Source organism: Serinus canaria, chromosome 5 (genome assembly GCF_022539315.1).
Source record: "Serinus canaria isolate serCan28SL12 chromosome 5, serCan2020, whole genome shotgun sequence".
Lineage (NCBI taxonomy): Eukaryota > Metazoa > Chordata > Aves > Passeriformes > Fringillidae > Serinus > Serinus canaria.
This window is the reverse complement of record NC_066319.1, coordinates 50,962,899-51,034,987: the sequence shown is the minus strand read 5'-3', so window position 1 is coordinate 51,034,987 and position 72,089 is coordinate 50,962,899.

Sequence of the window (72,089 nt, the reverse complement as noted above, 5' to 3'; positions counted from 1 at the left end):
GCTTTAGAGAGGAATGAAGGAAATTCTAGAAGAGTCAAACCATCTGTTCTCCCAGAATATCAACTCAGTGCTGCAGGTCTCCATGGTTCCAACACTAAACCAGCCACTACTCAACCAATTTTAAGCTTCAGTGTTCTCCCTGGCCTGTGTGCTGTAAAGTGGCCCATGCACATGGAGCAGCTCTTGGATGTCTGTCAGCCACTACCTGCTCCGAAGGGATTGACCTATACAAGGAAACTCAGATGCTGTAGAATGTCAGACACTCATTAGTCTTCGTGATAACAACCTTGAGCAAACACAATGACTGTGTTTGCTATGCTGAGCAGTGTAATTACTTGTGTTTGTTTCAATGGAGATGTCAGAGCAGGCATCTTGTGGCTTCAAAGTACTTTGGTTGTAAATATGAAAGACAATATTAAAAATGTCTTAAAAGACAACTTGTATAGTAGGTAGAGACAATTTCTTCTTCTTCTTCCCCACTTACTTTATAGCTTCCTCTGCAATGTAAATAAAAATAGAACCGGTGGTCTGGCAACTTTGACAGTTGTAAGAAATAGTTATTGCAAGAGAGAAGCAAATAATGTAACGATTTACTTGTGGCTCCATTTTTTAAATTTACATTTTGCCCTTAGGTCAGGAGATATTTGAAAGCTGATGCTACATAAACCTGTGCTTTGGTCCTAGAGCTAGCAGATAAACACATGATAAATGTTGAAACCCTAAACAGAAAAGGCTGTGTTGAGAGTTTAGGTTAGAGTCTAGGAAGTCAGTAAAAGGGGGAAGGAAATACAGGCTTTTTAGTGATTGCTTTAAAGTTATTTTACATGTTAGCTCGCAATGAGGTTCTGTAGCCTTGCATTTGAGGAAAGAGTATATTGTAATTTCAAAACAAACCAGAGAAGTATCCAATAGTGCCTTAAACTGTTTGAATCCATTTAATACCAAGAAATGAAGAACCCAGACAAATCCATGGCAGTGTTTTAGACTGGCTGACCTAGTTGAAGGCTGCCTCATAGGTGCTTAAGGCCACACATGAAGTAGTAAATGCAAAACTCTGTGAATAGGCAGCCATGTAGACCCTTACAGCCAAAAGAAAAGTGCAATTTATTTGAAAGTTATAACCCAGCATGACCATACTGACCAGGAATTGCCAGGACAATGAGCAGCAGAAATTCTCGTTCTGTTTCATTGGGTGACAAGGTGACATCATGCAGTGTGTACTAGCTCTGGTGTTGACTTTGTGCCTGGGGGAAGCTGTTGGAGCAGAGCACAAGGAGGAATTTTTGTGCCACTGCATCCATTTGGCATTAGGAAGCTCAGTTCATGTATTCAAGTTGTGGCTTCTAAAGGGAGGAGGGAGCACGGTGAGCGCTCCCCAGACCTGGTGTCGCACAAAACTTTGAAGAATCATTGCTGCTTCTGCAATCTGTTATGTAACTCTGTAACAGCTCCTATGCCAATGCATATCCACAGACAGGATGGTTTTAACATGAATCAAGCCAACCAGCCAGCCAGATGTTTTGAGGCACATAATGTAATTATTGATATGAAAATCAAAACAAGGTACCATATAAAGGCAGCCACTGTTAGATCATTACCGATGAGACCATCAGTCTTGTTGCTGTAACAAACTCTGTATTCATTATTTTTGCTCAGGATATTTTTTTTCTTTGCCTGATTTGGCTGTTCTCTTAATGAATATTGCAAATCGTAACCCAAATTATATGCCTTGAGCTGTCTTGATTTTTGATTTGCAATGAAGGTTTCAGGAGCTTGATTTGTGCCATTGCAAAACATTTCCTGGTGGAGGAAAGGGGGAGACATGGCATGGAGGGCTGGAGAATTCTGTGTGACCAAGCAGTGAATCAGACCTCTGATTCTGATTACAGAATAATCTCCATGCTGTGTTTGGACTTTACCCTGGACTCTCCTTCACAGGAGCTAGTGCTGATTTTGACAGTGTTTTCATAAAAGCTTGAAGTGTTTCAACAAGGAGACTAAAGCTTTTACTGCTAGTGATGTATGTCAACTCTGTTAGTATCATAAATGGAAAATTTTGGGGGAAGAAGTGAAAACATCCTGGAATTTTTTTCCAAGCTGATATAAAAATGGACTTTTTAAAATTACTTTCTTCTCTCCAGGTAATGTGTTTTACGTTTTAAAAGATTGTGGATTAACTTCTGGTTGAAACCACAGAAAAATAGAAGAAAAATCAGAAGAAAACCATCAACCCCAACTGTCTGTTAAAAGCTACTGAGAAACATTGGTTTTTTTCAGTTGAAAAATTTCTATTTTTCAATTAAATCATACTCTTTATGCATATTTGACCTTTGTAAAAAAAAAGCCATAAAGTTTTATTGACTGCCACGAGTTGCAATAAAAGTGGAGTTCCAATAAAACCATATTGAAGAATTTTAAAGACAAATTAATTAGCTTGGAGTCCAAATTTGTCTGTACCATAACATGCAGCAAGCATGTATGTTCAGTGGCAACTGGGAATAATATGCAGACACCTGTTAACATCTGCTTTTCTGTGTATCATTTACTGTCCAAGCACGACACCCTCATTGTCACATTGACCTTAAACTAAAGTCAGTCATGAAATAAGAACAATGAGACACAGTAATTGCTTGGATCAAGCAAAGGACCAAAAGCTCTTGGAGCTGTTCACCTTCAGGGCATGCTTTATAGCCCAGCTTCTTGAACAGATATCTAGAGAGAATTGGGATGGCCTCTATGAGATGGGGAGATGTTGTGCAATAGGATCTTCTTGCTGGCTGGTTCTTTCATGTGGGTGGAGTTTTGTTGTTCTTATTTTTATTGTTATGGATTGTGAGATGGGGAATTGTTTTTCCATTAGCAGAGGCAAAACAACTGCTTTCAGTGTAGAGTGACCTTTTTGATTATGTACATGAACCACAGACAAAAAGAACACAATAAAATACTCCACGGGCAAACATAGTGAGCTTGACTCATCACTATGTTACTCCAGTTCTGTAGCAGATCAGTTCAACTGAACAAAGATGGAACTTTACCACCCATACTATCTGAAGCAAAGGAGTCTCGTTCTTCCCCTGACCAGAATGCTGATTTGTAGAGGATGAACACTGCTCATTCTTCGTGGAGGGAGAATTATTATCCATGGGGATCTAGAGTGTGAAGAAAAGCTTGGTCCAGAATACTGAGGTGGCCCAGAATACCGAGGTGGAGGATTTATATCATGTAGTATGCATATCACATACATAACATGATGTATCCTGACATGGCTGTTTTATGAAGAATGTTCTGAACAATTAGACTAAACAAAAAGATCAGTAGAAGTTGCATTTTCTAGTTCACAATGACCTCCATAATATCAGAGAAGGTGTCAGCACTTTGACTGTTTTACAGAAAATACTTGCAACTATGTCAGTTCTAGGAAATAGGCCTTCTAATGGGTAGTGGCTGACATAACACATATGTCACACTTATCCTTGTTAGGATGTTTTGAGGCTTTCCTTTGAGTAGCTCCCTACCACAGAAATAAATCATCTCCTCATAGAGAGCAGATGAACAACAACATGTGAAAAGAGGATTTATGGCTGTGGCTGCTTTTCTGAGTGCCGTAGGTGCCCGGCACTGCAGTTCCATAGTGCCTCCTAGAGGCACTGGCTCCAGGCAGGGAGGCAGGAGCTGCACTGTCGCTGATGGGTTGGGGCAGCTCGCAGTGCCAGTTGTGTGTTTACCAGCGTGTTGGCCGATTTCCTCCGCAGCTGTTGTGACTTGAGAATATTTGATTTGTTTACAGCGATGGAAATGTTCGGTTCTTGGCCTCTTAGCCACTGTTAAAATGAGATAGTGCTCTATGGTTTCTGGCTTCCCTTTATGCCCTCACTGTGGATAGCTACACCTTCCAGGTGAAAAAAAGGAATCCTTGCTTTCCAGGAGATGGCAAATCTAGGTGAGAAGTGTGCAATTCTGTGAAGGACTATCACAGAGCAGCATGTTTATTGGCAGACTTGACTACATTGCAAACACTTTTAATCTTCAGCCATGTTAATGGCTTTGCAAAACCCAGACAAATTTGTTTCAGATAACAATTTTGTTTCAGATTCCAGTACGCTGTACTCCTTAAAATAAAGAAAATTGTACACTGACTATGTGTACAATTCTCACGATCTCTAGATAGATGCCGGTTAGGAACATTTTCACCTGTGTCGACACTGGGTTACTTCCAGTAGCATAGGAAAGAATGTGGAATACAGATTTAATAGAGGATAGAAAAGGATGAGTTTGGACATTTAACCTGTCACTTTTGACACTTGTGATCCAGATGGTACATTTCTGGCATCTGCATTGTCCAGGCTTTTTTTCTCTGTAACTCATTCAAAGTGGCTAAGACTGATATTATGTGACACTGTTTTGTACAAACCATTAAACATTTCTGAGATGGGTTAAATCATTTCAGTGTGCTGCAAGGTTTTCAAATACTTTCAGAGAATGACCCATTTCTGAGCAGAAAAGCTTCCTGTTGGACACATCCCTTCTGTTCACAGCTGCTTACATCATATTTCCCATCTGTGATCCTGTTGTCCATTTGCAATCACATTGTTTTCCTGTTCAATGGGGAATCAGGATAGGACTACTAGGGAAAGCAGAAATATTTAATGTGTCTTCCAACAGTCTTTACTGTGACAAGTGTTTTGTTCCTTCTGAACAGAGGCTAGTCATTCTAGATAATGCTACAATTGATTTGGCCAAACTGATGAACTTAAAGAGTTCATCATGCTGCTCCTGCTCATGCTTCTATGCTCTTTTCTTCCTGTGTATCTTGGCTCCTTGCACCCACCTGTGATTTGAGCTCCTGTGGCAAATCTCGTCTTATTTACAGTTTTTATTATGGTTCTGGTATTAGAATAAGGTGTTTTTTTCTTGTCTGTCCAGAATAGGAAGAGGCATCCGTATCTTTATTAGGCAATTAAGAGGAAGTGCAAAGCAGAAACAAAAATCAGTGTAACTGGATAGCTGAAATGTAATGGGAATTCTGTCAGAGCTGATCCTTGGTGAGTGGTGGTCGTGGCAATAATAAGGATATAGTACTAGGTAAAGGATCAGAAAATATGAAATGAATGGGTTTATCTTGCTGTTGCCTTGCTTGTCATCTTCTTGGACCAGGATAAGAAGGGTGTTTGTGTGACACTACAAGTTTCTGTTTAGTGGTCTTGAGGCATTATAGCTTGGATTGGATAGACTTTTGAAAAAAACTTATTATTTTTTATTTTTATAGTATTTATAGAGGTTTGACCTGGAGTAGAAGGAGACAGATGGTGTCTGATGGCAAAGCTTTGACCCTGATGGTGACATTGTATTTGGCAAGAAACCAGTTCTGCCTAGGTTAATGTGGATGTACTAGACTGTTTTTTTTTTTCCAATGAAATCATCAATTGTCACTGACACTGAAGGGAAGACTTGGTAAACCTCTGCATTGTCTCAGAAAAAAAAGTTCTATTGATCATTTATGCTAACATCTAGTTCTTAGTGTAGGCAGGCAGTGTGGCAAAGGGGAAAGAAAAGGGAAAGCAAGACTGTATATTGGGTGAAAATAGAGCCAAATGCAGATTCTGTTTCATATATATGAGCAAAACTCAAAGGCTGTCAGGAATGTGTAGTGCATCAAAGCTGGCTGTGTGTGAAACCAGATGGGTTTGTAGCTGAAACAGTTCTATTTCTGAGGATGTCAAAAATCTGCCCTGACTGAGTGCAACCCACTCCCCAGGGGTGTTCCTCAAGCAGTTCTAGGTCTTGGGGCAATCTCAGGATTCCCCTGGAGCAGCTTGTTGCTAAACCATGAAATGCACTTATTTTTCTAAGTCAGAATGTTGTTGACATTTCCTTCTTGCAGGAAACTTGGAGGTGCCGTATTTTGACTTGGGTTTAGAATGAAGGCTTGTTTGGAAATGTGGGAAATTCTTCCCTACAAAATGTCCGAGTTTTTATCAGCTGTAGCAGAACAGTGGCACTCTCTGGGAATGGAGACCTAATATCAGATATGCAAGGTCAAGTCAGAACTATGCCCTAAATTGTATTGATCTCTAATTTAGAACTAAGTGTTGAGCAACAGATTAACTAATGGGAGTCGTTCATTCTGCAAAAGTGTGCTTCTAATTCTCAGATAGGAAAAATTTAATCATTTGTATTATTCCCCTTACTCTTGAAGAAGTCTTGAGGTTGTAATAAGAAATTCCTTTCCTGAGTCTCTTCTGAGTCTCACTTTTGCTGTGAGACTGAAGGTGACATACTCTATCAAGGTCTTCAGACATTGAATTTGCTATTGTTTCTCCAAACTTCACAATGCTGATTTTGGAGAATGGACCATTAAATCATCTGCAGTCAACTGACTGACCCATCATGTTTTAATTAAATCAGTTTCAACAATCCTTATGAACAAATTCCGTTGTAAATTTTCTGTTTAGTAAGTGTTGTCTATGTAATTTCAGATATTTCTCTCAGAGATAGTGCAATTAGTTTCTTCTTTATATGTCTAATTGCAGATTTATCTGTGATAAAAATTGTATTACTGGTGTCCATTATTAGTATCTGGCATGCCTCCTTGATGAGTGGTAGTTGTAGTAATAATAAGGATATAGTACTAGGTAAAGGATCAGAAAATGTGAAATGAAGGGGTTTATCTTGGATTCCACCATTAATGCTGTTGGCACTATAAAAAAAAAAGCAACTACCAAAAAAACCTGTAGATAGTTTATATGCAGTCATACACCTCTAGAAAAAATTATGGGGTCTGTTCTTCTCTCTATGAAACTAAGTGATGAGGCAAGTCTTGGACTTATTTTTGTTAACAGAATTTGAGCAGGTAAAAGCTCTGTGTTTTAGGGGTAAAATTTTGTGTTCATGAATGATTTTTCTGTGAACTGGTGCTTTCCCACAATGAAGCAGCTGGCTGAGAGTGCAGTTTTCCCTGAGTTAGATGAGATTGTTAGTATCCAGGAAAATTTTCCCTGGAAGTTTTTCAGCACTGCAGGGATGGAGAGGTCCCTTGGAAGCTCTTCCTGCTGATACGTACTTCAGGCTGTTGAGAGCTCTTTGCTGTGTGTTTCTGTAACTTCCATAATCTGTAAACCATACTTGTGTGGTCAAAGTATAGCTGAGATGCAAAGGAGTGTTTGTGAGCTTATGACTGGACTAGCTACAGTTTTGCAGAAGAAAACCAGCTTTATCTCTCTAATCCTTCTGCTGGCAGGCAGGAGATGAAAAACGAACATAAGACACTGTACCTATTTATTGCTTAATTTTTCTCCATAAATTCTAACCTTGTGGTTAGAAAACCCAACAAAATCCAGTAATTCTCAAATGTAAATAAGTAGAAAAATAATACTCCAGAGTGCAGGAGTTTGTAAGTATCCAAACCCTAAATATGTTAACACAGCTGCATGTCATGTGATCCACAGCAGTTGTAACACACAAATATGTGAAGTGTTTGAAAATGTCCAGAATACTGCAAATTTCTGATGATCCCCTAACTGAACAAGAGCAAAGCAGCAATTAGAAATCCAAATGGAATGAATAAAGAGTTGTGCTGAAATGATACAAACAGCTCTTTCCCTAATATTTAAAAGTTGCAACTAAAGCCCTCCCACAGTAAAGCTGTGTAAGCTAGAGGTCTTGCAATGCTTTCTGAATGTATTACTCTGCCTGTGAGCAATCCAGCTGTGTTTTAAGGCATTCCCATAATCTGTTTGGGTTTTTGGGGAGGTCAGTGTGCCATAGTTCAGTGTGAGGCAGTTTCTTCAGATGTTGCTGAACAAGGTAGCACAGAGGAAGAAATGTTCTGGCTGTGCCAGCGTGGTATTTCAGCTTGCTGTTGCTGGTTTCTGAACATCTTGTCTGTCTTTAAGCAGTGTGTGGTGAATGCAGCTCCACGACCGAAGATGTTTGTGTCTCCTGGGCAGGGGCTGGAGTTCTGTGCACTCCAACTATGCCCTCAGCCATAGCTGGGTTCCTGTGGCAGGTAAAGCAAAGCGTTGGTGAGAACACCAGCTGTGTGTGCAACATTTAGAAGCTAAAATTCATCATTAGTCAAGAAGCTAACCAATACACTTTGAATGCCTAAATTGGAGTGAGAAGCACACAGAAAGTCACAAAAACATGGCAGAAAGCAAAACCAATTGCTTAGAGAAGTATTATGGAATTCTGTCAGTCGTGTTATCTGAAAGCCAGGTCTTCTTTCAAAGACATGATGTTTTTTTCCACAGAGCTACTGTTTAGTAATAAACCTAATAACCTTCTGCAAATAGCTTTTTGCCCCTGAGCAATAAATGCAGGATTCAGCTATAATGATAACTGCTGGAGATTAGAAGTTAAGCCTCCATGAAAAAGAGAACAAAGGAAATTAAAGTGTATTCAGTAACATTTACAAAATAATTTTAATTCCATGCAATTTCAAAAGCTATGTTTCCATGCGTTAATAATGTCAAACAAAAAATAGCACCACTTTCATTTTTCTTTTCCCCTTTTAAATATATTTTCTTCTCATCTCCACTACTTGAGCAAAAGTGTTATTTCTTGATTCAATCCTGCTCAACATTTCTTAAAAGGCATTTCGTGAAGTAAACTTTTCTACTTCATAAAATTTCTATTTGTCATTCTAACACCTCTAATGCTGAAAGAAAGGCGTCACTTCCTAGTTATCTGGTACATTCAAAGAAAATGTTGCCAAAGTGTATGGCGGTTGGTGTTGGCTTTTAACAGGTTTTAACTGTCTCTTCCTGGAAAAAGCATACTTGGAATTAAATTTCAGCAAGCTCAGGTATATAGTTACAGCATCTTTTCTTAGGATCTGTCTTCTGGGACAGGGTCTGCTGTGATTCATGTCATTATTCAGCAAGTGTGAGTGCCTAATATGAGGTGAAAATGTTCGATATTGATTCTCTGTCATATTAGAAATCATTGCTTCTGATAAATGTATTTAAAAGATATTTTTCTGCTGCCAAGAATCCTGGGCTGAATCAAAAGGCATGTGGCCAGCAGGCTGAAGGAAGTGATTGTTCCCCTCTGCTCTTGTGAGACCCCACCTGGAGCACTGTGTACAGTTCTGGTGTCCCCAAGACAAGGAGGACATGGAACTGTTGGAGCAAGTCCAGAGGGGACCTTGAAGTTGTTAAGAGGACTGGAGCATTTCCCCTACAAAGATGGAGAAAGTTGGGGCTGTTCAGCCTGTAGAAGAGAAGGTGGTGTGGGCACCTCAGCAACCTTCCAGTGTCTGAGAGGGTCTGCAGGGAAGTTGTTGATCTAGTGCTCTTGAGCAACTTGATCTGCTGGGAGATGTTCCAGCACATGGCAGGGACATGTACAGTAAGAATGATTCTTCAGCCTTATGTTAATGGTACTCACTTTGGAAGCTGTGGCCTCAATACAGTAGGAAGCATTCTTAGTATAACAAAGAGTGAACTGTGCATAAAAACTCAGAGAGAACAATCCCTTTGCAACAATTTTGTAAATCTTGTATTGTATTTCCTTGTCTTTTATGTTTGCATTTGCCTAATGTTTGCCTTTTCCAAAAATGCTTCCTCTTGAGACACATGGAACATTTCATGTCAAACGAAGTACAGTGGGTTGGGTGGGGATGGTAGTGGTTTTGGTGTGGAAACCTGGAAAAATTGTGAATTTGGTTCAGTTTGAACAACATTCTTTTTCAAATGTTTGGGTTGGCAGCTGAACTGAAAAAACAGTTATTGACAGCCCTAAGCCCTCTTTTGCAGTTGGACCCTTGTGTTTTACTAGGAAAATTGTGGCATTAGTCCCTGGAGCTGTTCATGCATGGCACAGAGGCATGAAATGGAAATCCCACTAAAATTTAGGGTTGTCTGAATTTTTTGGAGCTGGGGGAACTCTGAAGTGAGATTAAATGACAGCATGCACAGTATGTGCATTACTGGACTCTCCAAGGACACACTGTTGTTTTCAGAGATTCCCTCTGTCACTTCCTTGTCAAAAGCATACCTTTGATCCTTATGGGAAATATTAGGAGGAAAGCTCTTGACTTGGGTGCATTGTTAGCTGGGAACAGAAACATTCCTTTTTTAAACTTTCCATGATGTAATGAGAACATTTTAAATGAGGACAAGCAAATTGCAAATTGCAAGCTTTTTCCTAGATGTTGCTTATAATCAAACACGCCCAACCATGCTCTTAAATACCTCGTAATTAAACATGCAAAAATAGAGACTTAATTTGAACATGTAAATTAATCACATGTTGTAACAATGGAAATTCATAACTGAAAATCCATTAGCAGACAACGCTGTTCCTCATTCTTTTGTTTACATGTTTATACTAATCACGCAAGAGGATTTTTGGTGCATGTCACCCTTTGAAAATCAATTCTGTATCAACTTAGGAGATGTGTTCCCATTTCTATTGTATAGCTTTGCTCTATAAATGCAAATAATTGCAAATTAAGCCCCAAATGTCTAAAGAACAGCAGGAGTGACCATTATTTGATGTATGATGCACATCATGTCATTTCTGTGTCACTACTCTGGGGTTAAATAAGTATCATGTTTTGGACATCTTAGGAAAATAATAAACAATGTAGCTCATCCAAAAAACATCTGCTCATATTTTCTTTGTTAAATAGTAGACAAATATATTTAAAATGTGTTTTCAATTGTCTGCTAAGAAAATAAGTTTGCTTAAAACCCACGCTTTTATCCTGAAAAAAATTGTGAATTTACCTTCTGTGGCAATTTAGAAAAAGCCAAAATTTATACACATGGTGTATTTTGCAAGTGAATAACTCAGTTGCTGTGGTGGACTACATTAAACATAGATGGATGAGAATGAGGTCAGTGGAGTGAACACAAGCTGCACTCCTCAGAGCTACTGTGCATGCACATGGCCTTAAAGATGCTTACCCAGTGGAAGTCTGTACTTGCCTGTGTATTTCAGTGCCTGTGCATCATAGGCCTTGAAGCTTTGCCTAAAAAGCACTTGTGAAAGAAATCTTCTTTTTACATTTGCATTTTGGTTGAACACTAGCAGCACTTCAGTTGATAGTGTGTACCTGACTGTGAAGATCTGAATTCACTGGAGAGTTTGGGCTGTTTATCACCTGATGGCCATTCTGGTCAGTAAAGCCTTTTTCATCGACTTGGATCAGGCCTTGAATCCCCTGCATCATCTAGTGCTTACTCAGTTGAAAATATTGCCTTGAGCTTTCTCACTCGTGAAGGAAAAGTTAATCTCCGCAGAACTTCTTCTCTGGTTTTATTGTATAAATCCTGCTTGGTCCTCAGTGTCCTGCTTCTTAAGGTACTACACAGCTGTTTGGTGCTCTTGACTTCATGCCACCCTCACGTTACACCTCCCAGTAGGTGAGCCACTTCCACCCTGTTGCTTTGTTAATCCCTTTTAAACAACCACTTTTTATTTTTTAGGAAATACCTCTCCAGTATATGCCTCTAAATTACTTACAGCCTAAAATGCAATTCTTATGCTATGCTTCCTATGCTTCTTAAACTTAAAACCCCACATATTGCCCTATTCTATATGCTAACACCATGTCTGCAGAGACTGCAGTGAGTTAGGGTGAGAATAAGGAGGAAATTTTTAAAGAAAACTTCTCACCTTCTTGCATAAGAAGTGATGAATTCTGATGGGAGGCACTTTGCAATACATAAGAGCTTGAACTGGTCACCTATCAAGCTGGGGTCTAAATAATGAAGGGGATCCACACTGCAACAGAGTGTACTAAGTGTGAAGATAGGAAAGCATTCATAAAAATGCAGCAAACTGCTTTGTGATAATTAGTGGAAATGAGGTCACAGCCTGTCTTTCTGTCCTCCACGAACCTTTTCTTTATTATTGTGGCATCACAGCTTATGAATCTGAGTTTTTAGTGGACTAGTACCATTTCTCAGTTGTTTTGGCTTTCTCTTTTCTCACAGTAAGATGCAACTTAAATTCCTCAACTCAAAACCCCTAAAAATTCAACCCGCAAGCCTCAGTGGTATTTGGAGTTTATGTATCCTTTAACCAAAGGCCTTTGCATAACCAGATACTGGTACGTTTTTTTAGTGAAATTTTTGAAGCTTTGGGCTTAACCACTGTTTCTTGCAGTGATATGTTTGAAAAAATGTCAACTATGTAGCTGTAATGGTGGGCTGTGGAGCTGAGGTATGTCCATTTTCTGGAAGTGGTAGGCTGGTGTCAAGGTCTGAATTGACCTCCAACAGGGTCCTGGCTCCAGCTTGAACAGTCCCGTGGTGACATCAGAACTTTGGCATCTATGTTAAGGCATTTTTTGTGTTACTGCCATTATTTCAGAGAAAAGCTGATGATCTGGCATGAATGAATCCACTACAGACATATCTGCTGGAGTAAGCAGAGAACTTTAAAGCTTTATGAGTTGTGAATTGCATCATTCATTTTTCATTGGTTATTATTTCTGAAACTTTTCTGTTGCCTACAGCAGTAGACTTGGATGTGTATGGGAGAAGTTCTTCAAATTGTAGGCAAAGAGACTTGATTTCTGAAAGAACAAAAAGGAAAAATACAGCAAAACCCTTGTTGGAACAAGAGATCCAAAAGTGCTTAAAGAGGCTTGAGAGTGACAGAAACACACAAGGGTTTACTAGGCTGGAGTTAAACAGAACTAAGTAGGATTTAGAAATGTGCTTAGAAAAAATAATCCTCAAAAGGAAGAGAACAGCATCTCTTTCTACCCAAAATTAAAAAGGAACACTATTAAAATGTTCTTAAACTTGTTCTTAAAGTATTTAGTTTCTTTTAATAACACTCATGATATGTTGGGTAGTCCAAAAGGGTTGTGTGTGTATTGGCAAACCACAGTAGCCTTTTGGATGCTCGATCTTTATCTAAGTGTGTTTCAGATTTATAGGTGATAAACCTCATTTGCTAAATATGGGAGGTTGGTCTATTCTATAGCACAGAAGTTGTGTGTGATGTAATGAGAATCTCATTGCCAGTACCCTTTTACTAAGATATTTCTGAAATTTTATGGTTGCTTTTCTTCTGGATTCCCTATACAGTCTACACTGCCATTCATTTTATTGTAGAACACTATTGGGAGCAAGCAGAAATAAAATCCAAGACCAGACCTTTCTTTCCCATATATTTTTTTTTGGACAATATTCTCGTTCAGGTACCGTGAATGGGAACATCATCCATCAAGAAGCATTGGGTTCAGCAGCCAGAGTCTGGAGAAAAATAATCTGGCACTGCTGTTTTGGACAGTGGATAATTTGTGGCTTTAGACAGACAGAGCACATGATCTTTCAATCTCAGTTTCCCTTTCTGTAATGTAGAGTGATGAGAATAAATTAATTCTTATCTGACACAATATTTCTATTTACTATAGGCAGATGAAATGGTATGGAAATAGCCTTAATGAGGATTGTTCAAAATCAGATCATACCCATCATTCATAATTTAATTGCTTCAATTTTTTAGTGAAGAAACTGAGTTCATAATTGAAGAGACCAAAACATTTAAAGGTTGGACTTGTATTTTGGAGAGTATTCAGAATTTCAAGAAAACTACCCCCCCACTGTTTCATTATGAGAAATATTCTAAAGGCTTTCCAAAAGTTTTGTCTTTATGCAGAACCACAGTCTGTTTATTTCTTCATGCCAAAGATGAGGTTTGGCACAGGATTGTCCCATACCCTTGCCAAAAGCTCTCCTAAGAGCACACTCAGTTAGTTTATATTACTACTTTTGAGAAAGGAAACATTAAAGAACCCATATTTTTAATACAGTATAAAGGTCCTCTGAAGGCTGCAAATGCCTCCCTCTGGCCCCACCTCACTGCAAAGGACTAGGGTATGTGAGGGAAAAAGGAGTCCTACAGTCAAAGAGCTGCCTCTGTGTGAGGCCTGGGAGCAAGGACAGCTTCACGCTAACCCTCATTTCCCTGCAGGCTACGTTTTCAAAAAGCACTTCTAAGTGTGGTTGCCCAAGTGGAGACAACCATGGCTTCATTTGCAGCAAGTCTGGGCACTCTAACACCTGTTGATTCAAGTGAAGATGGACCTAGGCTGCCTCCTGCCAGTGTGTCCCGACGTCTGCAAGCACAGGGTACCCCATGTCAGCTCTGTCCCTCTCCCTCTGTGCCCCTGATGTGCTGATGCGTTGCCTTTGCAGCTTCTGTGAAAGGTCACCAAGCCAGAGAAAGGGCATGGTTATTCTATTTATACATATAAATATAACTTGCATGTAACTTGCATTTTTTCTGCTCTTAAATTGGTATAACCTGTAACTGATGTCTGGAACCCTGGGCCTCTCCCCTCTCCCCAGAATGATGCACCAGGCGTAATTTTTAATTTGGACTTTGGCATTGTCTTATTTGGGAAAGAGAGATTTGAGAGAATTTGAGGAATTGCCTGCTAACTCTGCTGCAGAGAGACTGCTGATCACCAAACCATTTCATTTAAATGCAGAGGGTTTATTTTTTACGCTTCCATAAAGTCTTGAAATCTGAGATAATACAAAGTTTGAACAAAGAAGGCTATTGCCATAGAAATGATTGAATCTATAGACATACTATGCACAGAGTGAGAGAGCATATTAGGTGATTTTATGATGATCTGTGCATTGTAAAAGAAAAATGTGTGTATGTGTACCCCTGCATCTGTGTATCCATTCATCCACTTAGAAGTCAGACTGTACATTAGAAATGGAAGCCAGCTGTTAAAGCTGTCACCCAGCTGTGTATCTGCCTCCTCCTGGGGTGTCCATTCAGCCCCACAGGCTGCATGGGGCAGGCACATTCTGCTATCAGGGAACTCAGCTGGAGCATGGAAGACACTTTTTTCCATTTGAGTTCCCCACGCCATATGGCAGCCAAATTTAATTTTCAAATATGCTTTTTCCCCCCTAATGAAACTGCCACTTCCAGAATTTCATGTTCAATCATCTTGTTCAACCACAATGCCTCTTCTTCCTCCTAGGGAGGAGTCCAAAGAATTTTCATTAGTTGGCTGAATATCTAAGTTTTAGGGATGTCTGTGCAAAATCTGCGTATTAAATCTGAATGTCCAGTCTTGCACCATTTTTCTTTTCTGTAAGAACAGCTGTCTTTGAGACCTATCAGATTTGCACTGTTGTGGATCAGCCTTCAGTGTCCAGACCCTTAACACTTTTTATTGAAAGTTAACACTTGAGTTACAAAGCATTTCCAGTGTGATATAAAACTGAAGCCATGCTGAAAATTCTTAAAGTATTCAAAGAAGGAGTTATTTTGTAGTCTTCAATTATGCTCAATACTGGTGTTTCTGGGCAGACTAAAAGTGGAAAACTTTAACAGGTAGATCGTCCTGTTATGACTTCACACTGATACTCAGATGTCAGTCTTTGGAGAGCTTCATCCTCTTTTATGCTGTAAATAAATATTTTGTTTAGCTAACCTGCCGGAGGATTTCAAAGGAAATCAACATGTTCTGTAGACTCAAAAAGTGAGGACTGTTTATTTGTACATTCTGACTGCCTGCGTATTACAGGCCAAAAAATATTCCTCTGTCACATCTGCACTGAGCCTGATTCCTTCCATGTTTAATTAAAATGTTACCTGTAAATGTAAACTTGTGAACACAATTTCTTTTGTACTGATGTTGATTTTGAAAAACAGTTGCTCTGAGCTTGAAATGAATAAAATCCCGTATCCTATGACACTGGATTCTCTGGTTTTCTAACAAGGCAGTGTCTAGGAAATTCCCAACAGCTCAATACCACTAGATTCTCTGAAGCATAATAGGTTATGTTCCTACTAAATCTTTAATTTATTATGGTTAAAATTCTTATTAACACCATTCTGTTCACCCATCCAATGATTTTCCTGTCTGTTGTTATGAACTTAATTGTTTCTGAGGTGTCTGCTTTTATCAGATATAGTTGGAATTGGTGATCATGTCCAAAAGGTTGTTGAAGGGGTAATATGCATGAGACCACTCATGCAGACAAAGCTTGACTGCATCAGATTTGTTTCCCTAGGAAATCTGGCACCTGTTAGACATATCTGAAGTTCTGTGGATTTTTGGTATTCTATTCTTACTATTCATTACAGAAGGAGAAATGAAGTTTCATCAGATGTAAATCATCATTCCCAGAGGATATCAGCAATGACCGATGGAGCAATTTCTTTCTGACATTCTGGCTCTTGCTGGGGTTGTGTTGCATCATGGTGGGTCTGTGATATATGTGTTTGAAATACACTGGCCTGATAGACTGGAAATGAGAGTTAGTAAATGGTTTAATTTTTTGTCATGTTTTCAAAGTACTTCCTTATGTCAACAGCCAACAGGCAGGATGCAAGTGAAATGCTGAGACTGTTTGCCTTGATTTCTGTTTGTATTTGCTATATCCGAAGATGCTCCTAGATCTTGTTACAAAAATACTTTTCATTTAGAAATTCAGACCTCCTCTGATTTAAGCCCCAAACATTTCCATTTCTAAGTGCAAGAAGTTGATCCCTATGTAATTATGAAGTGTTGCCAGGTTCTAACCACACTACCTTACCTACCCTAGTCCTTTGGAAATGTTTTACTTGCAACAACTTTATATACCAAACATGTTTGTTTAATGAAAATGTTGTTATGATAACTATAAACAACATATTTTTTATATGACTAATGTTTTCATGAAGTTGGTTTCATTTTCACAGGTCACTGCTTCCTTTTCCAGCCTCACAAACAGTTTTCTCAATCATTTTGGGCACTGAGTTGGTTCCTCAGCACTTGGATCTGTGTCATATAATTTGATCTTCTTTTCTGTGTTCTCTTATTTGTCCCTGTCCATGTGCTGTTTTTTCTGACACTTTTTTTTTCCTTCATGTGTCATTTTATGACAGTGTTTCTCCATGATGTACTTGCTAAAAGAAGTGAGATATCTGGAAAAAAAGACTTTTTTTGGGAAAAAAAAAAGCAACTGACCAATAAGCTGCCTAGAAAGTAAGTAGTTTTACTTTTTCTAATTTGTTATGTGTGTGTGTGCTGTTATCTTAAAATCTACATTCATGACTTTATCTACAACATAAGGCATATTTTGTAAATGAGCTTAAACACTCTATCAAATTGTAATTATTCATGAATATTCTCTCTTTATTGCTAATGATATGCATCACACAAACAGAGTTTGATATACTGGTTATACAAATAAAGTTCATCTGAGGTAACACAGTTTATTCCTTTCTCAGGCATCCAGCCTGGATCTCAGCTGCAAAGTAAGTACCTCTCCACATCTCATTACCAAAATAGCAACCTTCTTAATCCTTTGCTGTGAAGAACAAAGGTTCGATTCAGTCTCTGGAGCAGAAATAGGATCTTATTAATGCACTGGCAACTACAGTGTTGTTATTTTTGTTAGAAAAGAGAGAAACAGGAATTTGCTGATATATGTTAGATTAAGGGCTGTTATTGTTTTGAGATTAATTGGATTGCTAGCTGGGCCTTTCTGTTGTCAGCTGAAAATCTACAAAATACCTTGCAAGTTAATATTCTGGATGAGATCAGGAGCTACTTCCTGGAAATTCACTTTTATTCTTTGTATTTGCTCTGAAAGAATCACTGAGGCTATCAGTTAAATGGTGTATTGTTTACTGTGCAGGGAGAAAAGTTCTTGTGTTGGTCTTGCCTGGGGTGCTGGCCCTGCTGGACTCAACCCATGCAGTGGATTAAAGCTGACACCCAAGCCACCAGCAAGGTACCTCATGGTCAGCCTTTGGGGAGGTCTGTGCATTGGCCCAGTGTCAAGGCTTGAATGTGTTACAGCTGACGTATGAATTCACATTTTGGAGTGTTAGAGCTCCAGTGATGTTTTATGGAGTCTTTTCTTTCTTTCAAAATATTTGCTGTCATGTAGCGTTGGGCTGCAGTGGGCTGTAGCAGTTGGGATCCCTGTGGAGCAGACTGTCTCGGCAGCTCATCAGGATAAAAGTTGAAATTAGGATTGCAGAGAAGAGCCAGAGAAATTCCGCTTGGTGAATTAAATGTTGTTGTGCTTGAGGACCTGGAAAAGGGTTAGTGATGTATCTGGGTGAACTCCCAAATTGGTATGAATGACAGGCATAGGAGGTATTGCTTAGAGCAAAATTAAGTGCAGTGTAACTGATCTGTTGAGACCAGCAAACAGTTTCTGGAAATGACTGGTGCTTGATAATTTTTAGTGATAGGCAAATGGCATACTCCAAATTACGTGTGGTCCATTGTGTAATTCTGTGTGGGTGTGGACCTTTGCAGGTTATTGGCCTATGCCACCTGGCACAAAATGTGTTTGTTTAAGTCTTAGCATGTAGAACTTTGGGTGTTTGTCTTCATGTGTGTGTGAAAGGTTCAGGGTTAAGTGAGGGAGAACTAACCAGAAACTGAGATCAGCAGAAGCATTCTGCATAACTGTTCCCAGGCCTGAGTAATAAAGACCGGTAAGATGGCATTTGCAGTGAACCTCAGCTCTCTGCTTCTATTCCTCATGGTTAGGACAAACCCTGTGTTTGGCCTCCAGGAGATATGACAAGATATGTCTATTGATGGAGTATGTTGTCTGAGACTTGTGGCTTGAGAATGTGAACTTTTATTTGTGAGTTGGAAAAGATTTCTGAGCATAGTCTAAGGCAATTATGTAGTATTAATTGCTAATTTATCCTGATTGTCCATGTCACCAGAAGGCTTTAAGTATCAAGTTCTGATAGAACAAGAATGTTTGAAGTACCAATAGGATATTTGGGCTCAAGCCTGTTCTCTGTTACACCACTGCAAAGCTGGGATTCTTGTATTGACTTCTGAGTGACAGAGCAAAGCAGGACTGGACCTGAGAGACGAAGCTGTGAGTTGCCTGTGTGTGCCTTGGGCAGTGAAGCAGCTGACTGAAGAAACAGCTCATGGACTGCCTGCATTTCCCCTTGATGATTTCCAGCTGTCCTCTTATCCCTGGCATGCAAAACATTAATTAGTTTCAGCTTATGAAAATAAGTGAGAGGCTGTGTGTGCTACCCACCTTATAGTGCTGCACATAAACAAGGCACTGCCAACAAGGAACCATGATCACAAATGCTAAGTGACTTTCTTATTAAGCCAGGGGCTGAGTAAAAAGAAAGTTCCTTTGTTGCTGAACATAGTCTAGATGGTTTCTCAACCTGTGCAATAGAGACATGCTTAAATGCAGGAGATCATTGTGCATTGCACCTGGACCATACATCAGAGTTTCACAGCCATCATGCTTTCATCTCCACAGGTCTTTTAGTGCTAACTGAGGCAAGAGAAAGAAAAGAGCTAAATAGGACAGTAAAAGAAGAAGGCAGTATTTTTTTTTCAGCCTGTAAACACATATTTGTAGGATATTAAAAGTTTGGGGGGGGGTTTGTCATTATAGTTCTTGCATGTTTTCAGATTAAGCTTCCTAGTTGGCTTTGTCTAAGAATATGAAGAATTTGTAGGTATAAAATGTATTCAAAGAATTCACACACCTTAATTTTCAAACCTGTTAGTTTATTGTCACAACACAAGACTGACGAAATACATTTTTATGCTGCTGCAATAAGATCTGCCACTATCTTGCTACCCAGGCTGAAAGGAAACTATTAGCAGAAAGTAACTGAAATCAGGAGATGCAGGAGAAAATGCCTTAATCAAAGCATGAAAATCCCAATGTCTTAACACCATTGCTAGTCTGAAAGAATGATTTTGCTGAACTGGAAGGACTGCTACAGACTCTGTTTAAAGCAAATTGAAAAGGACAAACTCAAATTTAAGTGAATACTAGAGACAGTGGACAAGGTTATGCAAAAGTTGGAATATGTATGGATGCTGCAGTCATGATGGAAGAATTTCTGCAAAAAGGAAAAGAAGGTGTTGACAGGCTGGTGTTGCCCAACTAGAAGTGTTGTATAAGCCCGGAGAAATTATCCCTATGATTTAAAAATATGAATAATAAATGAACTACAGATACTTGTATGGACAAGAATGAGTCTGGACAAATCTACTAAAAAAACAATGATTAACAAGATTACTTGGAAAATGAATCCTACTGGGGTCATCAAAAACCAAAATTAGATGAACTGTGGTTGAAAGGTTAAATAGGTTTTTTGGTTTTGGTCACAGAATATAACTGTGATGGATTTCTGTTATGATGGTGGAGGAGAAAACTGAGAAGAAAGCAGGAAATTTTTGGAAGGGTAGGGAGAAATGGCTTGTATGAATTCGCTGTCTTACATTCAACTCCTGATGCCATCTGAGATCAGAAGTGCTGCAGATCTCCAAGCAGGTAGTTTCCACTTGATTTACTGCATTAACCTAGATATGCAGTGGGTAGAGGTGGGAGACAAACTTACTGCTATGTGTTTTGCTATAAAAAAGGTGAATGAAAAGTAGCCTGAGACCTAGAAAGGGCTGGAACAGACATGATGGAACAGCACAGTAGGCTGGGACTGTAGCTGTGGGCAACATTCAGAAGCAATCCAGTTATTATCTCCCATTTATGCATTTTACTATAGAAAGATAAAGCAATAGGATTTGTGTGCATTGTAGAAAGTTTAATTCTATTGAAGCATCTGATGTTTATCTCATTTCTAAGATGGGTGCTATTGTAGGCAATCTCATGTGTTGCATAATGGCCCTGATCTTAACCAGAGGGTTTTCAGACTGCAGTGCTGAATTTAAATATGCCTATCTCAACCATTCAGTAATACTTTGTGAGCTGCTGGTATTCTTTAGGGAGCTGTCACTCTACAGAATATGGGAAATTAAATTAATGAAAGGAGTTTGGTAGAACACATGTTGATTTTATGTTTTCTTGAGGAGGTGAATTCTGAAGGAACACATGCTTTTGAGCAGGAGATCACTCTGTCCTCTTAGTGGAGCAAGACTTACTGTGAAGTTGGGAAAGTGTCAACCAAGAAGAGTTTTGATACTCAAAATAAGGAATAATCATACCAATCCAGAAAGCAAAGGAAACTACCATGCTCTTTCAGGCTTTCCAAATTAGTGAGCAAAGTCAGCCTTTACTGAACTGTGTGAATATTGGTCAAGATCTTCCTGCATTTCTACTCCTAACTGCTTGAGTCACTGAAGGTATGTCTACTCAGGGTTTGGCAGGCACATATGAGCTCACTCTGTCCGTGCTCCAAGCTGACTGGATGAAAGCTGCCTGGGAATGGGAATCTATGTAGCCATCATTAGTATGTGGCTGAGCCTGAACTGGTAATTCTGCTGGGAAGCAGAGTATATTAGTTTGAGATCAGAATTAGAGGATTGCAGTTACCAGACTTTAGGGTCAGAGGTAGCTTCTACCAGGACATCTTGGAGCATTTGCAGATGGAATTGCATCTTTTTGCAAATCTGCCATGGAATTGCATCCTTAATATGTTAAAAGGGTTAGCCAGATGTGATCTGGAAAAATGGTGCCCTAAAGACAAAACATTCTTTTAAAAGAAATCTTGAGTCAAAATTCAGTGCCAAATTCCAACTTTAGCAATTTCCTTTCAGATGCTTTCTCTCAGGTCTAAGGATTGATGTATGCTCCTGTTAGTGGGAAAGAGTTAAAACTGTATATTTGAATCTAAACCCAGCTGGTCCATGGAAAGGACTGTGCACAAATGAGCACCTTGCAGTAATAGCTGCCTGAATTAAATGTCCCTCCCTATACAGTCCATTACACAAAACACTTGTTCCCTTGTTTACAATGAATGGAAAGTGCTAATGGCAGCTGATTTATCTGATGTCTCAGGCTCCTGAGTCACTTAGGTGCTTTTGAAGATGTTATCTTTCAAATTAATTTCTGTAATTTATGCCTCTGACTTTCAGAAAAAAGCCCTGTTCCTAAATAAATTCACGAGTGTTTAAAAATTATTCTGTCCTTAGCCTCAGGAGTCTATTAGTTGCTGTGTTCTGGCAGCAAATGCAAACAATGCATTCTGTAGGATATAAAACTATTCCTAACTGTGCCAGTGGATCACTGCAATCATTAGGTTAATACCAACTATTATCATCCAGGATGCTCATCTGGTTTTACTGAGCTTTGTTAACGAAATGGAAATGATTAAAGTCATCCTGTCTGTCCCTCTAAAGTTCTGCCTGTGAATGAGTCACTGTTTTACAAATGGGTGTTGCCAGACACTGATATTGAATACGGCTCCAGCCATCAGAGCTCTGGGTCCAGCACCGCATTCTTGGAGTCCAGACTGGAACACTGAAATTCCCATTGAAATCTGTGGGAATTCTGCATGGCCAAAGCCCAGCTACCTTTATGGCTGGCTGAGGCAGCTTGGAGAGAGCTGTAGCTCTGTGCATGTAGTAGCCTGGGGACTCAGTATGAATTTCATGCATCTCTTCACTTAGTCACTCGAAACCCAAGACGGAATTGAGGATACCGCATCCCACTTAGGCTTTGTTTGCTTGAGGTCAGCTGAGTGCCCACTGCTGCCTCTGGGCGTGACACCTTCCACCCCACTGGCAGAGCTGCACTTGTGGTTTCTGTGCTCCCTGGGCACAAGAAGTATTTGCACAGAGCAAACCCCAGTGTGTCAGCTGCCCTGCCCTGCCTGCTGCAGTGGTCCTGGCTGGCTGCACCAAGGCTGGAACATGATTCAGCCTTTTCACAGACGTGGAGCTGTTTGCATGTCCTGAAAGTAAAGAGCTCCCAAAGATCTTGTGGACTTGCTCACAGTCAGCTGTGTCTTATGGGCAAGGTTGACCCAATGGTTAATTTTGCTTGTTTGCCTCACATATGAGACAGGGATTGAATAGTCCTGGCTTTGGGGAATTTCACATCTGGATTCAAACTCTTTATGGCTACTGTTCCCTAATCTGTGCCATGGGCTGTTCCCAAGTCATAGTTCTGTACTTTTCCAAGCTTTGTGTTTCATATCGTCCCCTCGGGGTCATTTGTAAAAGTGGGAGGGCCAGATTGGTAGTTGCAAGAAAGAGAAGTCTCATCACTGACGTCAATGCAGCTCTTCCACTTCAGCAAGGGATCAGGCCCATCTACAGTGTCACGGTCTGCTGGGGAGGAGGGGAGGCAGCCTCAGAAGTGTTGGGTTTGCAGTTCGCCAAGTGACAAACAGAGAATCTGAGTGCGGTAGCCAGGCATGTTACAAAACACTGCTGGAGAGACAGCTCTCTCTGGAGGCTTCAGTCTTGATTTACTTACTCCTGGTTGTTGTCCTGATATTCCATGGCTTTCAGACAATTTAAAAAAAAACTCAATATATGGCCTTCTGTGAGGATAATTGGCTGAGACCCCTTGTGGGATTTCTGGGTGGTTTCATGTGGTATAGCAGGCCAGTTGTTGGCATAGCTGCTTTTGTGCAGCTGGGTAAGGCTGTAGTGGAAAATCCAAGGCTGGTTTCTCTGTGTTACCAAATGTATGACTACACATAGGTTTAAAGTAATTTAAAGCTTCCAAATATTTTAAAAATCTTCAGATATTTTAAATAATTTTGAAAGCAGGAATTTAAGGGAATAATGCTGAATTGAAAGGAAGGGAGTCTGAAAACTGAGTAAGGCAGAAAAGGGCTAGGGTTTTCTCAGGTGCAAAGGGGAATAGAGGACGGGGGAAAGACCACAGAACCTTTCAGAGACCCATAGTGCTGTTCCCAGAACTCTGCCTGTTTTGTGCATTTCTTTTCCTGTGCTTTTGCTCATCTGAGCAGTCTCTGCAGAAATCAGCAACTGGAAACACATAACAAGTAATTCTCTTTGCCAGGTAAATGGGAACAATAGTTGAGTGGGAAAGAATGAATCACTGCCATTAACAAGAAGACTAGGGTTGCTCTCATCATCAACACAATGCAGTGTCTATTCTCAAATGTCAGGGCTAATAACTCACCATTTACAAATTAGACTTAACCCCCTCCCACACAAACCCACATAGCCCTTGCTAGCCTTCAAGCTTAGGTTATAGCTGCCTTTCTCTGAGGGCTACCAATAAAACCTTCAAAATACATATCCTCCAGACAGTCTGACTTCTTTCAAGATCAAATACTCCTCCCCTTTTCCCTTTGGATTTTGTTTTAATTACAGCTACATCACTGAAAATGTGGAAAACCCATCTAAGGCCCTAATTATCCTTAATGTAAGAGGGCCATTATTGTCTACAGATGAAATGAATAATACAACCAGCAAGAAAGATTCCAAAGTTTTGATTACCTTAATAAATTCCTAAAAGTGAAGGAACTCACAGATCTTTATCCAATGCAACCACAAATTATTAATGCAGGTGGGAGTATCAAAAGCTAGAGTGTTTCAGCTGGCATCTCACAACATCTGTTGAGATGGTGTTTTTCATCCAGTGTACTGATGGATTATAGCTATAGCTGCCCAGAAAAGGTGTAACAGGGATGCCAGTTTCCTAGATAACCATCATGTAGGTGTAGAACATGAGATGCTGCTAATTTCAGATGCTCATCAGGATATTAATAACCTCCATACTTTGAAAGTAATGGGCTTGTTTGAATTCCTGGTCCTGAAATATAGACAATATGTAGGATATCTTTTTCATTCAGAATGGCTTGTAAAGTGAAGTTAAAACAGGTAACTGGAAAAAAGGATGCAGAAATAAATTTGGGACTTGTTAGTAGAGTCCACTTAGCAAATTCTGATTGCCCAGTCCAACAACAGCAGTTTTTCATTAATGAATAAATCATTTTTTCTTTCTCTGCAGATTGAGAATTCTTCAAAGTGATTTACATGCAGTTCTTAGCACAGCTGTTTGCTGGGGGTGTGTGCTCTGTGTGGGGGATCTATCAGCAGTCTGGCTACCTCTGTGTGATCTTGGGTAAGGCCTGGATAAAAATCAAAGGCCAGATTGTTCTGTTTTTCCAAATGTGTTGCCTGGGGCCTGCTAATTAATAGAATGTCTAGGAATGTCATACATCTATTGAAAAAAAGTGTCTCTTGAAAATTGCTATTGTTTTAATTGAATGTTGTCATTTTCACATAGTGACCAATATCTCAGCCTACCAGTCTTCTTGAAAGAGCAAACTGGAACATGGGAAAACTGGGCACTCATAGGAAAATGCTGTCTGTTTTTAAGTTATTTTTTAGCCTAAGTCATAAATGCTCTCACATGTTGACTGGGGGCCTTATCCTGAAATCCAGACTTGTGTTTCATTCTTATGAATTATTCCAACATAAGCCAGTGCTGGAGGCTGACTGTAAACAGGGGTTAGAGAATTGAGCTGATTTTGACCTAGCAATGGAGCATAACTCTGGAAACATTTGCGGGAGATACGGCACTTTCTGTCACGGACAGGCCAGCTGAAACTCTGAGGTTGTGCATGGCAGTAGGCATGCAGGGATGTCTACCAGTAAGTGCTTGTGGGATTGGGTGGTAGGTGGTCCTAATTTATTTGCTGTTTTAACAAAAATCTGGGATTTGTTATGGAGTGAGTTAGTTCCTCTGGGAAAGGTGGGTGTAACTTGTCAGGACATGAAGGATAACTAACCTCAGACATTTGGGAAGTTGTGTGTGTGTGTGTGTTTTGATGCATATGATTTTGTTATGTAAAATAGTGAGGCTCACCCCCTGCTCTGCCTGTGGGTTTCTGCACAGTTCTTTTGAAGGAGAAGGGTAGCTCATATGATGAGGTGAGAAAGAAGATGAATGGAAATAGAAACCAGGAGGAATCACTTCTTCAGCTGAATAGTTATACGTGCTTCTAGAAATCAAAAATTTTTGTCCTGTTTCACTGGGCATATACGGGGAAAAATAGAAAATTATCTAAAGGTTACATCTTGATTTTTACAAATTTATTTGGCCACAATTTATTTGTATGTGATGAGACATTTTTTATGATATCTGACTGTAAGCATTCCCCCAGTGCACCACATGCTGTCAAAAGAAGCTAAAATTCTTTTTCTTCTCTCTGTAAGTCTTGGATTGGAAGCTGTTTTCATTTGATTTGTTTCTACCAGTGCATTAGAGCAAAGGTGTGTGCTTTGGGCCATGGCTATAATTTCGAAGGCTTCTTATGTTGAAAACTCTCTCAGTTGGCAAATAGATCATTCAGTGCTGTGTTTTCTGGGAACCCAGCAAAGATGATGGCATTTTGGAGGCGGAAAGAAGCAATAGGGAATGAGGGGGAGTATCTTTTTATCTGTCAAATGCAGTTGTGGTATCTCTGCAACACTGCGCTTTAAGTGCAGTGTGCTGGTCTTGGCTTTTATGAGAGTTCTGGAAGAGTTTTGTGCACTGCACAGTCTGATTGACAAAGAGGTTTTCTGTCCTCGCATGACCTTCTTTTAATTTAAAAAAAAATTCAATAAAAGTTCAGCCACACAGCAAGGGATGAATTTAAAGACTGCACACCATGTGACAGTGGTAAAACTTTCATAATAGCCGTCATATTTGTTGGTTTAAAAATCAACTTCATTGTCATAGTTAATAGTTTGCAGCTGCTGTAGAACAGAGGCAAATTGCTATGTATGTGTCAGCCTTAAATGCAAGTAAGATCCACTGACTAGGAGGACTCGGTTAGTTTTTTCCTATCTATTGGAAGTATTGCTGATCATCATCTCTACGCGATGAGAGGATTTCATTGCCACATTTCAGCACTGCTGAGCTGATTATGTGATCTTGCAAGTAAAATAAACTTGTTTTCAGTGTCCTGCCAAAATATACTCCACAACATCCCATTAAAAAGGCTTCCAGGGTCATGCATAAGTAGGTGCAACCCCCTGCAAATCTATGGGATATCATCAGCATTGATTTAACTAATGAAGGTAAGTTACATGAAAAGTGTTAAGGAATAAGAATTTAGCACCTAATGGGAAGCTTAGTAATAAAAGCCTTTCTGGAAGATGACAAGGGAAGTTTTCTGCCAACTTATAACACATGAAAGTAGTTATAATTTCCACCAGGTTTGTATCAGATGGGAATGGGAAGTAGATGGAACAATTGTGTCTCTGTCATGCTGGTGATGTGCAGAAGGTATGTAAAATCAAAACAGTCCAGTGGTCAAAGTGTAGCAAGCAGGCTGGGCAGGCAAAGGAATATGTGGAGTGTCTGTTGCTTATCCTGGACTGAAGGCTATCCAAGGAAGCCTCCCTATGGCATTGGGAGTTGTGGCAACCATAGGAAATTATGTCTAAAGGGATCTGTTGTTCACTAAGGATGGGCAAACGAAGTGTTACTTAGATTTAGGGAGATCCTACTTTATTGTCCTCCTCCCCACACTATCTGCTGTTAAAGTAGAACTGTATTTAAATTGTGGACCTAAGGCTCCAGAATGATGTGTGAGGGGTATCCCTTTGAAGTGATCCCAGAAGGACTGTGGTTATTTAAAGCAGGGCATCCCTTGGTGTTTCAGGCATCTGTCTCTGTGGAGGTCACAGAGTTCAATAGGTGCAGGTCAGGCTGCCCAGGGTGCTGTGTTCTCATGGCTGAGGGTCAGCTTCTCCTTCAAGACAGTGAGTAGTAGAGGAGCAAGAAAGGCTTAATGACTGAGCTTACAAGAAGACAGTACTTTTAATGCTGAAGTCAAAGACTCAGAGCCTAAATGGTGGGAAAATTTCCCCAGGGAAGAGGCAGCCCACACAGTCCTGCACTGGATTACTGTTAGTGCTACTTCACTTATTTGGTTGAGATTTCTCATGTGTTTCCTGGACCAGAACCTGACCCTCAGGTCTCATTTACAGTTCAGAGAATTTCAATTTGGCATTCCTGTGAACATTGTGTAATTGCAATAATTTCAACTCTTGTTATTCCTTCAAACTTGGATAATTTGTCAATGTGCTAGTTTATTTTATTCACATAGAGACCGTCACTAGCACTGAAGTCTAAAGTAAATACATGGAATATCTAGTTAATCTGTGTTTTTTTTTCTGCAGGCCTTCTGTCTTTCTTGGTTTGTGGAGGTTGCTTTGTTTTACAAACAAAGAGAAGTGTATACAAGATGGGTGGAACCTTCAAAGCACCCTGTTCAGTGTGTGAGGGTTCTAGGAGAGTGTCTCTGGAGTCTGAAAATGCCACACAATAGGTACCTCCCCCCATTTCTGAAGTATATTCCCCATCCTCTTGATGGAGTTTCCTAGCCCTGAGGAGTGAGGGACATCTGGGCTGAGCCCTGGTTATTTGTCAGCCAATTCACAGTTAGACAAAATGTCTTTCCACAGAAAGAGTAGAGAAGGAAATAGAAAGATTCATAGGAATCATAGAAAGGCTCAGGGTCCCATTCAGCATGGAACTCATCACTTGTGGGGCATCCAAAACTTCTGTGGACAACCTGTTCTGTGTCTCACCACCCTCAGAGTAAAGGTCTTTTTTCTAACACCTAATCTAAATCTCTCCTCTTTTAACTGGAACGCTTGTCACTCTATGGCCTTTTAAAATGTCATTCTCCCTCTTTTTTTTCATAAGCCCCCTTTAACTACTGGAAGACAGCAATGAGGTCTTTCCAGAGCCTTCCCTTCTCCAGGATGAACAACTCAAATTTCTCAGCCTTTCTTTGCAGGAGAGGTGCTCCAAGACTGATAATTTTCATGGCCCTCCTCTGGACTCACTCCAACAGGTCCAGGTCTTTCTCGTGCTGGAGATCCCAGAGCTGGTTGCAGAATTCCAGGTGGGGTCTCATGAGAGCAGAGTAGAGGAGCAGGACCACCTCCCTCACCAGGTGTTCCAACACTGCTTTGGGTGCAGCTCAGGATGCAGTTGGCTTTCTGGAGTTGTGGGCATACCCAAGAGATATTCCTGTTAGAAAAGGTGGGATAGATGTCTGGAAGATAACAGCTATAGATGTGTTGGAACTACCCCTTTAGTATTAGACCTGCATCTATTTTTCTACCTTTTGGGACAGAGGAACTTACAACTTTTGGACCAATAACTCTCTGTCTCCAACATCCCTGAGTGTTTCCTGAAGATTGTGGACAAACAGCCATATTTTTCCTTGGTGCAGTCATTAGTTTCTGAAGGAGGCTTCTTCACTTAGCCCGACAAGGGCAGTTGGCCTCTGTGATTACAGAAGGAGGGTGGGCTTTATTTAATTAAATGTAAAGGCATCTGAAATGCAAACATATGCTATGACAGTAGTCCTTGAGCATTCTCTTATTATCTGTAGATACGAAGCCAATGTAGGCAAGGGACTGTAGGTGCTGGCTCTACTTACCCTAGAGCAGATGTGTAAAATAGCAAATGGACTCTGTCCATAGCAGTGTCTCTGTTTATTAATTAGAGGGGGACTGAGGCAAGAAGAAAATAAGAGATTTTTTGTATTCTGCTTACAGCAGTGGAACAATTTGTAGACATGGTGATCTATATTTTATCTTCCTTCTCATGCTGCCTTCCTTCTCACCTCTAAACATCGACATAACTTTTCAGGGTAGGCATGAAGTAGGTCTGTTGAACATAAATTTTGATTTTTTTCATTGTAGCTTTGCCTGGAACAGCACATAATATACTGGCATTTTGGATCTGCAGGAGAAAACCAGAATGTTTCCACCATCAAAGATCTCTTGGAGTTGATGAAAGAAGGCTGGAACAGTCCTGGTTTTTGGACTTTCTTTTCTTAAGGTATTTTTACTCCTATCTGATTTCCAAAGAGGAGTCTGATTTTCATTTTACATTGCCCCACCCCTGTGGCATTTTTGACATTGGCCAGAAATGAGAAACCTTGAGTTGGAAAGGTGTCATCAAAACAATGACTAGATATACTTGGAAGAAACATTTATTATTTGGCTTGCTGCTGCTGAGAGCTGCTAATTACCAAGCAATTGTGACACAGACATAATATTTCAGTGTCTAAAACTGCCTCTTGGGTTTAATATCTTTCAGAAAACAAAAAGCAGAAAATTTTTGAGGAGTCCAAAAAGGGCCAAGAGATGTATAAATATTTCCTCAGGGCATCCTTTGCTACCTCGGACTTCAAGGCCAGGAGTTTGAATATCACTGCCTCCTTAGAAAGCATTCTTGGCTCCAACATCCTGATCCATCTTTTTTCTCCTGGCTTTTCAAATGATCAAATCATAAAAGTAGTTAGGGAAGTACATTTTGCATCTGTAACTTCTGTGATCTTTGGATGCTTTAGGAGTCAAAACTCCACATGGACTTGCCACAGCTGAGGGCTGTGTGTTTGACTCAGAAATCCTTTTGCACACAAATTAGAGGGCAACCAGTGCAAAACAATGTGGTTATAATGCATTAGCTAAGCAGGAAGCATGGAGATCTGTCTCTGCTGTGTCAGGAAACAATTTGTCTGTGGAAATGGCATGGCACAGTGCTTGGGAAGACAATGCTGTGAGCAATGTTCAGTAGGCTGGCGGCTTGAGAAGGTCCTACAGGGGCACTGTCAGTGCATCAATAGGCCTGATTTATCACTGTATTATATTAATTCTACTCCAGGGTGACTCCATTCAAGTGACTGAATTTATCATAGGGTAAAGCTGGGGAAAAATAGTGTCTCATTCCTCTTGATTTTTGCATTAATTTCTTCCACAGAGCCACATTGATACTTTCAGTTCTGTCCTCTTCATGCCCAGCTGTGACAAGGTGGGAGCTGGAAGATTCTTATTATTGCATGGAGGAGCTGGGATTTTTTCCTGGTACTGGCAGAAATTTCTGAACCCCAGATTTGCCAACTAATCCATAAAAGTGCTTTCTGGTGAAGACAGACACATGAATCTTACAGTGTGGTTCTTGAGAAGGCACTTTGAAAATGGGATTTACTGTTGAGGTGGAACACCAGAGGCTGTCACACCACTAAGCTGAGAGTAAACAGAGAAGAAAGCCCACATGAGAATGCCATGAAAGTGGGTATAAATGAGGGAGGGAGTAAACTCTTGCATCCAAACAGAGTTTAGCATTTGCCTGTAACATGCAGGTGCTTTGCCAGCATGAAGAACAGAAATGAGAAGTGAAAATCTACATCTCCATGTTCATCTTTCAGCAGGCTTCCAAGCATGCACATTTCGTTCAAAATCACTACCAAGCTGTTTATGATACATCTGTGCCAACTGCAATGTTTTATGTAGTCACTGAAGCCAAATCACTGTGACCTGATGTGACTCAGTTTTCTAAAAGGGTGCATCTTGAGAATTCTCATTTTCATCAGTTCAAAGTGAAACACTAGGAAAAGTGTTGGAATGGATCTGAAAACAGTGCAGCATTCTTATGCAGAGGCAAGACTGCCATTCAGGCAAACACCAGAAGAAAATCTGTCTTGGGTGTGTTTTTCAAAATGAGTCTGAAATGTTCGTTGGAAAAGTGTCAGGAATATGAGACTTAAATGAACTCATTTACATGCTCTGATTTTTCCTATATCTGTGGTATTGGGAAATGCAATAATAAATTCTATGTGCTCTGTTCCTGAAATTTTAGTTCACTTTTTTGTTTTCTCTGCATGAAAATTTTTTTTAGGAGTGTATGGGAAGTCTGGGTTTTTTTCTCTCTGGTTTTATTTTTTCCTCCATTTTTCTCCTTGTTCTTCTCCATATTTCTCTTAATATAAGTTTTATACTTCTATGTGACTTTTAAATCTGTCAAGGATATGGAGAAAAATTAAGTGAAAACTTTTATATTTTCTTGGTCTGTTTTTTTTTTTAAATTTTTTTTCTTTTCTTTAGTTGCTGTTTTTCTTGGATTATAGAAAAACTCTTCTTTATATATTTAGCTGTTTAGATATGTTCTCATGCATAGATCATGGTTTATTATGCATTTCATTCTTGTTTCCTCAAATACTACTGAACAAATCAACAGTAAAATTTTCCAAAGTTCTTCAAATTGAGGTCAGAAGCTTTCAGGCTCATAAATCCTCTGGGTTGGCATAAGATATTTTGATACATGAAATTTGTCACCATCTTTCTCTTCAGTAGCACTGCCTGGTTTTACCTTCATCAGAGGCTGAATTGAACAGTTAAGCATTGTCAGAATGTTTTATAATTGACAGTTGGATTTATGTGTGATAATACCAGTGATGCTGGGTTGTTTTATTTTTTAGAGGTTCCCACTACAGCAGACAACAACAGACACAGATAAAAATGGCTTGTGTTGTTTTCCCATGCAAGCCATGAAAGTTGCTAATTAAAAAAAAAAAGTATATAGTGCTTGATGAGAGTCTTCCTTCTGATGAAATTAAATTCAGTATCATAATAGATGAACTTAGGAGGAGGAGATTACCCCAAATGACCTTTGTGTCTGAATCTTTAATTGAAAGGAAAAAAGACTTTTTTGAATGTACTTCCAGATAGTATCTACATTTCTTAGAAACTTGCAGGGCTTTTTGTGGGAAACCCCCAAACTATTTCTATGTGGCTTTGGCCAAAATTATTTGGTTTTCTCTTACCAAATTTCAAAAAGGCTGAATAGTTGGCTTTTCTGAAGGAAAGGCAATACTTTCCATATAGAAAAGTCCCATTTTTTTTTTAGCATTGCTTTTTTTTTTCTTTCCACATTTCTGACAAGCAAAAGAGCACAGAAGTGCCTGGAAGTACAGTTCTTATGTCATGAAATTTCAAAGAGAAAATAAGATTTACAGTCTCTGAGTTTTTGCCTGCTGCAGCACCAGTCAGTGCCAATGTATGAGGCTCACAATTTGACATAAATACAAACACAGATCAGTGTTTCATTGCTGCAACTTTGCAAATACCTTTATGGCTAATTGCCATTGATACCAGTCAGTGAAGAGCAGGGGCTGCAGTTGCCAAAACAATCTGTACTCTTACTTAAAGGGATCAGCTGCCCTTTTCACACCCCTCTGCTGCAGTGATTGCTGCAGTGAAGTTAGTGAAAAATGTGTCAGATAAGGAAACTTTGCCAACTGAAAGCTACTAATATGAATAAAAAGAAAGTTAATGTAGACAGAAGGGAGTGGCATAACCTGAGATAATGTAATTTGGTTGAAGTCTGAATTGATATTGCTTTGAAATTGTGGTGCAGTCATGTTACATGCTGGAGAGTAGGCAGAATTGGTGCCTCAGGGAATTACTGTTTGTAATTACTAATTGTTCAGTTTTATGGGGCAGTTCTGCTCAAAATCAGGCTTGGATGCTATACCTGCTTGGTGGTGTGCTTTGTGGGCTGTTTCAGCAGGTCAGCATGAAGGGACAACCCTTCATGAATCTTTCTCCCTTGTGAGTGAAAGAGTCTGTGCTGGTCTGTGTTGCCCTTCCTAGACACAAGGAAGGGGTTCTCAGGTGGTGGGTTTTTTCCTACCCTGTCTCTGTAGAGAAGGATACATTTATAGGGCCTGAAACTGCTTTTCAGGATATGGGAGTACAGTATTGTTGCTGTTCTGTCTATTTCTTATTTTAAACCAAGGGATTGTACCTCCTGACTTCCCTAAATCAGGCTTGGAGCCTTCAGTTATGATTGAAATGAAGATGAAGGCTTAAGTGCAGGGATTAGATAGTTAAGATGAGGGTTTAGAAAATACCCATTTTTGCCACGAGATAATTTTGTGATATTTCTGTTAAGAAGGCTCTTCAACAAAAGCTGGAAGGAATTTGGCCATGAGGAATTCCAGCAGTGAGAATTTGAGATGTTTGGGAAATAAGGAGCAAACTGAAACTGAGGTCTTAGAAATGGTGGTATTTTTTTTTCTGGTGCCAAAAAGCAAGCCAAGTTATTTTGTCCTGAACAATCTGTAGATTTAATCTCTCTTGAAGTGCCCAAGGGGTTCTCTGACAGAGTTTTGGAATCTGTGGTTCTCCTTGGTGCTGTGTTTTACAGTTTCATAACAAAACACTGAAGCTGATTTTTGTAATGGATAAAGTGGAGTTCAATATATATTTGATCTCTTTCAATAACTAGAAACCTTAACCATTTTGTAAACAAAGACTCAGCCCAGTGTGAATATGCCTAAGAAAAGAGAAATTTTATTGGATTGTGGAAGTAGTGTATCTTGTATCTTCTTCACTTATTAAAACACAAGGCCTTAATTTTAGAGTTAGGAATAAGATAGATGACAAAGATTAGCACTAGATTGGAAACTATGAAGCCTGTGCCTAACTCCAGTGAAAACAGTTATGGCTGAGTCATTTTGATGAAAGCATGTACAGCCAATAAATTCAATGAATAGATATATGTAAACCCATGGAGGCCATGATTGTATGAGGAACCTTGAGAACAATATTTTAAGGTGTATAAAGTTTTTTCATTTGCCATGAAGATGTCTACTATTGTATAGATTTCCTTTCTCTTTCCCACACTCTGTGAAAAGTTGAGGTCAGAAACAGCTTGAAGACTGAGCATGGTTTGTCTCTAAAATCCAGCCATTCTTGTGCACACCTGCCAGTAGTGGACATTGACCTTTCTGTGGGAAGACATCATTCAGTTCAGGAAATATCAGAGAAGTGACACAGCTCTGGCTTAGCACAACAGTGACCCTACAAAACGTGGCCTTGAAAATCTTACTGTGCTGGCAAGCCAGGATCTCTGAGCATTCCTGCTGCACACAGTCTGGTGTGGTTGGCAAGGGCAGTGGCAGTTTAATCTGTGCCCTTCTCCTTTAGCTACAGATATCACTAACAGTGGGAAAAGCTAATGAGCAGATATTTTTAACTTTCAATGTTTCTGAGATATTTAGGTAAAGTGAGGTAGGGCAAAATTTTGTATAGAGAGGTAATGCCTTTTACTCGGTGAAATGATAGAATTGGAAAGAAACAGCAACTCTCACTTGATGAAAGGTTGTCACTTTTTCCCAACTTTTACATCAGTTGCTCCAGTGATGTCTGCAGCCAGGTAAAATCACTGGGGTTTTTTTGTTACCATTAGTTATCTATTAAGTTTAAAGACAGAAGACAAAATAATTTAACCATCTGCTTTGTGTGGATGTTGCAATGTGAAGTGATCCTGAGGAATATACTCTTCTGTAAACTGATACTGTGTTTTAATTTCTGTATCTATCATAAAAAGTATTTAGACTGAACATCAAAAAATTTGGAACTGTGATATTTTACTAGGAATATGTGTCCTCAAATGTATATTCAGGTGAGGATGAAACATATTAACAGTGTGATGTTTGTATTAGGTTACCCTTATTTTGCAAACTACCTGAAGTTGTGTGTCTCACTCCATCACTACCATGTGTCATCACAAAAATCCTGTTTCTTGAAGTATTAAGTTCACTGCTAATCAGGAAACTGTTTCTTTGAATTCTCTTTTCTCTGTTTTTAATAAATCTTGGTTTTGGCCGCTCTTGCCTAGGTAATTTTACAGAAATGCCTTTAGAATGCTGAGAAGCTAATCAGCTCTATGAAGAAGACCTTCAGACTTTCCAGAATTTAAAAGTTCCTCTCAGTGCCAATCATTAGACATGAAAGAGGTTATTCTGTTAGATTTTAGTAAATTTTGCCTGCCATTAGGCTCCAGTGAACAAACAAACAAAATACAGAATCTTGAAGACTAAAAATGGTGTTGGTGGGTGGCCATATAATATTAAAAAAAAAAAAAGATAAACCAGTTTAATCCACTTGGATCCACTTGGATCTTGCAGTGCATGAGAATTGCCATCCCTTAGCCATTGTGTCATTTGGAGAATCAGTCACAAAAGGAGCTATGTTATTTGCTGATAATCTGTATATGGGAAATCCTCAGAGGATTTGTTAGGATACATCCATGACTGGCTGGACTCTCATGAGCTGGGACAGCAAGAGCATGTTGTATGGGCAGCTCTCTGTCTGCACTAAGGTACTTTTGGGCTGTGAAAAAAAAAGACATGCAGGCAGTCAGACATGCAGGACTCCTATGTTGCAGGTGGTGTTTCAAATGCTGCAGTACCTGGATGGCAAAGTCCTTAGAAGTGATTCAGTGGGTTAAACCCAGTAATCTGATTTTGCCAAGTATTTTCACAGATAAATTCTTTCAGCAGTTCTTCTAAGACAGCTTATTAAGACATTAGGCCTTAATTTTAGAGTTAGGAATAAGAAAGATGACAAAGAATAGCACTGAATTGGAAACTATGAAGCCTGTGCTTGACTCCAGTGAAAATAGTTATGGCTGAGTCATTTTGATGAGAGCATGTACAGTGCTAAGACAGTGGCTAAGACAGAAACTAATGGCTTCAGAAAATGAATTACAAACAATTCTTACTCCTATTAGAAAAAAAGCATTATGTCTGATTTCCTGTCTGTAAAAAAAAACCCCTCAGAATAAACACAGCTGTTTAATACCTTGAGGTGGAAAGCCAGTGTCTTCTTCATGTTTTATGATCTATAAATTCAGTCTGTCAGGCCCCTTGCATTGTAGCTCATCAGCATTTTCCACTAAACCAGGTTGCATGGTATGCTTGAAGATGAAGTTTAAACCATCTGTTCCAGTGGCTACTTTCAGCCTGTTTGTACCTTCACTTGTAGGATGCATATCATCATTTCTGGCTGGTCTTTCAGCAGTAAAAACCCAACATCAAATTCATAACTTCATTAACACTTTAATTACTTTGTGACCTCATCCTACTAGGACCAGGTTGGGCTCAGTCAGGGGACATGATGCATTGGTTGTAGGACACATTGGCAATCTGAGAACCACATGTAATATGTAATATGATCTGTGTAATATGATCTATGATACATGTGAGCTAGAATCATATCTGTGAATGCCACATTTAGGGAGAAGCACTCTTCCTAAAACATGAGAAAATGAGAAGCTAACCTCAATTATTTTCTTCTATGTAAGTAAGTGGACTTAGTCACTTACTGAACAGAACTTAAATAAACAAATAAGACTTTGTTCTTGGTAGAAAGTTCCAGCCTCTTTTCGGTGAAAACTTTTCCATCAAGTCTTAATGCATAATTAATTTTTCCCTTTACTTTCTGAACTAAAAAAAATTAGAAAATATTTCAGATTGACTCATTGTGAAAAAAATTTTGTTTATCTCACTGTAATGAAAAAATCAAATGTAATGCAAATAAAACATTGTTTCTGCTTACATTAAACATTTTCTTCACCAAAATACTTTATTTCATATACTTGTGGGATTTTTAATTCTCCTTAGTTTTAAGAACATTTTTAAATAAAACAATTATTTTGAAGAGTCAGGCCATTAAAAACAAACAAATATTTTCAAGGCTTTTATGTAGCTCTCTGCTGTCATCCTAGCTACATTTTATAGCAAATAATCTACTAAGTGGGTTTTTTTTAATGTTGATTTCTAAATGATTTCTTTAGCTGTCCTGGCCATTTTCTGATGGCTGCTTGCCATGGTGTGATGTGTTTCGCAAAGTTTTCAGAGAATTGTGGTGCATACAGTTTGTGCACCTGAAAAATAAATATGGATAAAAACATGTGAAGGCCCTTCCTTATCTGTGGTTGGTGCAGGCTGCAGGTTAGGCTTGTCTTAATCTTAAACATCTTTGATTTCCACAGGGTAAGTGAACCTTTAGGCTTTGTTTTCTGTGTTTGGAAGGGAATCAGACTAAGACTGCGTTATCTAATTCTTCATCTCCTCTATATTTCAGGTCTCCATTTAGTTGATTTTGGAAAGCATGAAGTGTTTGAGAGGATTAGAGGCAGCAGAAGAAGAGGAATTCAGAGTATGTATTGAGTAAGGGACGTTGACTGTGGAGGGAGATTTTGGAGCTTGTTGTGTTTATGGACAGCTACATTGCAGAGTTCATTTAAATGCTCTGGGGTTCATAAACTTGTGCAGCCTGGAAGGCAGGGCCCATTGGAAGGAGTCAGAATTTCAGTGCAAATGATTTACCCAGCTGTTAAGATAACACCTAAACAGTTAGTGGTAAGATAATATTTTTTTTAAAGGTCTAATTTAAATTGACAAACACACTGAAAACTGCAGATGGGCTCAAGCTGAAAAGTAGAGTGTGTGAAGCCTTTCCAAGCTCAGGCAGATTGGAATCTAAACCTTCTCCTACCACTCTGGATTTTGGTTGCTTTTAAATTCCTCTTTGGTTCTTTTTTATGTCTTGTGTAAATCTAAGATGGTGGGAACGTGGTTCCAAGAGATTTACATTTGTTTGGGTGGGTATGTAATAAGACTTCACTTTTTCTCAAGTGGAGTCCTGATTCCTGAGCTCAACATCCATTGATGCCCAAAAGTTTGTTGACTAGCTCCCAGCTCCAGCCAGGACTAGTTCAGTTCCAGCATCCAAAGTACATGAATTTTCAAAGCTTTGTTTCAATCATTTCTCTGTGGGGCTGATGTACTGTCAGCCCCAGTGGGATGACTTGCAGTGAAGAGGCCTCAACAGTTCCTCTGTGTATTTTTGGACAGTGTAGAAATGTTTGTATTGTTAGAAACACATAATGCCCCTCAACTCTTCATGCTACAGAATTTGTTATTATCTGAGTGCTGCTTTTTTCTTGAACAGTATTGAAGCAGTAACTAAAATTTGGACCAGTAGCCAGGAAGTCTGCAGTTGATGGAGTGACAAATACAAAAGCCTGTTTTGATTTCAGCATTCCTCATTTGACAAGTGTTTACCTAGACAGTGTGAAGTCAAAATGAATTGTCATTTTTTGCCACCCCAAGTATTTGATGTGTCAAAACTCCTGTGAAAATAGATAAACAAAATCTGAAATTTCCAGATGGACAGATGTACTGCAAGCAATCTACCCATGATTCAAATTTGAGAATGATTTGAATCACTTGTTGCAATGCAAGCACATGTCTTAAAATATTAGGACTTGTATCACGGAAGACTTGCTGTAATAGTGAAAACAATCTTAGTTTCTATTCAAATAGGTTATGTGTTTTGATTTTGGTGGATCTGATTTTATGTAATTCTCCACATTTTCTTAAATGTCCTGCCAAAAGAAAGCAGTGGAGAATGTTCCCCAATGAGCCCAACACAGGCAGATAGACCAAAACTGTCCTTGGCAGTGGAGGTCTGCTGTATTCATGTTCTGGTGAAATTTTGAAAAATGCTGTTGAATATATTTCCTGTGACTTATCTTGTAGACTTCTTACACATTTCTGTCATGAGTACATTGAGAAGCAGACTGAATGCCCAAAGCTTGATTTTTCAGAGGAAATTATGTGTGCCCTCTAGTAGTCTTTGAGATTTTACATACTTTAAAATGCAATCTGAAGTTAAGTAATGTAGTTGTTGTTCTGTATGTGGTTTGAGAGATGTGGTTTGCAGTTATTTAAAATCTCATGTGTGGACCTTAAAAGTGTAGATACCTAGAAGTGGAAAGTGCAATGAATTTCTGAGTCTTTTTTCAATCCCTCCTTCATTCCTATCCAACTGTGTATGTCACATGTGCCTACCAGGTATAGATGCAGAAATGCACATTCAGGGTAAGTTCCATATTTGCTCTTTCTGAATGAGCCATACAAGCTCTGTACCTCTGCTCATTACCTGGAATGGTCAAGCTATTTTTTTGTGTAGACTAGAGAGAAAGTTTACATCAAGATGAGAATTTTGAGTTAAATTGAGGTCAGAAGGGCATAGGCTCAAGCACTGAGATTCTGATACTAGTAATGAAATTTCAATAGCTTGTATAATTTTGTATATTACTGATGAAAAGTTCATACAAACAGGTTCTTGAATTTTAGAGAAAATCTTCCCTGTTTCTTTATGAGCTCAAGTGTGAAATTTCTTACAGATATGTCAGTTTTACATGGCTGTATTTGCTGAATTTGGTCCTTATATGTAGAGTATAAAGAAAGACTCATATTTTGTGTGAAAGGGAAGAAAACTACATTGCACTGGAGCAATCAATCCATATCCCATCTCTTGTCTTCATACAACAAGAGCTACTACCCCTGCAGTAAAGGAAAGCTGAAATATCCCCATATCTGTCAAAATGAATAGCAGAAATTAAGAAAAAATTATTTTCTGACCCCATACTCACAGAGACTTATTTCCTGAAAAATGCAATTTTGATGTTGAATTCATTGTTCTATCTTGCATAGCTACAGAAATTATTAGTGGTCATAAATTATTCATTCCTTTTAAAAGTCCACTGTCTCAGTGACAGCTAGGAGCAGTTTGTTTCTCAAGTCCACCTCAGATAACATAAAAGTCTTCAGTATTTTCAAACTTTGTAACATTTGTGACAACAATATCTGCAAAAGCTTTACCCACCCACAGCATTGTGTGTGGTGTTGGACTTGGCTTTGAGATGGGGGAGAAAAAAGCACATTATGTAGTGTGCTTTTTTTTTTTTTGTATTATTCCTTTTAAACATAGCCTAAATTATATGTGTCTATGTTAACACCTATTTTCATCTTTGCTTTCTAAACGTGACCCTTTTGTTTTATTTAATGTTCATGTTTTAAACAGAAGGTGGGAGGAAGAAATAAAGAAAGAATGGACTGAAAAAATGTAATTTCCATTGTGAAAAGAGAGTGGTATTTGTTACTAGCTGGTACTACCTAGATTTGGCTCATACTTCCACATTTTCTGTAGTGTAGGTCTTATAAATCTTATTATATACAGTGCAAAAAAAAAACCCCTAACATATTAAACACTGTCTTGCATTTATATAAATCACTACAGCTTTTTAGTCCATGTAGGGGAACTAAGTATTAAGTATATTGGGGAGTTGGAATAAGATCTTTAAGGTCCCTTAAAATCTGCATCTTAAATACAGTTAATAATTTTTTGTGGACATTGAACAGAGGAAGGGTTTTAGTGGACCATTATTTGCAGTCTTCTGCACTGGGGATGAACTGCATCATGTAGTCCCATCCCTAACCTCATTATCTTTCATCATTAGCCAATGATTACTTTTTGCTCCTGCACTTTTTTCAAGAAGCTCTTTCAAGGCTTTGTGCAGCTGATTGTAAGGAAACTTGTTCTTTTTTTCTTTCCTAAATTAATTCAGGCCACTTTATTTCCCTCCCAACATAACCCTGTAGTCAGTCCTCCAGTTCTTACCTCATGCTAACACAATTCATAGAGCAGCCACATTTCACATTTCTGTGCTCCCATTTTTGTCCCTGCTCCCAAAGTAGACTCTCAGTTCCCTAACAAGGATGACTGGACCTTCCTTCCACCTGTTCTGCTCTGAGTTCATCTTTGCACACAGCATAACACAGAGCACTGTCTTCAGTTTGCTGTTATCTTTTATAACGTCATTAATACATCCCAATTTCTATTGGAAAGGCTTTGCTTTTGCCATGGGCTAGTATCACATTGTACTTTATCATCACTCTGGTGACTCACTGCAATCTTGTGATTAAATTCTATGCCCAGGTCTTCTGCTAGATCTTTCATTTCCAGCCGACCAGAACATTTTTTGTAATGGTACTCATTAGTCACAGAACATTTAGTGGAGAAATATGTTGGCTATCATATTCAGGAATTAGTAGGTCCTACCATATTTGGTAGCATGTTTTTTCCAATATGTCTCAGAAATTTATGTGTCCACACAATGATACAATTTCTGATAGCCTTTTTCTTTCCAACAACATATAAATGAGGTCTTCATCCCGGGTCAGATTTGATCCATGTGAGGCAATGGTAAACTTCTGACCCTAATTCATTTCAAAGCCCTTCATTCAAATTGATTTTGACCATAAAAGTTATGGTTTTATCCACATTACTACAGATTTTTATTTGCAGAAATGGTCTTTATTAAACTATGGCACTATTCTACTCCTGATTTTATTTCTAGCTTTCAGAAGATTATCATATATTTCAATATCCACTTTCCAGTAATGAATGTTAGTCCACCAAGTCTTACTATGGCTGTACTGTGTAATTTCAGGTCCTCCCCTGTTGGTTTCACTTCCTCTGGTTTGTAACCTTGCCACCTTTCACTGGTTTCCAAATGGCAAAGTCTCTGTGTTGCCTCACTCATTTCAACTCAATCCTTTATAATCCTTTCAGTAGCTGAACTGTCTCCATGACTACTCCTATATTCTCTGCTTATATTTTTCTCTTTGCTGCTTCTGCTGATCCTTTTTTTTCCTTTTTACTGAACCCTTTCTACTGTTTTTCTTTTGCCTGTGTAGCAATGTGGAATTTGGAGAGTTGAATGTGACTTTTTTCCAGTTCTCTTCCTTGGTTCTCTTAGCTTCTGAAGGGTGATGCTAGTTTGAATCTTACAAAATCAGTCCCTCAGAAACTCTGGTAGAGGCTTTTTCATGTGGGCAGTTTCTCCAAATGCTACCTTGTATATTTATTTTATTATATTATTTTATTTAAAGTATATGTCAGACCTGAATCATAATATGATTTGGTTCTTTTTTTCCCTGTGGCAAGAGGTTGGAATATTTGTAGAAATATTGTCATTTACCATAAAGGAATGTAAACAAGTTATTCCCCCATTCAAGAAACAGCCCCTGAAGAGAGTGTACAAACTCAAGAATCTTGATTTGGCAGCAGATTTATTCAATGTAAATCTCGTGTAAGCCACAAAGCCATTTTGGCTGCCACTTCTCAGAAAGCTGCTTGTGGATGTACATTGGATACATTGGATACATTGACAAATCTCCTTCCTGTCGTCCTGATCCAAAGAACTGTCCCTATGGAAATACCTCTAGAGAGACACATGACCTTCAATTGGCAATCCTTTTTTTCTTTTGGATGCCTGGCTTTTTGCCGGGAAAGGCCATTTCTTGATCAATAGGAAGGCAGTATGTATTTGTCCTATTTCTGATTTCTTCTGATGTCTCTCACTGCTCATTCCAGCTGACTGGACAGCTGGCTTATTCTGAGCAGAGCCAGGTAATGCTGCTTTGTGGAGCAGATGTCATTGAACACTATCAGTGCATTCCATTAAGTCTGCCAGATATCTCTGATTTAGTCAATAATTTTCTGTTTGAGTTAAGGGGCTTGGGAGGGTATAGGGCATCCACCAATGTAAGAATATATTTCAAAAAAAATACAGTCATGTTTAGTTTCATCCCCTAAATCCAGTCAAGTCTCCAGACAATTCTAAAATCACAGTATTTGGTTGTCAGCCTTCCAGTTGCAGAAAGTGTTAATGGCTCCATGCTACATCTCTCCCAATGTTTAGCAGTGGGTCATCATCTTTTAGAAAAGTTTTGCAATAGAAGATTCTGGCACTTTATGATCACTTTTTACTCCCTGTCTTTAATGATTGGTTCATTCGTACAAGAACTTGTGCTTTGAAAGTGCAACTATTATCACAAAACTCAGAGATTATATTTCCTTATGTGCAAATTGCCAGAGTAGATGTAAGCTGAGATGTGGATGAAATTTGCATGGATTTTCACTTCTTATATATTTGAAAGTTCTGACATCCAGAACACTGGAGAACAAAAAATTGCTCTTGTACTTCTTTCAGTGGGTAAAGAAAAAAAAAAAAAAAAAAAAAAGGAAAAGAAAAAAGAAAAAAGAAAAGAAAAAAAAAAGTGGGGACTGAACATTTTCCACTGGTTTGTTTTCTTTCTTTGTTCCCATCTACTTACACTCAGACATTTTCATGTGGCACTTTGGCATATACAGGTGTATAATTCATGCTGATTCTTTTGTCTGCTTAAGGCAGACTTTTGTCTTTGGAAAATTTGGCCCTATCTATTCATGGGCATTTTTGACAACTCTATGTATTTTTTTTCCCTGTTGTTTCAATAACCTCTCGGTTGGCCAAAGGGACACTGTGTTGACACTACATTGGCCAAAAAACCTCCTGCAGTTTCAATTGGCAGGGTTATTTTCCAATTCCTTCTCTTGATTACTGGGACATGCAGCTAACTTTATGCAGCTTCTTTGTTTCAGCCAAAAGATGGGAACGTTTTGTGGAGAGAGAAAATTGTGCCCTCTTTGCATTCTGTTTATTTTACATTTGAGGTGTCCTTGAGGGAGGATGTTACTGCATCACTTCATAGTTTTAATAAGGAAGCTGTCAGATTTTATTTAACTGAGCATTATTAAGTGAAAGGACACAAATACTTCATTCCAAACATCTTTATACATATTTTCCAGCAACTTGCTTCACCACATCAGTTTTTCAGAATCTGTAAATGTAACACACTTTAATGACACATAATGGGATCATAATGTGATGTAATGAAAAGCTTGTTAGTCTTCAGCACAAGTAAATAAAAGAAAGAAACTCAAAAACCTTGAATTTAATTTGTGTTTTTTACTTGCATGTTTTTTCTGTGCATATCTTAACATCTACTGCGTGTTCCTCTCCTGCCTACTCCTATTTTTTTCAGTGGTGCTTTTCCTGATGTACTCTGTGAGCTTGGGAATAAATAGGTAAAGGGGAGAGGAGGTAAACTGGCAAAAAAGAGTTCCTGCCTTGTATTTACCAGTTGCAAAAGTGGAGACTGGCCCCTTTCTGATACAGTGTTTAAATTTATTTTTTAATCTGCTTTCATAGTAATTTTTCTTAATAGCTTATTCCCTCCAGCTGAAACACGAAGGCAACAACTTCAATGCTCAGAGAAATCACTTGGCACTGAGAAATGACCAGTTGTTAAAATGAGGACAGGCAGACAGTACTGGGGCAAATCCATTGCCATAACAATGAATTTTGGCTGATTAGACTTTTGGGTTTTTTTCCTTGTGTCTATATTTTTGCATCTATATTTCGTTAAAAGCTCAACACCCTCATCCTTGTCTTGTTACTCTTACCTTTTAAAAGATCTGCTTTCTTCACATTCTGGTCTCTAAATCTTGTAAAAATTGTCTCAGCATGACATAAATCTCACACGTATAAAGTGTTCCTGTTAATGTTCAAAAAATTAAATGCAGTTAGACAAGTCAAAGGTGGCTCTCTAGCTACTTGCAGAGTAATAAATAAACTACACTACTTTGGTATAGGAAGTTTATTTTACCCACAAGAAGGGTAATGTGAATGTTAACTAAATTCTAGGTTTGCTGAAGACCACTCATTCTCATTCATAAAAATAAATACCTTTCATCCAATGTCAAGAAGCTGAAATTGTTGGTAGTAGATCCCTTTTAAGGTCAAAACAATGTATCTTTCTCCTCTCCTAGTTTTTAATGATGTCTGGGATTTCAAAAGAACCTATGGGATTTAGCAACAATTTCCCTTTAAAGGGCACTTGGATTTGAAAGTCTAACTCTTCTAGGTTCTTTCAAAAATACAAGCTGTTATTAATAAACTATCACCCAATGCCTGTAACATTACATCAGACTTTAGGTTTTTTTAAGTCCAGGAGACCATATGGGTAGTTTATTCTCAACCACTTCTAGGAACTTCCAGCTATCTTACCAAATATTTAAGAAAATTTGTTCAGGAGTGAGAGATCACTGGTAATTTGTTGTCTGTTTGAGGAATTCAGGCAAAGAGGGAACACTCATTATTTACTGAACTGCTTTAATGAACTACTGAGCACTGTAATGATAATCTGATTTTACTATGAAGGTGTTCTTATAAAGAGAGATTACAATGGTTTTAATTTATCTATTTCCTCATATCTAAATGATTTGAAAGAAAATACCTACATCAAAAGTAAACTGGAGTAATTTTATAATAATATTTTCCATGAGTTACTGGGAAATCATGATAGCTCTTGGAGGTATTCAAAGACATCTTCCTAATGGTAATGGCTAATATGAGATGTGCTAATATGAAACCATTATGAAATCCTATCTTACTCCCCTCCTATCACTTTTCTATGGGAAACTGCTTTTACCAAGATGTGTCTAGATTTATTGTGGAGAAAAAGGGAAAGTGTTTCAAAAAAACCTGTTTGCAGTTTTGCAGCTAAAACATGATTGACAGAGTTTCAGGACTAATTCTTCAAGTGCATGCTTTGCACTTTAGAGGGGTGATTCTTGAAATAGTAATCTTTCAATTAAATAGAAAAAAAATACATTATTAGATTTCTTAGGTTAGGTCTCATGGACAGCAGTTGTGAATCCAGATTTCCTTCTGTATGATGTTACTGTGATTGAGGCAATCATATTGTTGAGACAGGTCCTGCAAATGTTTCCTCACTGTGATTGCCACCAAATCCTAGCTGCCTGCTGCCTCCTAGAATAAACATATGGTAGGAAAGCTGCTGGTGGAAATTTTGTTTTATATTCAGTGTAACAGGGTAACAATGGTAACAGTTGCCACTGTTCAAAGGGAAACGACTTACTCAAAACAAAACCTTAACCTGGCAACCTGTCAGAGTGAGACAAGCAGTGATGCCAGTCAAAACAGCAAAGGCTGTACTGTTCCTCCTCCCTCGGTCTTTCTCCTACTATGAAAGACTGTATTATGTTTACAGTGTTTATTTTATCTCCGAACCTTTTGCTGATGCAGTTCTCCAGTGCTTTTTTATACTCAGTTCCTGCTTAGGTGGAATACTTGAAGAAGTTGTCAGTCTGTTCTGTCTCTTCTGTCGTGCCTGTGTTGCACTTCAGAGCCTAAAGTTTTACTGTGTGTTACACAAAGCTTCTGCCTTGGCTGGAACTGGAGAAGCTGCTCCAAGAAGAGTGGGATGGAGCTGTACTGTGCTGGGAATAGGTAAGAGAAGGAGCTGTGACAGCCAACAGCTGCAGGGGAAACTCTGGCAAGGCATCCAACAACATCTGGCAACATCTGGTGATGCATCTGACAAAACCCCTCTCCTCCCCTCTATCAAATATGGACAGGGGGAGGTTTTGGTAGGGTCAGGGTGGACTGCACACCAGGCAGCTGAGCTCTTGACTGAGGCTGTTATAGTCCAGCCATTTGGGCCCTCAGATCCTGCACTGTGGCAGAAGCAGGAGGAGCCAGGTGCCACCCTGGGGCACCCCAGCTGTGAGGTGAAGAAGCTGCTGACCAGTGCTATAACTCTGCAGCCTAAGCATAGAGCAGCAACATCAAAATTAAACTTATCAATACCTCTTGTGCGGAAATTAATCACCTTGCAATGGTACTACTTTCTGTGATAGATTGGATAATGCCTTCGCTGCCAGGGAGATCCTGAAGTGAAGCAGTCAGCTGCTGTCACCTGAACAGCATTCTGCCCTGCAGTGTGCTCCTTATAACACACTTCTATATAGCCCAGAGCAGATTAAGAGATGAGCAGAAGCCAAATTGTCAGTCATTAACTCTTTGAAAATAAGGTCTTCCATGTTGGTGAGGGCAATAAACAAATGAATTACCCAAAAAAGAATCACAGATACTATCTGCGTTCATTGGAGCCAATAGTTCCCAAATAACCTTCTTAAGCCAGGAAGAAACTTTGCCAAAGTGCACCCAAAGGCCTGACCTTTGCCCAGCACCTCCCATACCTTGGTGAGTGACTTTGGCCAGGAATGAAGCAGAGAAACATTGGCATTTCCTCTGTCAAAATATTATTCTTCCCCCATGGATGTAGACAGTCTTTTCAAAATATATTCAATTTTTATCTGCAAAACAACAAGAAAATTTCCTCACAAGAGGAAACTTTAAAATCAGCTACTCAGAAAAACAGCTTATTTGAACCAGACTATTTACAAATCCAAACAAATATGCTTGGCCAGAATACCAAGATGGAGGCAAATAAATATTTCTCCTGCAACTGCAGGGTTTTAGATTTAATATCCTTATGCCTCATTTGATGAATTTTGTGGTTCCTTTTCCTGCTGCTGTTATCTTCTTGTCCAATGCATTTGCTTGTTAGGGGCTGACCATAAATTTGGATGGCCTGTGTCATGGAAGGGCAGGAGGAAGATGCTAGGTGCAACCACAGCTGTATCAGAGAGAAGAATAATTGCAACGTTAGTGTGGTACCTCCCTGAAGTGAAAGCACAGCTTTGTGTGGAGCTCTCTCTGTTAGGATGTCAGGGAATCCACCACTGGTGCAAGGCTACTTCCCAAAGTGCTCCCCAGCTGTCTTTTGATAAAAGCATTTCCCACTCTTCACTTCATAGACAAAGGACAGGCTCTGATGCCACCTGATGATACAGACCAAGAAAAATGTCAAGCCATTGCAGCTGTACTAGTTCTTACCAGGAAAGGGTTGGTTGTGAGTATTTGATGTGGCAGACAGAGACTGTGAGTGAGAGAGGCTATTTGCTGGAGAGCCAGCACCTCCCTCCTCCTATTCTCATTGCACTCTTTTTACTTATTCATTTTTAGCTGAAAATTTTTATTTGGAGCAAAGTAATGCTGTGGTTACTTTCCCTATCAGCCTTCTTGTACTCACGCTAGGAGAGCCTGTTTCCTTGCTCTAAAGACTTTTTCTAACATCTAATCTAAGTCTTCTCTCACACATGAAGCTAATTATTTCTTGCCATCCTTTGATGGAAACAGGATATGTGATGAATTTAGAATTTTTAAAGTCAACATTGCCTGATGTTTATAATTCTGTCTTCAGTCTTCTGTTTTTTCCTGATAGGTCACATTTTATAATTTTCCCCTTGTTCTTTGTTCTCCTCAGGAGTCTTTCCAGTTTACCACATCTTTCTTAAAATTGAGAGACCAAAATAGATGGAGCAGTGGCTTTACCAGTCATTAGTAGAGTGGATAATTTCCTTCCATGTTTTATGTAGAGCTTTATTTTTAATAAACACAGAATTATATTATTCTGTTTTGAAATGTTCATCTACAGCTGACTCATATTCAGTCTTTGATCCAACTTACCCTGTTGTTTCTTTTCCAGCCTTCCCTTTTCAATACTGTATATTTGAGTTTTTCTTTTATTGCAGAACTTTGAACTTCATAAAATTTTATCTAAGTGATTTCATTCACCTCTCCCCACTAATTTATCACGCTTACTTTCAGTCTTCTCTTTCAAATTTCTTTCAGTCTCTTCTACTCCTCTTAGCCCAAGTTTTAGGACTATTTCCTGTTCCTCCAAGTTATTAATGACTCCAACTGTTCTGAGTCCTTTTCAAGCATAATCTAGTTTGAAAATGAGACCTTGGCCTTCCCTTTTTTCCATAGAGTTGTATACTTAAATTATAGCAATAATATCTAGGTAATGTTTCACTAGTTCGCTTAGTGAAGAAATTGTTTTTTGAGAGAACATATACATATACATATACATATATATATATATATTTCCCTAAATTTATCCTTTCTATTTTATTTTCTGGAATAGAATTATTCTAAAATATTTAAAAATTGTTCTTTGCATTTCACTCATGTGGTTTCTAATCATCTTGGATCAAATTCTTCAGCTGGTGGTTAATTAAGTTCAGCTATAACACAAATCCTTTTCTGGTGAATAAGATTCCTGGTTGGTGTTTGTTCTTTACACTTTGATGAGCCAAGGGAACACTTTGTACAAAATGAAGTGCCTTGCTTCTATAAGTACATGCCTGCCTATCACATTCTCTTTCCTGTTCTCTCTCAGTTAGGACTCTACAATTTTCTATGGTTTGCAATATTTTTTTTTTTTAATTGCATTTCTTTCATCTGATGTTTTTTGCTGCTTACTTTCTTTTCCTTCAAGCCTAGCATTTGAACTACTTATTTTTAAAATGTCTACTGTAGATTTAAATGTTTAGATCTTCATATCCATCAAAATAGACTCTGGATTTCCCTTGAATATGGATGGGCCTAAAATGTTTCAGTTTTTTAAAATTGTCCATTTAATTTGTCTATCTACTTATTTATTTCATTTAGTCACCTTTGATAATATGGTGCCCATATTGTATTTCTCCCCTAGCACCAGTAAAGTTTCAGATTTTAGTAAAGTTCCACAAGAAAAGTGCAATATTAAAATATATTCAATATAAAGGATTACATACATTGCTAATTTTCATAAATATTATTTTCCCTGGCTCCACTAAATCTTCTCTGTAAAGAACCATTGACTTCAATATTGCTGGAGTATTTTCTAGTTAGGTGGATAGATATATCTAGTAATTTTTGTGGTTTTGTAGAGCAAGTCTTTACTGTGTAAGAGTTTGAATAATGGGATAAGACTGGTAATATAAATACAATAATGCACAGGTAACATAATGCATAGTATTTTTCAGGTCCTAATTTTAATGAAGCTTTTCTGAGGCATTGAAAGATACTTCCACTTGCTAACACAGTGCAAATACACTTGGACATTAGACAGTGCTCTCTACTGGGTGATTTTTTTTTTCAATATTATGTCTTCAAATAAGATTTAATGAGAAGAACTTTTGCACTACAGTGAGACCAAAGCCAATGTCCAGACTGTGTTCTATTTTTTTGTTGAACACTGGCTTTTAAGAACAGCTGCCTTTTATTAATGACAATAGCCTTACTCCGGGGTCCAGTGGCACCAGTGCTGTCTGACACCTTTGTTGGTGACATGGACAGTGGGATTGAGGGCACCCTCAGCAAGTCTGAAGATGGCATGGAGCTGTGTGGTGCAGTTGACATGTTGGAGGAAAGGGTTTAATCTCTCTTGTGAAGACAGGCTGAGAGAGCTGGGGGTGTTCAGCCTGGAGAAGAGAAGGCTCCAGGGAGAACTTTCTGTACCTTCCAGTACCTGAGGGGGCTATAAGGGAGCAGGAGAGGGACTATTTGCAATGCCATGGAGTGATAAGAAAACAGAGAATAACATCAAACATGATAAGGAGAGTAGACATGAGATGTTTAGGTTAGGTAAGAGGAGGAAATTCTCTGCTGTGAGGGTGGTGAGGCACTGCACAGGTCACCCAGAGAAGCTGGGGCTGCCCCATCCCTGGTGGTGTTGAAGCTGAGGCTGGATGGGGCTTTGAGCAACCTGGTCAAGTGGAAGGTGCTGGAATGGGGGTGATCTTTAAGGTCCCTTCTAACCCAAACCATTCTGTGATTCTATGATACTGTATGATATGAAATGAAAGTAAGTCAGTTAGTTGAAAGTAATCTGTTGCAGCAGACATTAAAAATCATGAATCAGATTATTCTCAGTATCAATTTGTTTGTCCCAACAGAGAAATTATTATTATTTGGTTTTAATCGTGTTATGGTTTCTAATTTTATTAAAAACCATTTTATTAATTTTGTAAAGCTTGTTTTTCAGTTGTGACAACATGAGACTTAGTTATTTCCTTTGAAATGAAATTTTCTATTCTTTAGGATTCTTAAGACCTGGAGATTGAAGGAAAAAGCAAAATTGTTGTGAACTATTCAATAATTTCTTCCATTATTATCTTATTTTTAAGCCTCTGGTAGGAAATGATTGTATTTTATGAAATTAATTCCTGTTTGGTGTCTGTGTTTTACTTCTGTGTGCCACTTAGTTTCTGTTTGATTCTAAACAGTCAGTATGTCTCTTGAGTATAAAAAAGTCTTGGCAAAATGAAACAAATCAAATTTATGAGTTATAACAAATATTGCACAAATAATAAGAGATAAGGGCTCACTTTGGTTCAAAATATCATGTATCTCTAATGTCACAGAGTTAAAAAAAATTCTTGTTTCCATATTTACTATTTATTGAATTGATTGAAATCTCTGTTTTCCAGCAAAATAGTTTTATGTAGGCTCTGTTGCAGGTTATCTGTACCATGAACCTGATTCACTAGATGTACTAGAATGGGACAAATGCATTTGAAGAGCTGATATTAAACGCTTTTTTGTGCAATGATTTCTAAAGTAACTGAGTCTCAAACTGCAATCCAAATTAAAGACTCCTACTTTCTTGCAAAATTTCATGTCAGTATTCAAAAATGTTCTGCCTATAATATTTATACTCTCTAATAACTATCTTTTTCTTCAAAAATTTATAATACCCTTTTCTTTCCAGAACAGCCTATTATTTCACTGGTGTCAAATAACTTATTTTTTAAGCTACATTATTTGTTTTTATTTAAAGATTTGTTAGGTTAAGTGGTTTCTTCAGACTACATTTATTTTCTTTGATATGTGACATTATCCTAATGATAGCCTTCTTGTTGAAGTCCTGTGTTTGACTAAGTGATTTTGCTGAAACTGTAAGATAAGATCAGACAAGGTTTCTTCTCAAGCCATAATTCTAGTAATTGAATCTGTTTGTGTGATATGTATTGGCAGAACAGAATGACTAATCTTGCAATGAATAATTTATTTGATAAATGTAGATTCTCACTTTATTTCACTACATTTTAAGAACAAAGCAGATATTTTGAATTATTCATTATTCAGATTTAATGAATTTTATAATTAAAAAAAAGATTGTTGTTGATAATTTCCATGGGAGTATCGATTCAGATAAATTTGAAACTCAAGTGTAATTCTAAGTGTTTAATTTCTGGTGCATGTTAAAGATGGCTTTTGCTAAAACATTGGATAAATTTTTGAGTGCCTGGCACCATTGTTCATCATGAAGCTTTAAAATCTGGTTTCTATGAATACTTGTGCATCAGTTCAGAAGCTCCTCACTTATATACATAGTATTTGTGCCCTATGATTGCTTCAGCATTTGTGGAAAGCACATACAAACAATATTTGAGCATATTCAAGGTGTAGTAGTTTATAAATACATGGGAAGGGAAACAAACTGTTAATTTTACATAACTTTGGCTGACTTTATAAATTATGTAATTTGTAGCTGCATTCTGTGTCAATTCAGATCTGCTGGCTTCAGTGGAGGAAGGCTTTGCACCAAGTGCAGAGCTGAGGGACTGTTGGAACCCTGGATGCTGAGATTTTTACACTCAACAGGTGACAATGAGGAAAGATCAGCCACAGCTTTCTACTCTTCCAGCTGAACCTTTTGGCTCTGGTTCTTCTCCTGAGTCTGCCTGCTTTGTGCTGTGTCAGTGGAAAACTGTCCCAGAGTTACTCCGTGTGAGGCATCCCAGTAACAGGTCTGTGCTTCTCCTTGCATGATCTACAGCTTAAGGAGATTCATCAAAAATCTCACCTTGAAACTGGGCAGCAATTTACTGGAAGTGCCAGGATTTGTCTCCCAGGATGACAAATAAAAATTACATCTCTTCTTCCATCTTTTGCCTGTAGTTTACCAGAGGAAGGTGTGAAGATTTCAGGTCATGACAAAATCTTCCAGGAAGACATTGGGGTGTGAAGTTTTGGCTTTGGGAGTCTGTTTGCTGTAATTAGATTGGTGGGAGAGATTTTTGCTCCTGCAGTGCTTGTTTCTGAAGGGAGCTCTGTATATAGCAGATAAAAACAAATGTTCTTAAAATAGGGATTCCTATCTGGAAAAGTTAAAAATGCAATTCAGTCTTCAGCTATTCAAATGCAGGTCAAATCAGAACATATTCATAACTTTGTGGATAGAAAAGAATAAGTGCAGGGTCTCTAAAATGTTATGCTAGAAATAATATTCCTGAAGAAAAGAAGAATTGATTTCCATCTAAATACACAATACATGCTGCACATATTTTTAGCATTTGTGGGAACATCAGGAGTACTTCCAACAAAAAAGTTAATGTAATTTTGTGGCTCATTTTGGGTTTATTTAGTTTGAGACAGACACACTGATCTTCAGTGAAAACTTCAGTGCTAAAAATGGTAAATAATCGAAGATGTTTTGTGGTAAAAATTTGAAGAATTTCATCTGAGTTCTTCAGACCTCACCTCAACTCTCAGTATTGTCAGTATCCTGATAAAAATGTGTTTTCAATCTCCGGCGTTCCAAGTTTGTAAGTAAATAATTCTGTCCTTGAACCAGAGTGCAGATTAATTACTAGCTGGACATAGTTCCTCTTGACCAGAGAATATGAAAGTTTTTAACAAAGGGAATATTCATTAATCTTGTGAGATGTTTTTTTTGGAAGACAGATATGTATTTCTGAGGGGAAGGGAACACTTACAAGGTTTAAACAGAGGGCCAAATTTTCTGTATACTTGTATATCACATGTTTCCCAAACAAGATGATATAATAGCTGTGTGTCCTTGTAATGTCAAGTGCAATGTCTGGCTACTATGAACCAGAATATTTATTTTGAGATATTAAAGGATTAAATATGTATTATCAGGCCAAATCAGACAGTCCTGTTTTAACAAGACACTTGAAAAAAACAATTGCTAACAGTCTGAAGAAAATGATTTACAGAAAGGCAATGAAAATATGTAGTAAAGTAGACAGACATACATCATTGATGGGCTGTGTAATTAAAATCAGTGGCTTCTCTAGAAGGAAGTTTAATCACTTTAGGAGGTGGATGGATAAAACCAGATGTATATATGGGTACCTTAATTGGAGTTTCCTCTTTTTAAAACATTTCACTTAGTGTGTTTTACTCATGTTATTTCAGCATTAGGTGGAGCAATGTCAGTGTAGCTCTGCCTTGTTTGCAACACAAGGAATGTTGCTCCAGAATGTTGCCTTATCTGAGGGAATGCCCTGGGCTCTCTTTAACTTGCTTTATTATTTAATTCATATGAGGTATTGTGGTGTGAGTGATTATATCTAAGTTTCTTTGATCCCCAAACTATCTGAATCTCATAGGTTATAGGTGGCAAGTTTGGTTCAAAACCTTTAATTTTAGAGCACTGCTTTGGTCATAGGAGTCCTTGGAGCAGTTTGTCTTATCAACAAATGTTGTGAATGCTTCACAAATACTAAGGAACTTTTTGAGTTGTAGACTACTCTGATTTTTTCCACTGTTCATTTTTCAATGGAGTAAAATTAGTTAATTCTCCTGTGTAATGGAAAACCCCACTTTTCATTTGCATTTAAAGGGCAGAAATTCCTTCTGACACAGAATATTTAGAAATATGCAAAATTTTTCTTGAACAGCTCTAAAGCTGGTACTTTGAATCAGATGCATTCTAAAACATCACAAGTTGGAGAAATCTAAAACCAAAAAAAGCTGGAAACATTCAGGACTACGAAAGACTCTAGATCCTAAAAGCTAAAATTATGAGAAAGAAAAAATATCACAGTAGGAAAGAATAGGAACAAATGGCAACTTAATAAAGTAAGACTTAATGGATGAGTTTGCCACTGATTTATGTCCCCTGGAAGGGCTGTGCTTGACGCACCTTAACAACGCTGTTTCCCATAAGAGTATTTTTGTGCACAGCTGTGTATGCAGTACAATAAATATTTGGTCATTATGACTAGAGCCAAAAGCAGAGTTCAGGGCCATGGGTGGTAGGAGAACAGTGTGAGGGCACGAGTGTTTGTGGATGCCATCAAGTACTCACAATAACAAAGCCCACAAACCCATATCTTTAACAGTTACTGCCAGGTAATGCTGAGCTACTGGGAGCAAATTCTTGAAATGAATTTCTTGCTGCCATCTTGTGTCTAAAGGCTAAATGGCAAGGAAATTTCTGGAGTTTCGAGTACTGATTTTACATTCAACATCAGGTTGTTCCTCGTATTTCTCTTAATGCCAAAGCATAGACAGAGGCTAGTCCTAAAATGAAAGTTTTCGAGGTTTACTTTTATGAAGAATGGGAAAATGCAATCAAGCTTCTGTAAGAGATTTTGCGAATTTTTGTGAGAAATATTTAGTAGAGTGGCAGTTCAGGTGTTAAAAGTTGCTTTCCCCAAATGTATTCCCATCAAAACAAAATTATGAGGCACCAGAAGAAATGACTAATAATATTACTTCCATGATGGAGTGGAGCCTCTGTTTGCAATATTAGTCTCCCTATTAATTTTCTTCTTGAACCCATACGTGGGACATCTTCTAGCAGCGTTCTGTTGTGCTCCAGAAAGACCCCAAAGGGCTTTACCCTGTTATATATAAAATCTAAAAGAACAACATTGTAGCCTACAACAGGGTGCTTTTCAAGAGTAACCACAAAACTTTGATGAAGATGACATTACCTGTTACATAATTTTTCATTAATGCCTCTCATGGTTTTTTCTTCATTCCAACTATTCTTGTTCATGGACGTTTGCTTCCCTGTGTTCCCTTTCTTATATCCCAAACTTTAACTGCAAGTCCCATCCAAACTTTAACTCCTTCCCTTCTCAGCTGAACTGGAGCTTTTGGCTGATGTGGAGGGTTCTTACCCTGTGCTTCTAGACAGGGAAGCAGTGCCATTTCCATTTGTTTGCTAGAAGGCCAGCCATGAGAGACAAGCAGAAGCTGGCTGCATCTGTGGCAGTTTTGGAGTCAGGAGAGCTTGCAGGAACTGCTGACTGCCATGATGATGAACCCACCCCACAGAGCCATTCACTGCAACAGCTTCATTGCAAACGTCTGAGGAGACTCTGCCCATGTTTGCCATGGAATGAATGGAGACAGTGGTTGCAAGAATTAATTGAGGACAATACAAAATCGGTTCACCTTAGTGGGTTGGTGGGAAGGCATTTCCAAAGTAGAGGAAAAGGATGATCTTGCATTGAGAACAACCACCCTCTGTGTTCCATGGTCCATGCTAAACTCATCATCTAGATCATTCCGTTCTTTAGCAAATGCTTGACTTTCTTTCCAAGCTTTACCTGCCCCATCATGAGGTTTTTGTGCCAACAATGAATGACCGTGCCTTTTTGGGTAATTTTTTGAAGATCCATATTTTCCCTGCTCTCTACACACCCAAGCATCCTCAGTCCTTTTCCAATTGAAACAGTTCAGCATAAGAAATTGGTCCACCTCTTCCTACTCCCTGTCAAACAAGTAAACATCTTGGGGATTCTTGGCATGAAAAAAAGTTTTTTATTTTATTAAAAGTAAAGACAGTCAATGAAACTTAAATTTTTTGGCTTAAATCAGTGATGGTTGAGGTCTGCTGACTTTAATGAGTTTCTGTCTGCAGAGATGGGAGCTGGAATTATATAAGTGCAAAAAATATCTCTTCATTCTGTAGGCTCTGGAAATACTGTTGGCGTAAACCACTGGAACAAACTACCCAGAAGTGAATTCTTTCTCTCTTGACATTTCTAAATAAGACAAAATGCCTTTATGGAGGATATATTTTGTTCAAACAGAAATTATATGGCTCAGTGCAAAAGTACCTGGATGAAACGCTGTGGCCTCTGTAATACAATCAGATGTCTTTTTGGATCTCAGATTTAGTGATCTTCAAAGTTTTCTTTGTCTTACTTGTTGCAGTCTCACATTGTTGGTTATATTTCCCGCTTTTTAGCAAAGACTGTAGGCTTTTGGGGAGCCAAAGCCTTTCTGGAAAATTGCCTACAGAAAGACTGTAGAGAAGCTAGTATGTGGTTGAGGGCTACTGTCCCACTCTCAGTAATTCTGAATAGTTATTGACATATTGAGTGACTGAAATGAGAAGTCATTCTCAAAAGAATATGGGAGGCACTCTAACATGCTTAAGACATGAAATTTATTCATAAAACATGTGAAATAGCAGATGTTCACTCAACACGGGCTGTTATTAGGCTTCAGCACTGACTTGATTTGAGGTGACTTTCAGGTTCTACTTCTCAAAAGTTATTTGCACTTTTAATATTTTAAAATATTTTTTTATTTTCATCTTCAGTCACGCATTGCAGAATCAGGTAATATTTGATTCTGAATTTATAACTTATCCTTACAACGCTGAACTTTGGACATTTGTATATTTTTTGGAGTGGAAAGCTGGCATAGAAGAAAAAAATTTCCTGAAAAAATGTCTGGACTTGAAATCCATTCTCAAATTGGATCAGTTTAGCATTGGCAAGTCGCCATTGGTAATCAATCTTCTGATGAAACAGGGATAGACTGGCTCCTTTCCTTGGGTTAAATAACTCAAACCAAGATTTGGTATCAGTCCTTGGTGCATAAGTATCAATCTGTAAATAGAGTTGGTCACATTTCTACGAGGAGATATTTTGACAAATACAGTGTTGTCTGCAGATCTAGATAGAGTCTGAGGGGAAGGGCAGAATTTACTATTCAGCTAACCTTAAGGAAAGAATTTGTATCACACAGGATACAGATAATGCTCCAGAGATGCACTTGCTAGGGAAGCACTTTCTGATGAAAGATTGTCATGGAATACAAATAGAGACAGCTAGATGCCCTAGAGCATGTGTTCTTCACTGATGTAATTTCAGCATAGTAGGGTAAACACTTTGCTAATGTAATGCTTAGATTTGTCCTCTGTCTTAATAGAGTACAAAATCCTAAACTTTTGTGCTGAACTGTGGGGGCTGTTATTATTACATTCTAATGTATTTCAGAAAAAAACCTCAGTGACCTAAGAGAAACTGTAATATGCTAAACAATTGCATTTTAAAAGCAGTCCATAACAAGTGCAGTTTCTATACAAACTCAAATCCATGAGAACTCACAAGGTTTTTAGTGACATTATGACTGACATATAATAGCAATAATAATAGTTCCTGTATCATCCTTATGCATGCTGTACATGTTTTGATTTCCTGATACTGTTTTTCAGAATGAAATCTGGAATGTATTTTTTAATTTCAGAAATGAAGGAGTACTCTTTGTATACACCTTCTTGAATTTCTGCAAATCCATTCTTATTCACAGAAAATTTACTTAAAAAGAAGTACAGACTAAAAAAATTGGGATTAATTTGGCATTAATCCCAAAGGATTAATTCTTGGAATTCTTCTTGCTGCAGGTTCTAGCTTTAATCCAGGCCAGATCACTAGTGAAAGTCTTTTAGAGCTGGCAAGAAAATATCTTTCAGAGTTGATAAGACAATATCAGATGTGCTGATAAGAAATTGGACACATTGGATCATGGAACCCTGGTCACCCTGCAGTGAGAGTGACCTTTTCTAATCTCCTTTTACTGATCTGAGCTAGGGTCACTTGACAACATCCCAGTATTCCTACTCACGATGGATGCCTCCTGATATCTAGGTTGTACTCAGTAAGCTGAAAATCCCTCTTGCCTCTGCTGGAATCTGCACGATATCACAATCTGCAAGCTGTGTTACTGTGCTGATTTGTTTGATGTGCTCAAGGCAGGCAGGAGTGAGAAGGCCCTTGGAGGTTGTCCAGCCTGCTCGAAGAGGATGGACTGATCCATCTTTAGTATTAGGAGCTGCTCTAGAGTATGATCTGGCCCAGTCAAGCCTCTTGCAAGGGTAAATGTCCCTGCTTGCCTGCCTACAATTTCTTCTCTCTCTTCCCTTACCTTATGGGTGCAGATGGCTCTATCTGGAGTATGTATCTACATTAGTGACGCATTTATTAATAAGTGTGTGCTGTGTTTTCCCTCAGTGTTGTATTTAAGGAATGCATAAGGCTTGCTTGTATGTCTGTCCATCCACAGCAGTGCAGAAAGTCCTACGTTGCTTTTCAGATAATGGACCTTGCACAACTTGCAAACAGGATAACAGAATTGATTCTCAAATATGATTTTGAAGTCCTTGTCTCCTAATGGGGTAGATTTCCTTTGAGACTTCCCTGTGAAGAGAAGTTCTTTGCTTTGTCAGCATGACAGACACATTTAATAATATCTGTCACTGGAAATAAACATCATGTGTTTTATTGGTGTTTCTACACATTTAACTGTTGGGGGAGGTGAGGTCAGACAATGAATTTGCAAGGCAACAATTGCCAAGGTAATGTACAGCATTTGCTTGGTGTCTAGCCAAGGATTGGCAGTGCTTTTGCAATGGTACAGTACATAGCAACTATTTGATGTGCCAAACCACAGAAGATGGTTGATGATGCGTATGGAATGGAAGATACTCTGTAAGTAGTCCCTGTAGTGCATTTACAATACTGTACATTTTGCACATGCTATTTATTATACTGCTTGTTTCTAATCTTTTTTTTTTTTCCTGATAGTATATTATCATGAACAGAGACCCATTGGGAGAGTTTTACTTATTGTGTGGTAGGAATTGTGCTTCTTCTGGTCTCCTTCTTCCATAAAATAATTTTCAGGAATGAACAATGCTGAAGCATTTTATTACCGTATAGAAGAGTGTACTGGAAGCAAAATTAGATGTTACAATATCAAAAAACCCCAAACAGCGCAAACAGAAATCCAAGAGTAACACCCCAAACACAAAGAGAATTGTAGTCTTCAGGGAAAGGGAAAAACATCAGGGAAAGCTGATGTTTTAAACATCTTTTATTCTCCATAAATTATCTTCCTTATTTCTCCATTAATTTTTCACATCCCATCCCATCCCATCCCATCCCATCCCATCCCATCCCATCCCATCCCATCCCATCCCATCCCATCCCTCCCATCCCATCCCATCCCATCCCATCCCATCCCATCCCATCCCATCCTCACATTTCCTTTGTATTGACTTTTCTCATCCTGACATGCCTATAGTTCTGCAATGAAGACATGACCTGGCTAGTTGTGAACTCCCCAACTCACTCACCATGGGCAGTGCCAGAACCCAGCAAATGCTGGACACCCTGGAGGGGGGAAAGCAACTGCTGTGCTTCTAATAATGTCTACACTGGATGCTACAACCCAATGGCATTAAAACATCTGAAAGCTTCCAGGGGGCTGCCAGTGTGCTTTGTTGTCCAAATTTGTCAGATCCTTGGGACTAGAGGTGACTTGGGATTTGTTTTCTCTGTGGCCAGACACCCTGCAGCAAGACTGAGTGCTTGCCATGTAAATCTGATTCTCCTTTAAAACTCTGTGAGAAATCCTAAATTTTGCATTTTTTCCCCCAGTAATTTATCCTGAATGATCCCTTGAGTTCTGTTCTGTTTTCACTTGCACTGGTAAACCTAAGCAAATCAGTTGAATTCTATTACAGGGGAGCTAATGTGTTTTTAATGTTACCCTCAAAACTAGTTAAAACAAAAAAAAAAAAGAAGTTTGTCTGGTGTTGCCTGATTTGAATTATTACAGGAATATTTAAGGTCTACATGTGGGTTAGTTTTCAGTATGAAAAAAGCCTACAGGACTGAGACTTCTGTTCTTCAAGTTCTTAGGCAGCTACTTACTTTTAACCTTGTGAGTGTCCCATTTGAAGGTGGAACTCTTAATGTTAAACACCTATGTAAGAGTTTGTCAGGCTGACGTCTGCAACTTCCTTCTCCTCTACAGTTTACTCCCTGTGTTTGCTAGGCAACTTTAAGCAATGCACCTTTATTCTGTTTACATCAGCTGTGGATCCATTTCCCTGTGTTTGTGGAAATCCGCATTTGGCATTTTCAGAGATGTCTGAGCCAAGTTCAAACCTCAGTGTTTGGATATAGGGTGATGGTAGACACATGTCTTGTCAGTTCCCCAGTTTTGTTATTTTTTAAAATGTATTTGATTATGAACTGGGCTTATATAATGAAAACAAAACTTTCATTAGTCTGGTTTGGGAGGGACTGCGGTTGAAAATGGGAAAGAGAAAAGGATCATGGGGAGGGAGGCAGGGAAGGTTGAGGGAAGACAAACAACCAATGGTGCTACAGCCAGTGAGGGAAAAATTCTGGAGCAGCATTTCAGAGATTGTTCAAAGGCTGTGTCTCTCCAGCTCCTTTGGAGAAGTGGACTGGTGATGCAGATGTGTTTCTGAGTCTGGGCTGCAGTTACACTTCTGTCTGGGCATGAGGCACCTCAGCAAGGGGCTTTGGAAGCCTGAGAATCAGAGCTGTACCTTTTAAAGGCTCCTTTCCTCTCATGCTTGCAACCATGGGACCTGATCAATGGACACCCAGGGGTGAGCAGCCCCTGTCCATATTTATCTTTGCTAAAGATGTATTTCACCAGTCAGAACTGCAACGCTGAGTAATTACAATATGTGGATCTCAGCCAGACAGTCTTGGACAGAATGGCTGACCAGTCACATCTGTTCTGTGCCTTCTCCACAATACCTCTTCTGAGGTTAGGAGAAGTAATGAACTTAAACCAAAATGGATTATTTATGGTGATATGCAGAGCATGAAAGGAAAGTAGGTTGTGGTTTTCCTAAGCCTAGAAAGACAGAGAAACTGAACTGTAGGTGAAATCTCTCTCTCTGAAGATGAAGGGCGAGATTCTCAATTGATGTACATCTCTGCAACTTGGCATCAGTGAAGCTATGTTGATTTACACCAGCTGAAAAATCTGGAAGGGAACAATGCACTTTTTGTTTAATTTTTATGTGATCATCAGACCATCCGTCACATTCAGTTGAAGAGGAATAACATTTGGATGTTTGGTCTTGACTTTTTTTTTCCTGAAATGGGAAGTGAATTAAATGAAGTGAAGACAGAATAAGGCATTTTTATTATTTGAGCTAGCTGAACAGTCTGAAAAATATTAAATAAAAAAAAATTCATCAAATAAAGTATTTGACATCACAGCAAAATACAGTTAAATGGATTATTTCTTAAAAGAATTGTTAATAGGAATTTAGAGAAATCAGTTGTGCTGGACACGACTGGATTTACAAAGAGTTGGCTGTATGAAACTGTCTGTCTAATCCATCTCTTCCACAGCAGATGTTATATAGCCCCTGCCTGTTGCACATGTACCATCCACTGGCATCATTCAGTGCTGAATGCCATCAGGGGACCCAAGGTACAAGGATTATCAGTTCTGTTTTAGGGACTGGAAGGAGATTTGGGCTGGTATCTGTGTCTACCTGCTGAGCTCATTTTGCCACAGTGGTGGTAGCAGTGCATGAATTGCTTTGTGCCCTTTGCAAATGGCTTGCCCTGAAGGGAGGGTGGCACAGTGAAGGATGGCTTACTCAGACATGGGGTCGCTGTGCCAAAGCAACAGAAATGATTTATGGACTAAGGTCCCAGCTCAGCCAAGGGAACAAGTGATTGTAAGGGGCTGCTTTCTCTTTCTGCCTAAGCCTGTTGCCAAAGGTCATGGGGATGAACAGGCAGTGCCAAGTTGCTCTCTGTCTCCTGTGCAGCCAATGTTTGACTGTAAACAGCACTGAAAACCTCGCAGACTTTCTGTCCATCACTAGACATGCATCAGTTTGGACACAGACCAGGAAAGGACTGATGCAGCAAAAGTTTGGAGCAGGTAATTTCCTCCTTTCATTGAATTGAAACTCTGGGAGTTCCCATTTGGGGCTTGTTTCACCACTGGGGATTACATATGTTAAATTGACATTATTCCAACCTTATGCCTGGTTACAGTCCAACCTCTATTACCTTTAAAAAAACAGTTTTTTAGGGTGCTGCAGTTTAATAAGGAAAAATATTCCTAATGTATTATTCTGAAGGCTACCAGCCAAGCTGTGCAAACCACCCTTGCAGTCAATGGCAAATATTAGTGTGAGAAATGTACTTCCTCCTTCATAGGCAATTCTGTAATTTCTAATGATGATAATGTGCATCCAAAATCAGAAAAGAATACAAGTATGTAATGTTTTCAGTAAGGCATGTATTAAAAATCCCTAAATCTGATCTTGGAAAGTCTCAGTGGATTTGGAAACACTAAAAAACCAGGCAGCATGGCTGGGACAAAGAGCTGGGGAGTCCAGGAGCAGACCACCTTGCTGCTTAGCAAGGCTGGTGGGGCAGGGTAAAGGTGAACCAGTCACCAACCAGCCTTGGTATCAGGGGATTCTCAATCTGAAACAAACTTACCCTCTGTGAACATGAGGTTAACCCAGTGTGAACTGTAAAGGGAGAGGAAATGCCAATGAGCACAAACCCCTTTTCTTCAGCACAGGGAACTGATGTTAGAAAGACAATGAGATTTTCTGGCAAATTACTTGAAGAAAATGGAGGAGAAATGTTCTTCTCTGGCTTCTGGTGATGGGTGAGCAAAATTTGAGTGTGCACTTTTCTTGGCCTGCAAACTGCATATGGAATGTGTATTTTCTCATGCAAGTGTGGAAGGCAATTTAATGTTCTGCCCTTTACCAAGAGAGGCAGTTCATCTGGGTTGAAAGTGGAGAGTTTCTTCATTTAATATAGCAGCTGAAGTGAGTGAATATTATGTGGGTTGTGCTGGTACACAGTAGTACACCAAATGTTGCTCACACAGCTTTAGAAGTGTTCAGTCTAATTCAGTGGCTGCCCAACAGGTTTAGTGCCAGAGACCTATATAAGAATATCCTGCTCTTGGACACACAGTTCCTGAAAACATAAATCCCTGTGTGTGGTTACTGCACAACTGGCATCTGACTCATTGCTTCGCAAAGCACTTTTAGTTGCTTGGGAAACATGAGGATATGCACTCCACAAACCCAGGAACTGCAGTACTCCTGTAGCAGTCGACAATCTTGGAGCTGACAAGAAAACTTTGTTCTCTCTTACCCACACCACAGCCACTAGGAGCTTCATGTGACGACCCACAGAGAGCCCTGTATCTCCAGCCACTCTGAATCCATCCCCTTGGTGTTCCAGCTGCTGGGGAGCCCTCGAGAGGTGTTAGTAGCACAGTCCACATCTATTGCACAGTTTTCTTTCCATACAGCAGGGGGTAGTAAAATACTCAGAGACTACATGTGCAAGAAAAGAGCATCAAATAGTAGAGCAACTGAATGGAAAACAAACAAAATGTCTATTTTTAAACTGAGCTAAATCCATATAATTTTCAATAGGGAACCTTTTGAGTCCTTGTAAAACAAGTTCCTTAAGGGCTTGAATGATGCTATTTAAATTTGTAATGACTTGGCCTGTTAAAAACCCAACATATTGATTGCTGCACTTTGAGGATGAAAGTATTAAACATTTTAATCGTGCTGTGCATGTTTAGGATGCAAACAAAAGTCCTCATTGTGAACCTGCCAATTAAAGTAGCTGCCAACAGGGAAAGGAGACATGCCTGTGGCTTTCTTTGGGTTAGCTGAGGTCATGGCTACAACTAATGCAAAGATTCTTAAAGAAGTTTGGCATCTGAACGCCTGAAAATCCCAAGCAATACTCTTCTCTTTCTATTAAAGATTTTGGAGCTGTTTTGGACTGACATCAATGTTTACAGAACAAGATCAAGGCTTTTTTTTCCCCCCTTATATTATTAAGAAATATATAACACTTAAGAATGCAAAGGACACTCTGAGATGTTAGTGCTAGAAAGTTACAGCACTGCTCTTGAGCTTCAGAATACTGTATATGATCGTTATAGTCCAACAGGGAGCTCATAAACCATCGAGGAAACCCAGGGGAAGCTGGTGGGAATAGTCATGTACTTCTAGTCAAGGAGTGGTTTAGAACTTCACTTACAGTTTTGAAGTGACAATTTAATTTCTATTAAGTCATTGCTTCCATATTTCTATAGTGCCATTTAGCAGTACACAATGTAACATCACATTTCTCTTCCAAACAGTGCAGAAAAAAAATCAAACTTCTCATTTCCCTAAGGATTTCACAGAAATGCATAACCTGTGAAGTTGGTTCCTCATCAAGTTCTTACACCAGTTTAGCCTGATAAGATCTAAATCCCAACGCACCTATTCCAGTGTATGTTAAGAGCAATCTGAATGACAAACACCCAAGGTACACTGCTGTAGAGAGCTGTGAAGAGCTGAGTTTGGCTCAGTGTTCCCTAATGGAAGAGAAAATCTGTACTTACACCCGTGTACGACATGGGATGGGTTTATTTTACATTTATGCAAAGGTTTTAAAATTTACATCTAAATTTTTCTCTGTATTTCTGTCTCGGCTGATGTGGCTTCATAGGAAGATTCTGAGGAAGACACAGAAGTCCTTTGGTGAATGTATACTGAATTTGTGTTATATAATGAACTGAATTTTATTGGTAACTATTACTAACGATTCTGAAATAAGTTAAAAAAACAACCTGTAAGCCAAATCTACTTAATTTTCAAGAATCTCCAGCTATCACTCACATATCCTTGCCAAATGTGTCATTTCTCTTAGCAACAGTTTAGATGACTCTAACAAGTATTTTTAACCTGTAAAAGAAAGTCATAGAGCTCACTTCTGAAATCTGAAGTTCTGTGCAGATACCTAAGGGCTAGATTCAGTGATAAATTGCTTCCACTCCTGACAAGATCATGGAAGCTTTCCTTGCAGGGAATGCTTAGTAATCCAGTGAAAGCGGTTTGGATGGATTTTTGTCTTTCCAGTTGAATCTGGCTTTACTTTCTTTCTAGTATTATAAATTATTGTATGTGTAATAAAACATGTGCACCTCCTGAGAAAAATGTCAGTTCTACAGAGAAAGAGGCTGGTTCAAAGATAACATTAGCTGTAGATGTATTTGTCTGTAATTCATCCATACTTTAAAATATCACCTAGGTTATCTTGGAGCAATGGAATCTTGGTAGCCATGGTTTTACATAAAATGTCCAAAATTTCACTTGCAGTTTTGCCTGCAGACAATTTGTAGTGCAGTCTTTAATGGTCTTTTAGATCCCTTTAAAAACAGATATTTCTGGAATGACAGATGCATTGGAGATAGCTGGCTGGTATTAACCTGTCAAAGTAAAAAACTGTCCAGTCCTTTGCATCCACCTTGTCAGTGGTTTCTGTCATCTCTGTGGGTTGTATAATGCAGAGTGATGTGGCAACAGCTGAATCTGGTTGAATGTGTGCCAGAACCACAAATATGTTGCTGAATATAATGTACCTTTTTTCCATCTAATGAGCAAAAGCACAGATGATACACAGGGGTTCTCACATCCCACTCTATCTCTCATTCCCATCTTTGGATTGCCTACCAAGTGCTCCAAGTGCAAACTAACCTCTGAATTTGATACACCAGATGCTGCTATCTCATTTAAACTTGTGTCTTTTTAAAACATATTAATACTTAGCAATATCAGTTAAATAATCTCTTTACTCTTAACATTTATTTAATCAGATGGGTCAGGCACACCGGCAATGAAATCACATTCTTAGTGTCCCCTTCTAAACCTTCTACAGCACTCTGTCCTCTTCAAGGCTCTCTTTTAGATGCTGTGTTCCATGGGGCAAGCATTATTTATTGCTTGTTCAGTGCTAAACACTCTTTCACTGTTTTAAGTATAGCTATAAACTTTCAAAAATGTACTTATAATAAGAGTTTTACCTGACCCACTGCTTTATTATTGTTCTCTAACTGTTTTTTGATCTTTTGAAGGAGTCCTTTTAATACCACTGTGGTTTAATTCACCAGTTCTTGAACTTTATTCTGGATTAATAATTTTCCAACAGTAGGTTTGGATTAAAATTTAAAATAAATTTTCAAAAGGTCATCTTATAATGAGATACTTGTGTGATCATCAAGAATGAAAAAGGGAATGGATATGTTCAGTTGTTCAAGAAGGCTCCTGGTATAGATATAGGTAACCTATAGGTTATATTTGAAATTAAAAAAAAAAAGGGAGAAGGCTTGAGAACCTATTTTTGTGTCAGATCCACATGACTGGCAAGAATAAGAGTGTTGATATCACTGGGGATGAATATCTTTAATTTTTTGGTTAGGAACTGGGGAAAGATAAGGTATCAGAAAGGAAGGCTGTAGCAAGTCTGATTTTTTCTGGATTTGGAAGAGTTCAGAAGGAAGCTACTGTAGTCATAAGCAAATATTTTATTTTCAGTATTCCTGGACACATCTTCCATTTAAGGAAGGCTTGGGATAAGGCTGGGGAACTGGAAAAAAACATGTCAGAGAGAGTACTATGGCGTAGGCAGGAGCATATGCTTCATATTAGGTATTCCAGTACAGATTCTTCCTCTCTCTACAGTACATGATAATTTTAGGGCTAGGACTGGAATCAGGTTTCCAGAAAAAAAGGTAGAAAGCCTTTTTATTCTTGCATTTTGCCAGGCTGGCAGAGATAGGGTGAAAGTGTGCATAATTGGGAACAAATGCCTTATAATTGGATTTACCATACAAATTGGTCACTTTAAATGAAAAAAAAAAAAAAAAAGAAAGAAAATTAGGCTTAGGTTTAGGGTGGCATTATGACCTAAAAGAGGGAATCTTCCTCTTCTGCAAAGCTCACTGTTGGATTGTTTAGGATCAAAAAGATTAGAAAGAATGTTGTTTTCTAATGAATCACAATTTTTCTTAATGAAATGTTCACTCAGTTTAATTTCATTTCTTTTGTCTTAAAAGCAGGATTTAAGAAGAAATTTCCCACTGAGCCTACCTTGTCACTGGGTCTGGAATGGCTTCAGTGGTAGGAATGCAGGTTAGCATCATGAAGGGCAGATGCTGTTATTCCTTGCAGAATACATTGTTCACTGGAGTGGGAAGGGTGGATATTTGGAGAGACTATTGGTGACTATACAGTTACTCTCTTTAATGCACTTTAGCTGCAATGACTAGTTCCCTGACCATACAAGTAAGATTATGATTGGGGTTTATATCATATCTGGGAAGGAAAAGGTTTGACCTGGAAATTTAGGATGACAATTTATATCAACAGCTGATGTTTCATGTTTAGAGATTCCTGCAGGGACTAGTTCTACAATTGCTTTTCAGGTTAAGTTAGAATTAATTTACGTTTTGAGTGTAGAAAATAAGTCTTGAAGAAGTCAAGGTCCTGTTGGATTCCTCCTGTTCCCAAGTGATAATATCCATTTCTCCTCATGCCATCAATTTGTGCTGGCTTTCACTCTAGCTGTTGGTCACCTGGCTATAACCATAACCTTGTGAATGCGTAAGGAGTGAGAAACTCAAATGCACATTGTTTTCTAGAAGTTATTAAACTTCATAGTTCTGAAGAAGTGCTCACATAAGAAATTGTTAATAATGAACAGCAATATATGATGTTCACCCAAGGGTTCTAGAGAAGCTTGGAAGGTGGATTACCGTAAATAACTGTTTTGAAGGGCCAGTGAACAGGAATTTATATTGTATGTTGGCAGAGAATCAATATGGGTTTTTAAGGGTAGGTCATGCCTCACAAATGTAGTTGCATTCTTCAGAGAAGTCAATAAGCTTGTGGATAAAGGAAGAATGGTTTATTTAACCTATTAGGTTTTATCTTTTAAAGAACCTAAGTCAGAGGATAAAAGAAAGAGACAGAAGTCAGCAATAAATGGTCAGTTTTCACAGCAAAAGGAAGTACCAGTGAAGTATCCATGGGATTTGTCCTGGGGCCAGCAATGTTCCCAATATTAATAAATGGTCCAGAAACGAATGGGAGAAATTTTTGAGGTATCTTAGTTTGCTGACAATGCTAAGTTATTCTGAATGGAATTGTAGAATGGTTTTGATTGAAAGTGACCATTAAAGATCACCCTGTTCAATCTTTAACTAGATCAGATTGCTCGGAGGCACATCCAACCTGACCTTGAATGGGAAAGTTGTTCCAGTGTTTCACCGTCCTCATTGTAAAAAATTCATTCCTTGTATCTACTGTAAATCTACCCTCTTTAAGTATAAAACCAATCCCTTTGTCCTAAGTCAACAAGGCCTACTAAAATGCTTGTCTCCGTCTTTCTTATAAGTCATCTTAAAATACTGAAAGACTGCAATAAATCTCCCCAGAGCCTTCTCTTCTACAGGCTGAAAAACTCCAGGTCTCTCAGCATTTATTCATAGCAGAGGTACTCCATCCCTATAATCATCTTTGTGACCTGCCTCTGGACTTGCTCCAGCAGCTCTATGTCCTTCCTGTGGTGAGGACCACACAGCTGGATGTGGTGTTCCAGGTGGGGTCTCACCTGAGCAGAGCAGAGGGGCAGAATCCCCTCCCTCCCTCCCCTGCTGCCCACGGTGCTATGGATGCAGCCCCACACACAGGTGGTTTCTGGGCTACCAGTGCCCATGGCTGGGTCATGTCCAGCCTCTCATCCACCAGCACCCCAAAGCTTTCTCATCAGGGCTGCTGTTTATCCCCAGCCTGGATTGATACCAGAGTTGCCTGGACCCTGGTGCAGCACCAGCACTTGGCCTTTTTGAGGTTTATCAGCTTGTCCAGGCCCCCTTTCCAAGTTTGTCCAGGTCCTTCTGGATGGCATTCCATCCCTCAGGCATGTCAACCTCACCATACAGCTTGGTGGTGTCTGCAAATTTTCTTAGGGTGAACTCAGTCCCACAGTTTCTGTCTTTGGTGAAGGTATCAAACAGTGCTTTTCCCTGAGGGACATCACTGATCTCCATTTGGACACTGAACATCCATTATATCACTGGGCTGTCAAACCACCACCCTCTGGATGTGACTACCCAACCAATTCCTCATCTACCAAACAGTTCATCTCTCAAATCCATTCCTCTCCAATCCTGAGATAAGTTTTATTTTGGGGGCCCAAGTCAAAGGCCTTACAGAAATAGATGGCATCTGTAGTCTTTCCCCTGTCCACTGATGTGGCCATGCCATTGTAGAAGGCCACAATCACTTGCTCCCCACGTGCCTTAGCACAGCTTCTAGGAGGATCTGTTCCATTAGCTTTGGAGGCACAGAAGTGAATATGTAACATAATTTTACTGGGAAGAGTTATAGAAAGGAGTAGTATATGTAAAGTAAAACCAGGAAGTGTCAATTTTTTAAAAAGGAAAAAAGACATACTTCTGCCTCAAACTGCATTTTTAATCTGTCAAGATTCTTGTAACAAGATGCTGTGGACAGTGAAAAGACTCTCAGATGTGAAAAGTCCAAGAAGAAACCATTAAGGACTATTAAAGATAGAGTTGCTACATCTGGTTAGTTGCTGTATCAGCCACAAATCCCAGGAGGCTGAAAAATATTCTGGGGAATTAGTGCTGTGTATTACACTGTTCTCACACTCTTTCCTGGGATCTGTCTTGGACATCATCGGGAATGGCCGCTGGGTAAATTGGAAGCTTGATCTGGTAAAATAAAATAAGGGAGGGTCTTTATGAATTAATCTTGTAAAAAAAAAGAACCAAATATTCAGTGTATCTGATTATGCATAAGTGTTATTTGAATTTTCCAAATACTGCCATTATCGGTGCAAAACAATTGCTATCCTTGTCATATCCCTATATGTTTAAAAAGACAATACACTTTTTAGTAAGATTAATTTGGCACTCTGCACTCTGAGAACCTTTTCATATAACTTTATTTGGAATCAAATAAATTGTGTATTTTTTTCCTTTTGTGTAAATGTCCTCTGTTCCAAAGTCAAAACTGAAAATAGAAAATTAGTTAATTAAAAGCACAATATATGTTACACATCATGAGCTGTCCTGCAAAATAAATTGCACAGTTGCCAATCAAGCAAGCCCACCACCAAGAGTACTCAGGTATAAGGAGCTGCTCTCTCAATTTTCTTTTTCTGCTTTTGCTGTGATTATAGTAAATTTACCACAGTACCATCACTCATGCTTTAGGACAGGACCCTCACTGGCTGAAATCAGCAATAGTTCTGTTTAGGCATTTAAAATAATATCAGAGAGTCATGAAGGAATATTTGGTCCTTTTAGTTGCATGAAAAACCTAATAAAAACATTGTGTTGCTCAGAAATAAATGAAAAGGTTTTGCAAAATGTCAGGTGCAGAGAAACTTGCAGGAGATGAGATCCCCTTTGAAGCGATATGCTGTATAGTGCTGGTGATAGGCTTTTATTAGCTTTATTAGCTTCATTTCATTAGCTTTATTAGCTTCAGCCTCTTAATTTGTGCTCCCACCATCAAGTCGCTGTCTCCATTCGCTCACGGACACTCTCCATAGTCTGGGTGCAGGAAGCTTTGTTGCTGTATTTTGCAAACACAGTAGAAAGTGGCAATACTGTTAGACATGTCCTTGGATGCCCTGTGACTTGCAGCAGCAGAAGGAGTGATGATCTTGTATTTAGTATCAAACAATAGCTCACTATAGAATTTTCTAAACTAGAGTTGGCTTCTCACCATGTCCCAGTACCAAGCTGGCATTTCACAATAGAGGAATCAAATGTCTTTTGGCAGCATCTGATGTCATCATTGCTTAGGGCCTGATCTCAGAATTTGGCTGTCATGAGTCACTTCATCTACTCAGTTGTGTAAAACAGAAAAAATGTGGGCATCAGCAGTGCTGTGACCTTTATACAGTTTTCAACAAATTGAAAGAAGGCAGAACTGTTACTACTAATTTTAAACTGCTAATATATATTGGGCTTTTTCAATCCATGAAGCTAATGAAAGTCTATCACCAGAAGTATACACCATATTACTTGAAAGGAAGTCTCATTTGAACCCAAGAACTCACAAGCAAAATGGCAGTGGAATGTGCTTGGAGAGAAGTGTTGCACCTCATTTTGCACTGTCCTGGGTACTGTGTTTGCTGGCTTGAGGGAAGGATAACTCCTATCTTCCTTTTGGCATATTAGCAAGAGTTGCATTGAGAAACAAAAAAAATGATCACTTTTGGGAGCAAACATCACTTTTGGTATTCAGAGTTATAGTTTATGCTGAAGATCTACTGAAATTATTCAGAAGAAAATATTCTGTATAATCTGCAAAACCTCTGAGGCTATTGGGATAAAACTGGAATTTCTTTGACAGCTTGTGATCTGGCCAATCTGGTCTGTTTGTAATATACAATATCACTTGTGGAGCTTGACTGGTATAATAATTGGGTGCTACTTAAGTAATATTTGAGCAGGAGTTAAGCTACAAGTGAATTATGGGATGATTTCATATGGTGATCATCAGACACAAAATTATGTGAGGAAAATGGACCAGAGCTTCATATTCTGATCCTTTCCTGTATTCTCCTACTTCTAGTAAAGTTATGTTGCTCCTGCTTCCTGTCTTATACAGGTACTGATTGAAGACAAGAATAAAGTGTTTGTATA